The following is a 72,089-nucleotide window of genomic DNA, read 5'->3' as shown; positions in this document are numbered from 1 at the left end:
GGGTCCAGGATTGGAATGGAAGGAGTTGGATATCACATCTCATGTTATAGGAAAGATCTCAGGTTTGGTATTAGAAGCATTGAGACATCACATCTCATGCTATAGGAAGGGTCTCAGGATTGGAATGGGAAGGAGTTGGATATCACATCTCATGTTATAGGAAGAGTCTCAGGTTTGGTATTAGAAGCATTGAGATATCACATCTCATGCTATAGGAAGTGTCTCAGGATTGGAATGGGAAGGACTTGGATATCACATCTCATGCTATAGGTAGGGTCTCAAGTTTGATATTAGAAGCATTGAGATATCACATCTCATGCTATAGGAAGGGTCTCAGGTTTGGTATAAGCAGTGAGATATCACATCTCATGCTATAGGAAGTGTCTCAGGATTGGAATGGGAAGGAGTTGGATATCACATCTCATGTTATAGGAAGGATCTCAGGTTTGGTATAAGCATTGAGATATCACATCTCTGCTATCGGTAGGGTCTCAGGATTTGAATGGGAAGGAGTTGGATATTCCCATCTCATGTTATAGGAAGGGTCTCAGGTTTGGTATTAGAAGCATTGAGATATCACATCTCATGCTATAGGAAGGGTCTCAGGATTGGAATGGGAAGGACTTGGATATCACATCTCATGCTATAGGGAGGGTCTCAAGTTTGATATTAGAAGCTTTGAGATATCACATCTCATGATATCGGAAGGGTCTCAGGATTGGAATGGGAAGGAGTTGGATATCACATCTCATGATAAATGAAGGGTCTAAGGTTTGTAAGGGGAAGGATTTGGATATCACATCTCATGTTATATTACGGGTCTCAGGTTTGGTATTAGAAGCATTGAGATATCAAGTCTCATAGTATAGGAAGGGTCTCAGAATTGGAATGGGAAGGAGTTGGATATCACATCTCAAGCTATAGGAAGGTTCTCAGGATTGGAATGGGAAGGACTTGGATATCACATCTCATGCTATAGGAAGGCTCTCAGGTTTGGAAGGGGAAAGAGTTGGATATCACATTTCATGTTAGAGGTAGGATCTCAGGTTTGGTATTAGAGGCGTTGAGATATCACATCTCATGCTATGAGAAGGGTCTCAGGAATGGAATGGGAAGGAGTTGGATATCACATCTCATGCTAAAGGGAGGGTCTCAGGTTTGGAAGGGGAAGGATTTGGATATCACATCTCATGTTATAGGAAGGATCTCAGGTTTGGTATTAGAAGCATTGAGATATCACATCTCATGCTATCGGAAGGATCTCAGGTTTGGTATTAGAAGCATTGAGATATCACATCTCATGCTATCAGAAGAGTCTCAGGATTGGAATAGGAAGGAGTTGGATATCACATCTCATGCTAAAGGGAGGGTCTCAGGTTTGGAAGGGGAAGGATTTGGATATCACATCTCATGTTATCGGAAGGATCTCACGTTTGGTATTAGAAGTATTGAGATATCATATCTCATGCTATAGGAAGGGTCTCAGGATTGGAATGGGAAGGAGTTGGATATCACATCTCATGCTATAGGGAGGGTCTCAGGATTGGAATGGGAAGGACTTAGATATCACATATCATGCTATAGGGAGGGTCTCAGTTTTGATATTAGAAGCATTGAGATATCACATCTCATGCTATCGGAAGTGTCTCAGGATTGGAATGGGAAGGAGCTGGATATCACATCTCATGCTAAAGGAAGGGTCTCAGGTTTGGAACGGGAAGGATTTGGATATCACATCTCATGTTACAGGAAGGGTCTCAGGTTTGGTATAAGCATTGAGATATCACATCTCTGCTATCGGAAGAGTCTCAGGATTGGAATGGGAAGGAGTTGGATATCCCATCTCATGTTATAGGACGGGTCTCAGGTTTGTTATTAGAATCATTGAGATATCATATTGCATGCTGTAGGAAGGGTCTAAGGGTTGGAATGTGAAGGACTTGGATATCACATCTCATGCTATAGATAGGCTCTTAGGTTTGGAAAGGGAAGGAGTTGGATATCACATTTCATGTTAGAGGAAGGATCTCAGGTTTGGTATTAGAAGCATAGAGATATCACATCTCATGCTATAGGAAGGGTCTCAGGATTGGAATGGGAAGCAGTTGGATATCACATCTCATGCTATAGGAAGGGTCTCAGGTTTGGTATAAGCATTGAGATATCACATCTCATGCTATAGGAAGGGTCTCAGGATTGGAATGGGAAGGACTTAGATATCACATATCATGCTATAGGGAGGGTCTCAGTTTTGATATTAGAAGCATTGAGATATCACATCTCATGCTATCGGAAGTGTCTCAGGATTGGAATGGGAAGGAGCCGGATATCACATCTCATGCTAAAGGAAGGGTCTCAGGTTTGGAACGGGAAGGAGTTGGATATCACATCTCATGTTATAGGAAGGGTCTCAGGTTTGGTATAAACATTGAGATATCACATCTCTGCTATCGGAAGTGTCTCAGGATTGGAATGGGAAGGAGTTGGATATCCCATCTCATGTTATAGGACGGGTCTCAGGTTTTTTATTAGAATCATTGAGATATCATATTGCATGCTGTAGGAAGGGTCTAAGGATTGGAATGGGAAGGACTTGGATATCACATCTCATGCTATAGATAGGCTCTCAGGTTTGGAAAGTGAAGGAGTTGGATATCACATTTCATGTTAGAGGAAGGATCTCAGGTTTGGTATTAGAGGCATTGAGATATCACATCTCAGGCTATAGGAAGGGTCTCAGGATTGGAATACGAAGGAGTTGGATATCACATCTCATGCTATAGGAAGGGTCTCAGGTTTGGTATAAGCATTGAGATATCACATCTCATGCTATAGGAAGGGTCCAGGATTGGAATGGAAGGAGTTGGATATCACATCTCATGTTATAGGAAAGATCTCAGGTTTGGTATTAGAAGCATTGAGACATCACATCTCATGCTATAGGAAGGGTCTCAGGATTGGAATGGGAAGGAGTTGGATATCACATCTCATGTTATAGGAAGAGTCTCAGGTTTGGTATTAGAAGCATTGAGATATCACATCTCATGCTATAGGAAGTGTCTCAGGATTGGAATGGGAAGGACTTGGATATCACATCTCATGCTATAGGTAGGGTCTCAAGTTTGATATTAGAAGCATTGAGATATCACATCTCATGCTATAGGAAGGGTCTCAGGTTTGGTATAAGCAGTGAGATATCACATCTCATGCTATAGGAAGTGTCTCAGGATTGGAATGGGAAGGAGTTGGATATCACATCTCATGTTATAGGAAGGATCTCAGGTTTGGTATAAGCATTGAGATATCACATCTCTGCTATCGGTAGGGTCTCAGGATTTGAATGGGAAGGAGTTGGATATTCCCATCTCATGTTATAGGAAGGGTCTCAGGTTTGGTATTAGAAGCATTGAGATATCACATCTCATGCTATAGGAAGGGTCTCAGGATTGGAATGGGAAGGACTTGGATATCACATCTCATGCTATAGGGAGGGTCTCAAGTTTGATATTAGAAGCTTTGAGATATCACATCTCATGATATCGGAAGGGTCTCAGGATTGGAATGGGAAGGAGTTGGATATCACATCTCATGATAAATGAAGGGTCTAAGGTTTGTAAGGGGAAGGATTTGGATATCACATCTCATGTTATATTACGGGTCTCAGGTTTGGTATTAGAAGCATTGAGATATCAAGTCTCATAGTATAGGAAGGGTCTCAGAATTGGAATGGGAAGGAGTTGGATATCACATCTCAAGCTATAGGAAGGTTCTCAGGATTGGAATGGGAAGGACTTGGATATCACATCTCATGCTATAGGAAGGCTCTCAGGTTTGGAAGGGGAAAGAGTTGGATATCACATTTCATGTTAGAGGTAGGATCTCAGGTTTGGTATTAGAGGCGTTGAGATATCACATCTCATGCTATGAGAAGGGTCTCAGGAATGGAATGGGAAGGAGTTGGATATCACATCTCATGCTAAAGGGAGGGTCTCAGGTTTGGAAGGGGAAGGATTTGGATATCACATCTCATGTTATAGGAAGGATCTCAGGTTTGGTATTAGAAGCATTGAGATATCACATCTCATGCTATCGGAAGGATCTCAGGTTTGGTATTAGAAGCATTGAGATATCACATCTCATGCTATCAGAAGAGTCTCAGGATTGGAATAGGAAGGAGTTGGATATCACATCTCATGCTAAAGGGAGGGTCTCAGGTTTGGAAGGGGAAGGATTTGGATATCACATCTCATGTTATCGGAAGGATCTCACGTTTGGTATTAGAAGTATTGAGATATCATATCTCATGCTATAGGAAGGGTCTCAGGATTGGAATGGGAAGGAGTTGGATATCACATCTCATGCTATAGGGAGGGTCTCAGGATTGGAATGGGAAGGACTTAGATATCACATATCATGCTATAGGGAGGGTCTCAGTTTTGATATTAGAAGCATTGAGATATCACATCTCATGCTATCGGAAGTGTCTCAGGATTGGAATGGGAAGGAGCTGGATATCACATCTCATGCTAAAGGAAGGGTCTCAGGTTTGGAACGGGAAGGATTTGGATATCACATCTCATGTTACAGGAAGGGTCTCAGGTTTGGTATAAGCATTGAGATATCACATCTCTGCTATCGGAAGAGTCTCAGGATTGGAATGGGAAGGAGTTGGATATCCCATCTCATGTTATAGGACGGGTCTCAGGTTTGTTATTAGAATCATTGAGATATCATATTGCATGCTGTAGGAAGGGTCTAAGGGTTGGAATGTGAAGGACTTGGATATCACATCTCATGCTATAGATAGGCTCTTAGGTTTGGAAAGGGAAGGAGTTGGATATCACATTTCATGTTAGAGGAAGGATCTCAGGTTTGGTATTAGAAGCATAGAGATATCACATCTCATGCTATAGGAAGGGTCTCAGGATTGGAATGGGAAGCAGTTGGATATCACATCTCATGCTATAGGAAGGGTCTCAGGTTTGGTATAAGCATTGAGATATCACATCTCATGCTATAGGAAGGGTCTCAGGATTGGAATGGGAAGGACTTGGATATCACATCTCATGCTATAGGGAGGGTCTCAAGTTTGATATTAGAAGCTTTGAGATATCACATCTCATGATATCGGAAGGGTCTCAGGATTGGAATGGGAAGGAGTTGGATATCACATCTCATGATAAAGGAAGGGTCTAAGGTTTGGAAGGGGAAGGATTTGGATATCACATCTCATGTTATATTACGGGTCTCAGGTTTGGTATTAGAAGCATTGAGATATCAAGTCTCATAGTATAGGAAGGGTCTCAGAATTGGAATGGGAAGGAGTTGGATATCACATCTCATGCTATAGGAAGTGTCTCAGGATTGGAATGGAAAGGAGTTGGATATCACATCTCATGTTATAGGAAGGATCTCAGGTTTGGTATAAGCATTGAGATATCACATCTCTGCTATCGGAAGAGTCTCAGGATTGGAATGGGAAGGAGTTGGATATCCCATCTCATGTTATAGGACGGGTCTCAGGTTTGTTATTAGAATCATTGAGATATCATATTGCATGCTGTAGGAAGGATCTAAGGGTTGGAATGTGAAGGACTTGGATATCACATCTCATGCTATAGATAGGCTCTTAGGTTTGGAAAGGGAAGGAGTTGGATATCACATTTCATGTTAGAGGAAGGATCTCAGGTTTGGTATTAGAAGCATAGAGATATCACATCTCATGCTATAGGAAGGGTCTCAGGATTGGAATGGGAAGCAGTTGGATATCACATCTCATGCTATAGGAAGTGTCTCAGGATTGGAATGGGAAGGACTTGGGTATCACATCTCATGCTATAGGGAGGGTCTCAAGTTTGATATTAGAAGCATTGAGATATCACATCTCATGCTATAGGAAGGGTCTCAGGATTGGAATGGGAAGGAGTTGGATATCACATCTCATGCTATAGGAAGGGTCTCAGGTTTGGTATAAGCAGTGAGATATCACATCTCATGCTATAGGAAGTGTCTCAGGATTGGAATGGGAAGGAGTTGGATTACACATCTCATGTTATAGGAAGGATCTCAGGTTTGGTATAAGCATTGAGATATCACATCTCTGCTATCGGAAGGGTCTCAGGATTGGAATGGGAAGGAGTTGGATATTCCCATCTCATGTTATAGGGAGGGTCTCAAGTTTGATATTAGAAGCATTGAGATATCACATTTCATGATATCGGAAGGGTCTCAAGATTGGAATGGGAAGGAGTTGGCTATCACATCTCATGATAAAGGAAGGGTCTAAGGTTTGGAAGGGGAAGCATTTGGATATCACATCTCATGTTATAGGACGGGTCTCAGGTTTGGTATTAGAAGCATTGATATATCAAGTCTCATGGTATAGGAAGGGTCTCAGAATTGGAATGGGAAGGAGTTTGATATCACATCTCATGCCATAGTATGGGTCTCAGGTTTGGTAGAAGCATTGGGATATCAGATCTCATGCTATCGGAAGGGTATCGGGATTGGATTTGGAAGGAGTTGGATATCCCATCTCATGCTATAGGAAGGGTCTCAGGTTGGAATGGGAAGGAGTTGGGTATCACATCTCATGTTATAGGAAGGGTCTCAGGATTGGAATGGGAAGGACTTGGATATCACATCTCATGCTATAGGAAGGCTCTCAGGTTTGCAAGGGGAAAGAGTTGGATATCACATTTCATGTTAGAGGTAGGATCTCAGGTTTGGTATTAGAAGTATTGAGATATCACATCTCATGCTATCAGAAGGATCTCAGGTTTGGTATAGAAGCATTGAGATATCATATCTTATGCTATCAGAAGAGTCTCAGGATTGGAATGGGAAGGAGTTGGATATCACATCTCATGCTAAAGGGAGGGTCTCAGGTTTGGAAGATAAGGATTTGGATATCACATCTCATGTTATAGGAAGGATCTCAGGTTTGGTATTAGAAGTATTGAGATATCACATCTCATGCTATCGGAAGGATCTCAGGTTTGGTATAGAAGCACTGAGATATCATATCTTATGCTATCAGAAGGGTCTCAGGATTGGAATGGGAAGGAGTTGGATATCACATCTCATGCTAAAGGGCGGGTCTCAGGTTTGGAAGGGGAAGGATTTGGATATCACATCTCATGTTATAGGATGGATCTCAGGTTTGGTATTAGAAGTATTGAGATATCACATCTCATGTTATCGGAAGGATCTCAGGTTTGGTATTAGAAGTATTGAGATATCACCTCTCATGCTATAGGAAGGGTCTCAGGATTGGAATGGGAAGGAGTTGGATATCACATCTCATGCTAAAGGAAGGGTCTCAGGTTTGGTAGAAGCATTGAGATATCACATCTCATGCTATAGGAAGGGTCTCAGGATTGGAATGGGAAGGACTTAGATATCACATATCATGCTATAGGGAGGGTCTCAGTTTTGATATTAGAAGCATTGAGATATCACATCTCATGCTATCGGAAGTGTCTCAGGATTGGAATGGGAAGGAGCTGGATATCACATCTCATGCTAAAGGAAGGGTCTCAGGTTTGGAACGGGAAGGAGTTGGATATCACATCTCATGTTATAGGAAGGGTCTCAGGTTTGGTATAAACATTGAGATATCACATCTCTGCTATCGGAAGTGTCTCAGGATTGGAATGGGAAGGAGTTGGATATCCCATCTCATGTTATAGGACGGGTCTCAGGTTTTTTATTAGAATCATTGAGATATCATATTGCATGCTGTAGGAAGGGTCTAAGGATTGGAATGGTAAGGACTTGGATATCACATCTCATGCTATAGATAGGCTCTCAGGTTTGGAAAGTGAAGGAGTTGGATATCACATTTCATGTTAGAGGAAGGATCTCAGGTTTGGTATTAGAGGCATTGAGATATCACATCTCAGGCTATAGGAAGGGTCTCAGGATTGGAATGGGAAGGAGTTGGATATCACATCTCATGCTAAAGGAAGGGTCTCAGGTTTGGTATAAGCATTGAGATATCACATCTCATGCTATAGGAAGGGTCCAGGAATGGAATGGAAGGAGTTGGATATCACATCTCATGTTATAGGAAGGATCTCAGGTTTGGTATTAGAAGCATTGAGACATCACATCTCATGCTATAGGAAGGGTCTCAGGATTGGAATGGGAAGGAGTTGGATATCACATCTCATGCTATAGGAAAGGTCTCAGGATTGGAATGGGAAGGAGTTGAATATGACATCTCATGCCGTAGGAAGGGTCTCAGGTTTGGTATAAACATTGAGATATCACATCTCTGCTATCAAAAGGGTCTCAGGATTGGAATGGGAAGGAGTTGGATATCCCATCTCATGTTATAGGAAGAGTCTCAGGTTTGGTATTAGAAGCATTGAGATATCACATCTCATGCTATAGGAAGTGTCTCAGGATTGGAATGGGAAGGACTTGGATATCACATCTCATGCTATAGGTAGGGTCTCAAGTTTGATATTAGAAGCATTGAGATATCACATCTCATGCTATAGGAAGGGTCTGAGGATTGGAATGGGAAGGAGTTGGATATCACATCTCATGCTATGGGAAGGGTCTCAGGTTTGGTATAAGCAGTGAGATATCACATCTCATGCTATAGGAAGTGTCTCAGGATTGGAATGGGAAGGAGTTGGATATCACATCTCATGTTATAGGAAGGATCTCAGGAGGTTTGGTATAAGCATTGAGATATCACATCTCTGCTATCGGAAGGGTCTCAGGATTGGAATGGGAAGGAGTTGGATATTCCCATCTCATGTTATAGGAAGGGTCTCAGGTTTGGTATTAGAAGCATTGAGATATCACATCTCATGCTATAGGAAGGGTCTCAGGATTGGAATGGGAAGGACTTGGATATCACATCTCATGCTATAGGGAGGGTCTCAAGTTTGATATTAGAAGCTTTGAGATATCACATCTCATGATATCGGAAGGGTCTCAGGATTGCAATGGGAAGGAGTTGGATATCACATCTCATGATAAAGGAAGGGTCTAAGGTTTGGAAGGGGAAGGATATGGATATCACATCTCATGTTATATTACGGGTCTCAGGTTTGGTATTAGAAGCATTGAGATATCAAGTCTCATAGTATAGGAAGGGTCTCAGAATTGGAATGGGAAGGAGTTGGATATCACATCTCAAGCTTCAGGAAGGGTCTCAGGATTGGAATGGGAAGGACTTGGATATCACATCTCATGCTATAGGAAGGCTCTCAGGTTTGGAAGGGGAAAGAGTTGGATATCACATTTCATGTTAGAGGTAGGATCTCAGGTTTGGTATTAGAGGCATTGAGATATCACATCTCATGCTATCAGAAGGGTCTCAGGAATGGAATGGGAAGGAGTTGGATATCACATCTCATGCTAAAGGGAGGGTCTCAGGTTTGGAAGGGGAAGGATTTGGATATCACATCTCATGTTATAGGAAGGATCTCAGGTTTGGTATTAGAAGCATTGAGATATCACATCTCATGCTATCGGAAGGATCTCAGGTTTGGTATTAGAAGCATTGAGATATCACATCTCATGCTATCAGAAGAGTCTCAGGGTTGGAATAGGAAGGAGTTGGATATCACATCTCATGCTAAAGGGAGGGTCTCAGGTTTGGAAGGGGAAGGATTTGGATATCACATCTCATGTTATCGGAAGGATCTCACGTTTGGTATTAGAAGTATTGAGATATCATATCTCATGCTATAGGAAGGGTCTCAGGATTGGAATGGGAAGGAGTTGGATATCACATCTCATGCTATAGGGAGGGTCTCAGGATTGGAATTGGAAGGACTTAGATATCACATATCATGCTATAGGGAGGGTCTCAGTTTTGATATTAGAAGCATTGAGATATCACATCTCATGCTATCGGAAGTGTCTCAGGATTGGAATGGGAAGGAGCTGGATATCACATCTCATGCTAAAGGAAGGGTCTCAGGTTTGGAACGGGAAGGATTTGGATATCACATCTCATGTTATAGGAAGGGTCTCAGGTTTGGTATAAGCATTGAGATATCACATCTCTGCTATCGGAAGAGTCTCAGGATTGGAATGGGAAGGAGTTGGATATCCCATCTCATGTTATAGGACGGGTCTCAGGTTTGTTATTAGAATCATTGAGATATCATATTGCATGCTGTAGGAAGGGTCTAAGGGTTGGAATGTGAAGGACTTGGATATCACATCTCATGCTATAGATAGGCTCTTAGGTTTGGAAAGGGAAGGAGTTGGATATCACATTTCATGTTAGAGGAAGGATCTCAGGTTTGATATTAGAAGCATAGAGATATCACATCTCATGCTATAGGAAGGGTCTCAGGATTGGAATGGGAAGCAGTTGGATATCACATCTCATGCTATAGGAAGGGTCTCAGGTTTGGTATAAGCATTGAGATATCACATCTCATGCTATAGGAAGGGTCTCAGGATTGGAATGGGAAGGACTTGGATATCACATCTCATGCTATAGGGAGGGTCTCAAGTTTGATATTAGAAGCTTTGAGATATCACATCACATGATATCGGAAGGGTCTCAGGATTGGAATGGGAAGGAGTTGGATATCACATCTCATGATAAAGGAAGGGTCTAAGGTTTGGAAGGGGAAGGATTTGGATATCACATCTCATGTTATATTACGGGTCTCAGGTTTGGTATTAGAAGCATTGAGATATCAAGTCTCATAGTATAGGAAGGGTCTCAGAATTGGAATGGGAAGGAGTTGGATATCACATCTCAAGCTATAGGAAGGGTCTCAGGATTGGAATGGGAAGGACTTGGATATCACATCTCATGCTATAGGAAGGCTCTCAGGTTTGGAAGGGGAAAGAGTTGGATATCACATTTCATGTTAGAGGTAGGATCTCAGGTTTGGTATTAGAGGCATTGAGATATCACATCTCATGCTATCAGAAGGGTCTCAGGAATGGAATGGGAAGGAGTTGGATATCACATCTCATGCTAAAGGGAGGGTCTCAGGTTTGGAAGGGGAAGGATTTGGATATCACATCTCATGTCATAGGAAGGATCTCAGGTTTGGTATTAGAAGCATTGAGATATCACATCTCATGCTATCGGAAGGATCTCAGGTTTGGTATTAGAAGCATTGAGATATCACATCTCATGCTATCAGAAGAGTCTCAGGATTGGAATAGGAAGGAGTTGGATATCACATCTCATGCTAAAGGGAGGGTCTCAGGTTTGGAAGGGGAAGGATTTGGATATCACATCTCATGTTATCGGAAGGATCTCACGTTTGGTATTAGAAGTATTGAGATATCATATCTCATGCTATAGGAAGGGTCTCAGGATTGGAATGAGAAGGAGTTGGATATCACATCTCATGCTATAGGGAGGGTCTCAGGATTGGAATGGGAAGGACTTAGATATCACATATCATGCTATAGGGAGGGTCTCAGTTTTGATATTAGAAGCATTGAGATATCACATCTCATGCTATCGGAAGTGTCTCAGGATTGGAATGGGAAGGAGCTGGATATCACATCTCATGCTAAAGGAAGGGTCTCAGGTTTGGATCGGGAAGGATTTGGATATCACATCTCATGTTATAGGAAGGGTCTCAGGTTTGGTATAAGCATTGAGATATCACATCTCTGCTATCCGAAGTGTCTCAGGATTGGAATGGGAAGGAGTTGGATATCCCATCTCATGTTATAGGACGGGTCTCAGGTTTGTTATTAGAATCATTGAGATATCATATTGCATGCTGTAGGAAAGGTCTAAGGGTTGGAATGTGAAGGACTTGGATATCACATCTCATGCTATAGATAGGCTCTTAGGTTTGGAAAGGGAAGGAGTTGGATATCACATTTCATGTTAGAGGAAGGATCTCAGGTTTGGTATTAGAAGCATTGAGATATCACATCTCATGCTATAGGAAGGGTCTCAGGATTGGAATGGGAAGCAGTTGGATATCACATCTCATGCTATAGGAAGGGTCTCAGGTTTGGTATAAGCATTGAGATATCACATCTCATGCTATAGGACGGGTCTCAGGATTGGAATGGAAGGAGTTGGATATCACATCTCATGTTATAGGAAGGATCTCAGGTTTGGTATTAGAAGCATTGAGACATCACATCTCATGCTATAGGAAGGGTCTCAGGGTTGGAATGGGAAGGAGTTGGATATCACATCTCATCCAATAGGAAGGGTCTCAGGTTTGGAATAGGAAGGAATTGGATATCACATCTCATGTTATAGGAAGGATCTCAGGTTTGGTATTAGAAGCATTAAGATATCACATCTCATGCTATAGGAAGGGTCTCAGGATTGGAATGTGAAGGATTTGGATATCACATCTCATGCTAAAGGAAGGGTCTCAGGTTTGGTAGAAGCATTGAGATATCACGTCTCTGCTATCGGAAGGGTCTCAGGATTGGATTGGGAAGGAGTTGGATATCCCTTCTCATGCTATAGGAAGGGTCTCAGGATTTGAATGGCAAGGAGTTGGATATCACATCTCATGCCATAGGAAGGGTCTCAGGTTTGGTATAAGCATTGAGATATCACATCTCTGCTATCGGAAGGGTCTCAGGATTGGATTGGGAAGGAGTTGGATATCCCTTCTCATGCTATAGGAAGTGTCTCAGGTTGGAATGGGAAGGAGTTGGATATCACATCTCATGTTATAGGAAGGGTCTCAGGATTGGAATGGGAAGGATTTGGATATCACATCTCTTGCTATAGGAAGGGTCTCAGGATTGGAATGGGTAGGAGTTGGATATTAATTTCTTGCTATAGGAAGGGTCTCATGTTTGGAATGGGAAGGAGTTGGATATCACATATGCTATAGTTAGTGTCTCAGGTTTGGAACGGGAAGGAGTTGGATATCACATCTCATGTTATAGGAAGGGTCTCAGGTTTGGTATAAGCATTGAGATATCACATCTCTGCTATCGGAAGCGGCTCAGGATTGGAATGGGAAGGAGTTGGATATCCCATCTCATGTTATAGGAAGAGTCTCTGGTTTGGTATTAGAATCATTGAGATATCACATCGCATGCTGTAGGAAGGGTCTAAGGATTGGAATGGGATGCACTTGGATATCACATCTCATGCTATAGGTAGGCTCTCAGGTTTGGTATAAGCATTGAGATATCACATCTCATGCTATAGGAAGGGTCTCAGGATTGGAATGGGAAGGAATTGGATATCACATCTCATGCTATAGGGAGGGTCTCAGGATTGGAATGGGAAGGACTTAGATATCACATATCATGCTATAGGGAGGGTCTCAGGATTGGAATGGGAAGGACTTAGATATCACATATCATGCTATAGGGAGGGTCTCAGTTTTGATATTAGAAGCATTGAGATATCACATCTCATGCTATCGGAAGTGTCTCAGGAATTCAATGGGAAGGAGCTGAATATCACATCTCATGCTAAAGGAAGGGTCTCAGGTTTGGAACGGGAAGGATTTGGATATCACATCTCATGTTATAGGAAGCGTCTCAGGTTTGGTATAAGCATTGAGATATCACATCTCTGCTATCGGAAGTGTCTCAGGATTGGAATGGGAAGGAGTTGGATATCCCATCTCATGTTATAGGACGGGTCTCAGGTTTGTTATTAGAATCATTGAGATATCACATCTCATGCTATCGGAAGGATCTCAGGTTTGGTATTAGAAGCATTGAGATATCACATCTCATGCTATCAGAAGAGTCTCAGGGTTGGAATAGGAAGGAGTTGGATATCACATCTCATGCTAAAGGGAGGGTCTCAGGTTTGGAAGGGGAAGGATTTGGATATCACATCTCATGTTATCGGAAGGATCTCACGTTTGGTATTAGAAGTATTGAGATATCATATCTCATGCTATAGGAAGGGTCTCAGGATTGGAATGGGAAGGAGTTGGATATCACATCTCATGCTATAGGGAGGGTCTCAGGATTGGAATTGGAAGGACTTAGATATCACATATCATGCTATAGGGAGGGTCTCAGTTTTGATATTAGAAGCATTGAGATATCACATCTCATGCTATCGGAAGTGTCTCAGGATTGGAATGGGAAGGAGCTGGATATCACATCTCATGCTAAAGGAAGGGTCTCAGGTTTGGAACGGGAAGGATTTGGATATCACATCTCATGTTATAGGAAGGGTCTCAGGTTTGGTATAAGCATTGAGATATCACATCTCTGCTATCGGAAGAGTCTCAGGATTGGAATGGGAAGGAGTTGGATATCCCATCTCATGTTATAGGACGGGTCTCAGGTTTGTTATTAGAATCATTGAGATATCATATTGCATGCTGTAGGAAGGGTCTAAGGGTTGGAATGTGAAGGACTTGGATATCACATCTCATGCTATAGATAGGCTCTTAGGTTTGGAAAGGGAAGGAGTTGGATATCACATTTCATGTTAGAGGAAGGATCTCAGGTTTGATATTAGAAGCATAGAGATATCACATCTCATGCTATAGGAAGGGTCTCAGGATTGGAATGGGAAGCAGTTGGATATCACATCTCATGCTATAGGAAGGGTCTCAGGTTTGGTATAAGCATTGAGATATCACATCTCATGCTATAGGAAGGGTCTCAGGATTGGAATGGGAAGGACTTGGATATCACATCTCATGCTATAGGGAGGGTCTCAAGTTTGATATTAGAAGCTTTGAGATATCACATCACATGATATCGGAAGGGTCTCAGGATTGGAATGGGAAGGAGTTGGATATCACATCTCATGATAAAGGAAGGGTCTAAGGTTTGGAAGGGGAAGGATTTGGATATCACATCTCATGTTATATTACGGGTCTCAGGTTTGGTATTAGAAGCATTGAGATATCAAGTCTCATAGTATAGGAAGGGTCTCAGAATTGGAATGGGAAGGAGTTGGATATCACATCTCAAGCTATAGGAAGGGTCTCAGGATTGGAATGGGAAGGACTTGGATATCACATCTCATGCTATAGGAAGGCTCTCAGGTTTGGAAGGGGAAAGAGTTGGATATCACATTTCATGTTAGAGGTAGGATCTCAGGTTTGGTATTAGAGGCATTGAGATATCACATCTCATGCTATCAGAAGGGTCTCAGGAATGGAATGGGAAGGAGTTGGATATCACATCTCATGCTAAAGGGAGGGTCTCAGGTTTGGAAGGGGAAGGATTTGGATATCACATCTCATGTCATAGGAAGGATCTCAGGTTTGGTATTAGAAGCATTGAGATATCACATCTCATGCTATCGGAAGGATCTCAGGTTTGGTATTAGAAGCATTGAGATATCACATCTCATGCTATCAGAAGAGTCTCAGGATTGGAATAGGAAGGAGTTGGATATCACATCTCATGCTAAAGGGAGGGTCTCAGGTTTGGAAGGGGAAGGATTTGGATATCACATCTCATGTTATCGGAAGGATCTCACGTTTGGTATTAGAAGTATTGAGATATCATATCTCATGCTATAGGAAGGGTCTCAGGATTGGAATGAGAAGGAGTTGGATATCACATCTCATGCTATAGGGAGGGTCTCAGGATTGGAATGGGAAGGACTTAGATATCACATATCATGCTATAGGGAGGGTCTCAGTTTTGATATTAGAAGCATTGAGATATCACATCTCATGCTATCGGAAGTGTCTCAGGATTGGAATGGGAAGGAGCTGGATATCACATCTCATGCTAAAGGAAGGGTCTCAGGTTTGGATCGGGAAGGATTTGGATATCACATCTCATGTTATAGGAAGGGTCTCAGGTTTGGTATAAGCATTGAGATATCACATCTCTGCTATCCGAAGTGTCTCAGGATTGGAATGGGAAGGAGTTGGATATCCCATCTCATGTTATAGGACGGGTCTCAGGTTTGTTATTAGAATCATTGAGATATCATATTGCATGCTGTAGGAAAGGTCTAAGGGTTGGAATGTGAAGGACTTGGATATCACATCTCATGCTATAGATAGGCTCTTAGGTTTGGAAAGGGAAGGAGTTGGATATCACATTTCATGTTAGAGGAAGGATCTCAGGTTTGGTATTAGAAGCATTGAGATATCACATCTCATGCTATAGGAAGGGTCTCAGGATTGGAATGGGAAGCAGTTGGATATCACATCTCATGCTATAGGAAGGGTCTCAGGTTTGGTATAAGCATTGAGATATCACATCTCATGCTATAGGACGGGTCTCAGGATTGGAATGGAAGGAGTTGGATATCACATCTCATGTTATAGGAAGGATCTCAGGTTTGGTATTAGAAGCATTGAGACATCACATCTCATGCTATAGGAAGGGTCTCAGGGTTGGAATGGGAAGGAGTTGGATATCACATCTCATCCAATAGGAAGGGTCTCAGGTTTGGAATAGGAAGGAATTGGATATCACATCTCATGTTATAGGAAGGATCTCAGGTTTGGTATTAGAAGCATTAAGATATCACATCTCATGCTATAGGAAGGGTCTCAGGATTGGAATGTGAAGGATTTGGATATCACATCTCATGCTAAAGGAAGGGTCTCAGGTTTGGTAGAAGCATTGAGATATCACGTCTCTGCTATCGGAAGGGTCTCAGGATTGGATTGGGAAGGAGTTGGATATCCCTTCTCATGCTATAGGAAGGGTCTCAGGATTTGAATGGCAAGGAGTTGGATATCACATCTCATGCCATAGGAAGGGTCTCAGGTTTGGTATAAGCATTGAGATATCACATCTCTGCTATCGGAAGGGTCTCAGGATTGGATTGGGAAGGAGTTGGATATCCCTTCTCATGCTATAGGAAGTGTCTCAGGTTGGAATGGGAAGGAGTTGGATATCACATCTCATGTTATAGGAAGGGTCTCAGGATTGGAATGGGAAGGATTTGGATATCACATCTCTTGCTATAGGAAGGGTCTCAGGATTGGAATGGGTAGGAGTTGGATATTACTTTCTTGCTATAGGAAGGGTCTCATGTTTGGAATGGGAAGGAGTTGGATATCACATATGCTATAGTTAGTGTCTCAGGTTTGGAACGGGAAGGAGTTGGATATCACATCTCATGTTATAGGAAGGGTCTCAGGTTTGGTATAAGCATTGAGATATCACATCTCTGCTATCGGAAGCGGCTCAGGATTGGAATGGGAAGGAGTTGGATATCCCATCTCATGTTATAGGAAGAGTCTCTGGTTTGGTATTAGAATCATTGAGATATCACATCGCATGCTGTAGGAAGGGTCTAAGGATTGGAATGGGATGCACTTGGATATCACATCTCATGCTATAGGTAGGCTCTCAGGTTTGGTATAAGCATTGAGATATCACATCTCATGCTATAGGAAGGGTCTCAGGATTGGAATGGGAAGGAATTGGATATCACATCTCATGCTATAGGGAGGGTCTCAGGATTGGAATGGGAAGGACTTAGATATCACATATCATGCTATAGGGAGGGTCTCAGGATTGGAATGGGAAGGACTTAGATATCACATATCATGCTATAGGGAGGGTCTCAGTTTTGATATTAGAAGCATTGAGATATCACATCTCATGCTATCGGAAGTGTCTCAGGAATTCAATGGGAAGGAGCTGGATATCACATCTCATGCTAAAGGAAGGGTCTCAGGTTTGGAACGGGAAGGATTTGGATATCACATCTCATGTTATAGGAAGCGTCTCAGGTTTGGTATAAGCATTGAGATATCACATCTCTGCTATCGGAAGTGTCTCAGGATTGGAATGGGAAGGAGTTGGATATCCCATCTCATGTTATAGGACGGGTCTCAGGTTTGTTATTAGAATCATTGAGATATCATATTGCATGCTGTAGGAAGGGTCTAAGGGTTGGAATGTGAAGGACTTGGATATCACATCTCATGCTATAGATAGGCTCTTAGGTTTGGAAAGGGAAGGAGTTGGATATCACATTTCATGTTAGAGGAAGGATCTCAGGTTTGGTATTAGAAGCATTGAGATATCACATCTCATGCTATAGGAAGGGTCTCAGGATTGGAATGGGAAGCAGTTGGATATCACATCTCATGCTATAGGAAGGGTCTCAGGTTTGGTATAAGCATTGAGATATCACATCTCATGCTATAGGACAGGTCTCAGGATTGGAATGGAAGGAGTTGGATATCACATCTCATGTTATAGGAAGGATCTCAGGTTTGGTATTAGAAGCATTGAGACATCACATCTCATGCTATAGGAAGGGTCTCAGGGTTGGAATGGGAAGGAGTTGGATATCACATCTCATCCAATAGGAAGGGTCTCAGGTTTGGAATAGGAAGGAATTGGATATCACATCTCATGTTATAGGAAGGATCTCAGGTTTGGTATTAGAAGCATTGAGATATCACATCTCATGCTATAGGAAGGGTCTCAGGATTGGAATGTGAAGGATTTGGATATCACATCTCATGCTAAAGGAAGGGTCTCAGGTTTGGTAGAAGCATTGAGATATCACGTCTCTGCTATCGGAAGGGTCTCAGGATTGGATTGGGAAGGAGTTGGATATCCCTTCTCATGCTATAGGAAGGGTCTCAGGATTTGAATGGCAAGGAGTTGGATATCACATCTCATGCCATAGGAAGGGTCTCAGGTTTGGTATAAGCATTGAGATATCACATCTCTGCTATCGGAAGGGTCTCAGGATTGGATTGGGAAGGAGTTGGATATACCTTCTCATGCTATAGGAAGTGTCTCAGGTTGGAATGGGAAGGAGTTGGATATCACATCTCACGTTATAGGAAGGGTCTCAGGATTGGAATGGGAAGGATTTGGATATCACATCTCTTGCTATAGGAAGGGTCTCAGGATTGGAATGGGTAGGAGTTGGATATTACTTTCTTGCTATAGGAAGGGTCTCATGTTTGGAATGGGAAGGAGTTGGATATCACATATGCTATAGTTAGTGTCTCAGGTTTGGAACGGGAAGGAGTTGGATATCACATCTCATGTTATAGGAAGGGTCTCAGGTTTGGTATAAGCATTGAGATATCACATCTCTGCTATCGGAAGCGGCTCAGGATTGGAATGGGAAGGAGTTGGATATCCCATCTCATGTTATAGGAAGAGTCTCTGGTTTGGTATTAGAATCATTGAGATATCACATCGCATGCTGTAGGAAGGGTCTAAGGATTGGAATGGGATGCACTTGGATATCACATCTCATGCTATAGGTAGGCTCTCAGGTTTGGTATAAGCATTGAGATATCACATCTCATGCTATAGGTAGGGTCTCAGGATTGGAATGGGAAGGAATTGGATATCACATCTCATGCTATAGGAAGGGTCTCAGATTTGGTATAAGCATTGAGATATCACATCTCATGCTAAAGGAAGGGTCTCAGGATTGGAATGGGAAGGAGTTGTATATCACATCTCAGGCCATAGGAAGGTTCTCAGGTTTGGTATAAGCATTGAGATATCACATCTCTGCTATCGGAAAGGTCTCAGGATTTGAATGGGAAGGAGTTGGATATCCCATCTCATGTTATAGGAAGGGTCTCAGGTTTGGTATTAGAAGCATAGAGATATCACATCTCATGCTATAGGAAGGGTCTCAGGATTGGAATGGGAAGGACTTGGATGTCACATCTCATGCTATAGGGAGGGTCTCAAGTTTGATATTAGAAGCATTGAGATAACAAATCTCATGATATCGGAAGGGTCTCAGGATTGGAATGGGAAGGAGTTGGATATCACATCTCATGATAAAGGAAGGGTCTAAGGTTTGGAAGGGGAAGGATTTGGATATCACATCTCATGTTATAGGACGGGTCTCAGGTTTGGTATTAGAAGCATTGAGATATCAAGTCTCATGGTATAAGAAGGGTCTCCGAATTGGAATGGGAAGGAGTTGGATATCACACCTCAAGCTATAGGAAGGGTCTCAGGATTGGAATGGGAAGGAGTTTGATATCACATCGCATGCCATAGTATGGGTCTCAGGTTTGGTAGAAGCATTGGGATATCACATCTCATGCTATCGGAAGGGTATCAGTATTGGATTTGGAAGAAGTTGGATATCCCATCTCATGCTATAGGAAGGGTCTCAGGTTGGAATGGGAAGGAGTTGGATATCACATTTCATGTTATAGGAAGGGTCTCAGGATTGGAATGGGAAGGACTTGGATATCATAACTCATGCTATAGGACGGGTCTCAGGTTTGTTATTAGAATCATTGAGATATCATATTGCATGCTGTAGGAAGGGTCTAAGGATTGGAATGGGAAGGACCTGGATATCACATCTCATGCTATAGATAGGCTCTTAGGTTTGGAAAGGGAAGGAGTTGGATATCACATTTCATGTTAGAGGAAGGATCTCAGGTTTGGTATTAGAAGCATTGAGATATCACATCTCATGCTATAGGAAGGGTCTCAGGATTGGAATGGGAAGTAGTTGGATATCACATCTCATGCTATAGGAAGGGTCTCAGGTTTGGTATAAGCATTGAGATATCACATCTCATGCTATAGGACGGGTCTCAGGATTGGAATGGAAGGAGTTGGATATCACATCTCATGTTATAGGAAGGATCTCAGGTTTGGTATTAGAAGCATTGAGACATCACATCTCATGCTATAGGAAGGGTCTCAGGGTTGGAATGGGAAGGAGTTGGATATCACAACTCATCCAATAGGAAGGGTCTCAGGTTTGGAATGGGAAGGAATTGGATATCACATCTCATGTTATAGGAAGGATCTCAGGTTTGGTATTAGAAGCATTGAGATATCACATCTCATGCTATAGGAAGGGTCTCAGGATTGGAATGTGAAGGATTTGGATATCACATCTCATGCTAAAGGAAGGGTCTCAGGTTTGGTAGAAGCATTGAGATATCACGTCTCTGCTATCGGAAGGGTCTCAGGATTGGATTGGGAAGGAGTTGGATATCCCTTCTCATGCTATAGGAAGGGTCTCAGGATTTGAATGGCAAGGAGTTGGATATCACATCTCATGCAATAGGAAGGGTCTCAGGTTTGGTATAAGCATTGAGATATCACATCTCTGCTATCGGAAGGGTCTCAGGATTGGAATGGGAAGGAGTTGGATATTCCCATCTCATGTTATAGGAAGGGTCTCAGGTTTGGTATTAGAAGCATTGAGATATCACATCTCATGCTATAGGAAGGGTCTCAGGATTGGAATGGGAAGGACTTGGATATCACATCTCATGCTATAGGGAGGGTCTCAAGTTTGATATTAGAAGCTTTGAGATATCACATCTCATGATATCGGAAGGGTCTCAGGATTGGAATGGGAAGGAGTTGGATATCACATCTCATGATAAAGGAAGGGTCTAAGTTTTGGAAGGGGAAGGATTTGGATATCACATCTCATGTTATATTACGGGTCTCAGGTTTGGTATTAGAAGCATTGAGATATCAAGTCTCAGAGTATAGGAAGGGTCTCAGAATTGGAATGGGAAGGAGTTGGATATCACATCTCAAGCTATAGGAAGGGTCTCAGGATTGGAATGAGAAGGACTTGGATATCACATCTCATGCTATAGGAAGGCTCTCAGGTTTGGAAGGGGAAAGAGTTGGATATCACATTTCATGTTAGAGGTAGGATCTCAGGTTTGGTATTAGAGGCATTGAGATATCACATCTCATGCTATCAGAAGGGTCTCAGGAATGGAATGGGAAGGAGTTGGATATCACATCTCATGCTAAAGAGAGGGTCTCAGGTTTGGAAGGGGAAGGATTTGGATATCACATCTCATGTTATAGGAAGGATCTCAGGTTTGGTATTAGAAGCATTGAGATATCACATCTCATGCTATCGGAAGGATCTCAGGTTTGGTATTAGAAGCATTGAGATATCACATCTCATGCTATCAGAAGGGTCTCAGGATTGGAATGGGAAGGATTTGGATATCACATCTCATGTTATCGGAAGGATCTCACATTTGGTATTAGAAGTATTGAGATATCATATCTCATGCTATAGGAAGGGTCTCAGGATTGGAATGGGAAGGAGTTGGATATCACATCTCATGCTATAGGAAGTGTCTCAGGATTGGAATGGGAAGGACTTGGATATCACATCTCATGCTATAGGTAGGGTCTCAAGTTTGATATTAGAAGCATTGAGATATCACATCTCATGCTATAGGAAGGGTCTGAGGATTGGAATGGGAAGGAGTTGGATATCACATCTCATGCTATGGGAAGGGTCTCAGGTTTGGTATAAGCAGTGAGATATCACATCTCATGCTATAGGAAGTGTCTCAGGATTGGAATGGGAAGGAGTTGGATATCACATCTCATGTTATAGGAAGGATCTCAGGTTTGGTATAAGCATTGAGATATCACATCTCATGCTATAGGAAGGGTCTCAGGTTGGAATGGGAAGGAGTTGGATATCACATTTCATGTTATAGGAAGGGTCTCAGGATTGGAATGGGAAGGAGTTGGATATCACATCTCATGCTATAGGAAGTGTCTCAGGATTGGAATGGGAAGGACTTGGATATCACATCTCATGCTATAGGTAGGGTCTCAAGTTTGATATTAGAAGCATTGAGATATCACATCTCATGCTATAGGAAGGGTCTGAGGATTGGAATGGGAAGGAGTTGGATATCACATCTCATGCTATGGGAAGGGTCTCAGGTTTGGTATAAGCAGTGAGATATCACATCTCATGCTATAAGAAGTGTCTCAGGATTGGAATGGGAAGGAGTTGGATATCACATCTCATGTTATAGGAAGGATCTCAGGTTTGGTATAAGCATTGAGATATCACATCTCATGCTATAGGAAGGGTCTCAGGTTGGAATGGGAAGGAGTTGGATATCACATTTCATGTTATAGGAAGGGTCTCAGGATTGGAATGGGAAGGACTTGGATATCATATCTCATGCTATAGGACGGGTCTCAGGTTTGTTATTAGAATCATTGAGATATCATATTACATGCTGTAGGAAGGGTCTAAGGATTGGAATGGGAAGGACCTGGATATCACATCTCATGCTATAGATAGGCTCTTAGGTTTGGAAAGGGAAGGAGTTGGATATCACATTTCATGTTAGAGGAAGGATCTCAGGTTTGGTATTAGAGGCATTCAGATATCACATCTCAGGCTATAGGAAGGGTCTCAGGATTGGAATGGGAAGGAGTTGGATATCACATCTCATGCTATAGGAAGGGTCTTGAGATATCACATCTCATGCTATAGTGAGGGTCTCAGGATTGGAATGGAAGGAGTTGGATATCACATCTCATGTTATAGGAAGGATCTCAGGTTTGGTATTAGAAGCATTGAGACATCACATCTCATGCTATAGGAAGGGTCTCAGGATTGGAATGGGAAGGAGTTGGATATCACATCTCATGCTATAGGAAGGGTCTCAGGATTGGAATGGGAAGGAGTTGTATATGACATCTCATGCCGTAGGGAGGGTCTCAGGTTTGGTATAAACATTGAGATATCACATATCTGCTATCGAAAGGGTCTCAGGATTGGAATGGAAAGGAGTTGGATATCCCATCTCATGTTATAGGAAGAGTCTCAGGTTTGGTATTAGAAGCATTGAGATATCACATCTCATGCTATAGGAAGTGTCTCAGGATTGGAATGGGAAGGACTTGGGTATCACATCTCATGCTATAGGGAGGGTCTCAAGTTTGATATTAGAAGCATTGAGATATCACATCTCATGCTATAGGAAGGGTCTCAGGATTGGAATGGGAAGGAGTTGGATATCACATCTCATGCTATAGGAAGGGTCTCAGGTTTGGTATAAGCAGTGAGATATCACATCTCATGCTATAGGAAGTGTCTCAGGATTGGAATGGGAAGGAGTTGGATATCACATCTCATGTTATAGGAAGGATCTCAGGTTTGGTATAAGCATTGAGATATCACATCTCTGCTATCGGAAGGGTCTCAGGATTGGAATGGGAAGGAGTTGGATATTCCCATCTCATGTTATAGGGAGGGTCTCAAGTTTGATATTAGAAGCATTGAGATATCACATTTCATGATATCGGAAGGGTCTCAAGATTGGAATGGGAAGGAGTTGGCTATCACATCTCATGATAAAGGAAGGGTCTAAGGTTTGGAAGGGGAAGGATTTGGATATCACATCTCATGTTATAGGACGGGTCTCAGGTTTGGTATTAGAAGCATTGAGATATCAAGTCTCATGGTATAGGAAGGGTCTCAGAATTGGAATGGGAAGGAGTTGGATATCACATCTCAAGCTATAGGAAGGGTCTCAGGATTAGAATGGGAAGGAGTTTGATATCACATCTCATGCCATAGTATGGGTCTCAGGTTTGGTAGAAGCATTGGGATATCAGATCTCATGCTATCGGAAGGGTATCGGGATTGGATTTGGAAGGAGTTGGATATCCCATCTCATGCTATAGGAAGGGTCTCAGGTTGGAATTTGAAGTAGTTGGATATCACATCTCATGTTATAGGAAGGGTCTCAGGATTGGAATGGGAAGGACTTGGATATCACATCTCATGCTATGGGAAGGCTCTCAGGTTTGCAAGGGGAAAGAGTTGGATATCACATTTCATGTTAGAGGTAGGATCTCAGGTTTGGTATTAGAAGTATTGAGATATCACATCTCATGCTATCAGAAGGATCTCAGGTTTGGTATAGAAGCATTGAGATATCATATCTTATGCTATCAGAAGAGTCTCAGGATTGGAATGGGAAGGAGTTGGATATCACATCTCATGCTAAAGGGAGGGTCTCAGGTTTGGAAGATAAGGATTTGGATATCACATCTCATGTTATAGGAAGGATCTCAGGTTTGGTATTAGAAGTATTGAGATATCACATCTCATGCTATCGGAAGGATCTCAGGTTTGGTATAGAAGCATTGAGATATCATATCTTATGCTATCAGAAGGGTCTCAGGATTGGAATGGGAAGGAGTTGGATATCACATCTCATGCTGAAGGGAGGGTCTCAGGTTTGGAAGGGGAAGGATTTGGATATCACATCTCATGTTATAGGATGGATCTCAGGTTTGGTATTAGAAGTATTGAGATATCACATCTTATGTTATCGGAAGGATCTCAGGTTTGGTATTAGAAGTATTGAGATATCACCTCTCATGCTATAGGAAGGGTCTCAGGATTGGAATGGGAAGGAGTTGGATATCACATCTCATGCTAAAGGAAGGGTCTCAGGTTGGAATGGGAAGTAGTTGGATATCACATCTCATGTTATAGGAAGGGTCTCAGGATTGGAATGGGAAGGACTTGGATATCACATCTCATGCTATAGGAAGGCTCTCAGGTTTGCAAGGGGAAAGAGTTGGATATCACATTTCATGTTAGAGGTAGGATCTCAGGTTTGGTATTAGAAGTATTGAGATATCACATCTCATGCTATCAGAAGGATCTCAGGTTTGGTATAGAAGCATTGAGATATCATATCTTATGCTATCAGAAGAGTCTCAGGATTGGAATGGGAAGGAGTTGGATATCACATCTCATGCTAAAGGGAGGGTCTCAGGTTTGGAAGATAAGGATTTGGATATCACATCTCATGTTATAGGAAGGATCTCAGGTTTGGTATTAGAAGTATTGAGATATCACATCTCATGCTATCGGAAGGATCTCAGGTTTGGTATAGAAGCATTGAGATATCATATCTTATGCTATCAGAAGGGTCTCAGGATTGGAATGGGAAGGAGTTGGATATCACATCTCATGCTAAAGGGAGGGTCTCAGGTTTGGAAGGGGAAGGATTTGGATATCACATCTCATGTTATAGGATGGATCTCAGGTTTGGTATTAGAAGTATTGAGATATCACATCTTATGTTATCGGAAGGATCTCAGGTTTGGTATTAGAAGTATTGAGATATCACATCTCATGCTATAGGAAGGGTCTCAGGATTGGAATGGGAAGGACTTAGATATCACATATCATGCTATAGGGAGGGTCTCAGTTTTGATATTAGAAGCATTGAGATATCACATCTCATGCTATCGGAAGTGTCTCAGGATTGGAATGGGAAGGAGCTGGATATCACATCTCATGCTAAAGGAAGGGTCTCAGGTTTGGAACGGGAAGGAGTTGGATATCACATCTCATGTTATAGGAAGGGTCTCAGGTTTGGTATAAACATTGAGATATCACATCTCTGCTATCGGAAGTGTCTCAGGATTGGAATGGGAAGGAGTTGGATATCCCATCTCATGTTATAGGACGGGTCTCAGGTTTTTTATTAGAATCATTGAGATATCATATTGCATGCTGTAGGAAGGGTCTAAGGATTGGAATGGGAAGGACTTGGATATCACATCTCATGCTATAGATAGGCTCTCAGGTTTGGAAAGTGAAGGAGTTGGATATCACATTTCATGTTAGAGGAAGGATCTCAGGTTTGGTATTAGAGGCATTGAGATATCACATCTCAGGCTATAGGAAGGGTCTCAGGATTGGAATGGGAAGGAGTTGGATATCACATCTCATGCTATAGGAAGGGTCTCAGGTTTGGTATAAGCATTGAGATATCACATCTCATGCTATAGGAAGGGTCCAGGATTGGAATGGAAGGAGTTGGATATCACATCTCATGTTATAGGAAGGATCTCAGGTTTGGTATTAGAAGCATTGAGACATCACATCTCATGCTATAGGAAGGGTCTCAGGATTGGAATGGGAAGGAGTTGGATATCACATCTCATGCTATAGGAAGGGTCTCAGGATTGGAATGGGAAGGAGTTGAATATGACATCTCATGCCGTAGGAAGGGTCTCAGGTTTGGTATAAACATTGAGATATCACATCTCTGCTATCAAAAGGGTCTCAGGATTGGAATGGGAAGGAGTTGGATATCCCATCTCATGTTATAGGAAGAGTCTCAGGTTTGGTATTAGAAGCATTGAGATATCACATCTCATGCTATAGGAAGTGTCTCAGGATGGGAAGGACTTGGATATCACATCTCATGCTATAGGTAGGGTCTCAAGTTTGATATTAGAAGCATTGAGATATCACATCTCATGCTATAGGAAGGGTCTGAGGATTGGAATGGGAAGGAGTTGGATATCACATCTCATGCTATGGGAAGGGTCTCAGGTTTGGTATAAGCAGTGAGATATCACATCTCATGCTATAGGAAGTGTCTCAGGATTGGAATGGGAAGGAGTTGGATATCACATCTCATGTTATAGGAAGGATCTCAGGTTTGGTATAAGCATTGAGATATCACATCTCTGCTATCGGAAGGGTCTCAGGATTGGAATGGGAAGGAGTTGGATATTCCCATCTCATGTTATAGGAAGGGTCTCAGGTTTGGTATTAGAAGCATTGAGATATCACATCTCATGCTATAGGAAGGGTCTCAGGATTGGAATGGGAAGGACTTGGATATCACATCTCATGCTATAGGGAGGGTCTCAAGTTTGATATTAGAAGCTTTGAGATATCACATCTCATGATATCGGAAGGGTCTCAGGATTGGAATGGGAAGGAGTTGGATATCACATCTCATGATAAAGGAAGGGTCTAAGGTTTGGAAGGGGAAGGATTTGGATATCACATCTCATGTTATATTACGGGTCTCAGGTTTGGTATTAGAAGCATTGAGATATCAATTCTCATAGTATAGGAAGGGTTTCAGAATTGGAATGGGAAGGAGTTGGATATCACATCTCAAGCTATAGGAAGGGTCTCAGGATTGGAATGGGAAGGACTTGGATATCACATCTCATGCTATAGGAAGGCTCTCAGGTTTGGAAGGGGAAAGAGTTGGATATCACATTTCATGTTAGAGGTAGGATCTCAGGTTTGGTATTAGAGGCATTGAGATATCACATCTCATGCTATCAGAAGGGTCTCAGGAATGGAATAGGAAGGAGTTGGATATCACATCTCATGCTAAAGGGAGGGTCTCAGGTTTGGAAGGGGAAGGATTTGGATATCACATCTCATGTTATAGGAAGGATCTCAGGTTTGGTATTAGAAGCATTGAGATATCACATCTCATGCTATCGGAAGGATCTCAGGTTTGGTATTAGAAGCATTGAGATATCACATCTCATGCTATCAGAAGAGTCTCAGGATTGGAATAGGAAGGAGTTGGATATCACATCTCATGCTAAAGGGAGGGTCTCAGGTTTGGAAGGGGAAGGATTTGGATATCACATCTCATGTTATCGGAAGGATCTCACGTTTGGTATTAGAAGTATTGAGATATCATATCTCATGCTATAGGAAGGGTCTCAGGATTGGAATGGGAAGGAGTTGGATATCACATCTCATGCTATAGGGAGGGTCTCAGGATTGGAATGGGAAGGACTTAGATATCACATATCATGCTATAGGGAGGGTCTCAGTTTTGATATTAGAAGCATTGAGATATCACATCTCATGCTATCGGAAGTGTCTCAGGATTGGAATGGGAAGGAGCTGGATATCACATCTCATGCTAAAGGAAGGGTCTCAGGTTTGGAACGGGAAGGATTTGGATATCACATCTCATGTTATAGGAAGGGTCTCAGGTTTGGTATAAGCATTGAGATATCACATCTCTGCTATCGGAAGAGTCTCAGGATTGGAATGGGAAGGAGTTGGATATCCCATCTCATGTTATAGGACGGGTCTCAGGTTTGTTATTAGAATCATTGAGATATCATATTGCATGCTGTAGGAAGGGTCTAAGGGTTGGAATGTGAAGGACTTGGATATCACATCTCATGCTATAGATAGGCTCTTAGGTTTGGAAAGGGAAGGAGTTGGATATCACATTTCATGTTAGAGGAAGGATCTCAGGTTTGGTATTAGAAGCATAGAGATATCACATCTCATGCTATAGGAAGGGTCTCAGGATTGGAATGGGAAGCAGTTGGATATCACATCTCATGCTATAGGAAGGGTCTCAGGTTTGGTATAAGCATTGAGATATCACATCTCATGCTATAGGAAGGGTCTCAGGATTGGAATGGGAAGGACTTGGATATCACATCTCATGCTATAGGGAGGGTCTCAAGTTTGATATTAGAAGCTTTGCGATATCACATCTCATGATATCGGAAGGGTATCAGGATTGGAATGGGAAGGAGTTGGATATCACATCTCATGATAAAGGAAGGGTCTAAGGTTTGGAAGGGGAAGGATTTGGATATCACATCTCATGTTATATTACGGGTCTCAGGTTTGGTATTAGAAGCATTGAGATATCAAGTCTCATAGTATAGGAAGGGTCTCAGAATTGGAATGGGAAGGAGTTGGATATCACATCTCAAGCTATAGGAAGGGTCTCAGGATTGGAATGGGAAGGACTTGGATATCACATCTCATGCTATAGGAAGGCTCTCAGGTTTGGAAGGGGAAAGAGTTGGATATCACATTTCATGTTAGAGGTAGGATCTCAGGTTTGGTATTAGAGGCATTGAGATATCACATCTCATGCTATCAGAAGGGTCTCAGGAATGGAATGGGAAGGAGTTGGATATCACATCTCATGCTAAAGGGAGGGTCTCAGGTTTGGAAGGGGAAGGATTTGGATATCACATCTCATGTTATAGGAAGGATCTCAGGTTTGGTATTAGAAGCATTGAGATATCACATCTCATGCTATCGGAAGGATCTCAGGTTTGGTATTAGAAGCATTGAGATATCACATCTCATGCTATCAGAAGAGTCTCAGGATTGGAATAGGAAGGAGTTGGATATCACATCTCATGCTAAAGGGAGGGTCTCAGGTTTGGAAGGGGAAGGATTTGGATATCACATCTCATGTTATCGGAAGGATCTCACGTTTGGTATTAGAAGTATTGAGATATCATATCTCATGCTATAGGAAGGGTCTCAGGATTGGAATGGGAAGGAGTTGGATATCACATCTCATGCTATAGGGAGGGTCTCAGGATTGGAATGGGAAGGACTTAGATATCACATATCATGCTACAGGGAGGGTCTCAGTTTTGATATTAGAAGCATTGAGATATCACATCTCATGCTATCGGAAGTGTCTCAGGATTGGAATGGGAAGGAGCTGGATATCACATCTCATGCTAAAGGAAGGGTCTCAGGTTTGGAACGGGAAGGATTTGGATATCACATCTCATGTTATAGGAAGGGTCTCAGGTTTGGTATAAGCATTGAGATATCACATCTCTGCTATCGGAAGTGTCTCAGGATTGGAATGGGAAGGAGCTGGATATCACATCTCATGCTAAAGGAAGGGTCTCAGGTTTGGAACGGGAAGGAGTTGAATATCCCATCTCATGTTATAGGACGGGTCTCAGGTTTGTTATTAGAATCATTGAGATATCATATTGCATGCTGTAGGAAGGGTCTAAGGGTTGGAATGTGAAGGACTTCGATATCACATCTCATGCTATAGATGGGCTCTTAGGTTTGGAAAGGGAAGGAGTTGGATATCACATTTCATGTTAGAGGAAGGATCTCAGGTTTGGTATTAGAAGCATAGAGATATCACATCTCATGCTATAGGAAGGGTCTCAGGATTGGAATGGGAAGCAGTTGGATATCACATCTCATGCTATAGGAAGTGTCTCAGGATTGGAATGGGAAGGACTTGGGTATCACATCTCATGCTATAGGGAGGGTCTCAAGTTTGATATTAGAAGCATTGAGATATCACATCTCATGCTATAGGAAGGGTCTCAGGATTGGAATGGGAAGGAGTTGGATATCACATCTCATGCTATAGGAAGGGTCTCAGGTTTGGTATAAGCAGTGAGATATCACATCTCATGCTATAGGAAGTGTCTCAGGATTGGAATGGGAAGGAGTTGGATATCACATCTCATGTTATAGGAAGGATCTCAGGTTTGGTATAAGCATTGAGATATCACATCTCTGCTATCGGAAGGGTCTCAGGATTGGAATGGGAAGGAGTTGGATATTCCCATCTCATGTTATAGGGAGGGTCTCAAGTTTGATATTAGAAGCATTGAGATATCACATTTCATGATATCGGAAGGGTCTCAAGATTGGAATGGGAAGGAGTTGGCTATCACATCTCATGATAAAGGAAGGGTCTAAGGTTTGGAAGGGGAAGGATTTGGATATCACATCTCATGTTATAGGACGGGTCTCAGGTTTGGTATTAGAAGCATTGAGATATCAAGTCTCATGGTATAGGAAGGGTCTCAGAATTGGAATGGGAAGGAGTTGGATATCACATCTCAAGCTATAGGAAGGGTCTCAGGATTAGAATGGGAAGGAGTTTGATATCACATCTCATGCCATAGTATGGGTCTCAGGTTTGGTAGAAGCATTGGGATATCAGATCTCATGCTATCGGAAGGGTATCGGGATTGGATTTGGAAGGAGTTGGATATCCCATCTCATGCTATAGGAAGGGTCTCAGGTTGGAATGGGAAGGAGTTGGATATCACATCTCATGTTATAGGAAGGGTCTCAGGATTGGAATGGGAAGGACTTGGATATCACATCTCATGCTATAGGAAGGCTCTCAGGTTTGGTATAGAAGCATTGAGATATCATATCTTATGCTATCAGAAGAGTCTCAGGATTGGAATGGGAAGGAGTTGGATATCACATCTCATGCTAAAGGGAGGGTCTCAGGTTTGGAAGATAAGGATTTGGATATCACATCTCATGTTATAGGAAGGATCTCAGGTTTGGTATTAGAAGTATTGAGATATCACATCTCATGCTATCGGAAGGATCTCAGGTTTGGTATAGAAGCATTGAGATATCATATTTTATGCTATCAGAAGGGTCTCAGGATTGGAATGGGAAGGAGTTGGATATCACATCTCATGCTAAAGGGAGGGTCTCAGGTTTGGAAGGGGAAGGATTTGGATATCACATCTCATGTTATAGGATGGATCTCAGGTTTGGTATTAGAAGTATTGAGATATCACATCTCATGTTATCGGAAGGATCTCAGGTTTGGTATTAGAAGTATTGAGATATCACCTCTCATGCTATAGGAAGGGTCTCAGGATTGGAATGGGAAGGAGTTGGATATCACATCTCATGCTAAAGGAAGGGTCTCAGGTTTGGTAGAAGCATTGAGATATCACATCTCATGCTATAGGAAGGGTCTCAGGATTGGAATGGGAAGGACTTAACTATCACATATCATGCTATAGGGAGGGTCTCAGTTTTGATATTAGAAGCATTGAGATATCACATCTCATGCTATCGGAAGTGTCTCAGGATTGGAATGGGAAGAAGCTGGATATCACATCTCATGCTAAAGGAAGGGTCTCAGGTTTGGAACGGGAAGGAGTTGGATATTACATCTCATGTTATAGGAAGGGTCTCAGGTTTGGTATAAACATTGAGATATCACATCTCTGCTATCGGAAGTGTCTCAGGATTGGAATGGGAAGGAGTTGGATATCCCATCTCATGTTATAGGACGGGTCTCAGGTTTTTTATTAGAATCATTGAGATATCATATTGCATGCTCTAGGAAGGGTCTAAGGATTGGAATGGGAAGGACTTGGATATCACATCTCATGCTATAGATAGGCTCTCAGGTTTGGAAAGTGAAGGAGTTGGATATCACATTTCATGTTAGAGGAAGGATCTCAGGTTTGGTATTAGAGGCATTGAGATATCACATCTCAGGCTATAGGAAGGGTCTCAGGATTGGAATGGGAAGGAGTTGGATATCACATCTCATGCTATAGGAAGGGTCTCAGGTTTGGTATAAGCATTGAGATATCACATCTCATGCTATAGGAAGGGTCCAGGATTGGAATGGAAGGAGTTGGATATCACATCTCATGTTATAGGAAGGATCTCAGGTTTGGTATTAGAAGCATTGAGACATCACATCTCATGCTATAGGAAGGGTCTCAGGATTGGAATGGGAAGGAGTTGGATATCACATCTCATGCTATAGGAAGGGTCTCAGGATTGGAATGGGAAGGAGTTGAATATGACATCTCATGCCGTAGGAAGGGTCTCAGGTTTGGTATAAACATTGAGATATCACATCTCTGCTATCAAAAGGGTCTCAGGATTGGAATGGGAAGGAGTTGGATGTCCCATCTCATGTTATAGGAAGAGTCTCAGGTTTGGTATTAGAAGCATTGAGATATCACATCTCATGCTATAGGAAGTGTCTCAGGATTGGAATGGGAAGGACTTGGATATCACATCTCATGCTATAGGTAGGGTCTCAAGTTTGATATTAGAAGCATTGAGATATCACATCTCATGCCATAGGAAGGGTCTGAGGATTGGAATGGGAAGGAGTTGGATATCACATCTCATGCTATGGGAAGGGTCTCAGGTTTGGTATAAGCAGTGAGATATCACATCTCATGCTATAGGAAGTGTCTCAGGATTGGAATGGGAAGGAGTTGGATATCACATCTCATGTTATAGGAAGGATCTCAGGTTTGGTATAAGCATTGAGATATCACATCTCTGCTTTCGGAAGGGTCTCGGGATTGGAATGGGAAGGAGTTGGATATTCCCATCTCATGTTATAGGAAGGGTCTCAGGTTTGGTATTAGAAGCATTGAGATATCACATCTCATGCTATAGGAAGGGTCTCAGGATTGGAATGGGAAGGACTTGGATATCACATCTCATGCTATAGGGAGGGTCTCAAGTTTGATATTAGAAGCTTTGAGATATCACATCTCATGATATCGGAAGGGTCTCAGGATTGGAATGGGAAGGAGTTGGATATCACATCTCATGATAAAGGAAGGGTCTAAGGTTTGGAAGGGGAAGGATTTGGATATCACATCTCATGTTATATTACGGGTCTCAGGTTTGGTATTAGAAGCATTGAGATATCAAGTCTCATAGTATAGGAAGGGTCTCAGAATTGGAATGGGAAGGAGTTGGATATCACATCTCAAGCTATAGGAAGGGTCTCAGGATTGGAATGGGAAGGACTTGGATATCACATCTCATGCTATAGGAAGGCTCTCAGGTTTGGAAGGGGAAAGAGTTGGATATCACATTTCATGTTAGAGGTAGGATCTCAGGTTTGGTATTAGAGGCATTGAGATATCACATCTCATGCTATCAGAAGGGTCTCAGGAATGGAATGGGAAGGAGTTGGATATCACATCTCATGCTAAAGGGAGGGTCTCAGGTTTGGAAGGGGAAGGATATGGATATCACATCTCATGTTATAGGAAGGATCTCAGGTTTGGTATTAGAAGCATTGAGATATCACATCTCATGCTATCGGAAGGATCTCAGGTTTGGTATTAGAAGCATTGAGATATCACATCTCATGCTATCAGAAGAGTCTCAGGATTGGAATAGGAAGGAGTTGGATATCACATCTCATGCTAAAGGGAGGGTCTCAGGTTTGGAAGGGGAAGGATTTGGATATCACATCTCATGTTATCGGAAGGATCTCACATTTGGTATTAGAAGTATTGAGATATCATATCTCATGCTATAGGAAGGGTCTCAGGATTGGAATGGGAAGGAGTTGGATATCACATCTCATGCTATAGGGAGGGTCTCAGGATTGGAATGGGAAGGACTTAGATATCACATATCATGCTATAGGGAGGGTCTCAGTTTTGATATTAGAAGCATTGAGATATCACATCTCATGCTATCGGAAGTGTCTCAGGATTGGAATGGGAAGGAGCTGGATATCACATCTCATGCTAAAGGAAGGGTCTCAGGTTTGGAACGGGAAGGATTTGGATATCACATCTCATGTTATAGGAAGGGTCTCAGGTTTGGTATAAGCATTGAGATATCACATCTCTGCTATCGGAAGAGTCTCAGGATTGGAATGGGAAGGAGTTGGATATCCCATCTCATGTTATACGACGGGTCTCAGGTTTGTTATTAGAATCATTGAGATATCATATTGCATGCTGTAGGAAGGGTCTAAGGGTTGGAATGTGAAGGACTTGGATATCACATCTCATGCTATAGATAGGCTCTTAGGTTTGGAAAGGGAAGGAGTTGGATATCACATTTCATGTTAGAGGAAGGATCTCAGGTTTGGTATTAGAAGCATTGAGATATCACATCTCATGCTATAGGAAGGGTCTCAGGATTGGAATGGGAAGCAGATGGATATCACATCTCATGCTATAGGAAGGGTCTCAGGTTTGGTATAAGCATTGAGATATCACATCTCATGCTATAGGACGGGTCTCAGGATTGGAATGGAAGGAGTTGGATATCACATCTCATGTTATAGGAAGGATCTCAGGTTTGGTATTAGAAGCATTGAGACATCACATCTCATGCTATAGGAAGGGTCTCAGGGTTGGAATGGGAAGGAGTTGGATATCACATCTCATCCAATAGGAAGGGTCACAGGTTTGGAATAGGAAGGAATTGGATATCACATCTCATGTTATAGGAAGGATCTCAGGTTTGGTATTAGAAGCATTGAGATATCACATCTCATGCTATAGGAAGGGTCTCAGGATTGGAATGTGAAGGATTTTGATATCACATCTCATGCTAAAGGAAGGGTCTCAGGTTTGGTAGAAGCATTGAGATATCACGTCTCTGCTATCGGAAGGGTCTCAGGATTGGATTGGGAAGGAGTTGGATATCCCTTCTCATGCTATAGGAAGGGTCTCAGGATTTGAATGGCAAGGAGTTGGATATCACATCTCATGCCATAGGAAGGGTCTCAGGTTTGGTATAAGCATTGAGATATCACATCTCTTCTATCGGAAGGGTCTCAGGCTTCTAATACCAAACCTGAGACCCGTAATATAACATGAGATGTGATATCCAAATCCTTCCCCTTCCAAACCTTAGACCCTTCCTTTATCATGAGATGTGATATCCAACTCCTTCCCATTCCAATCCTGAGACCCTTCCGATATCATGAGATGTGATATCTCAAAGCTTCTAATATCAAACTTGAGACCCTCCCTATAGCATGAGATGTGATATCCAAGTCGTTCCCATTCCAATCCTGAGACCCTTCCTATAGCATGAGATGTGATATCTCAATGCTTCTAATACCAAACCTGAGACCCTTCCTATAACATGAGATGGGAATATCCAACTCCTTCCCATTCCAATCCTGAGACCCTTCCGATAGCAGAGATGTGATATCTCAATGCTTATACCAAACCTGAGCCCCTTCCTATGGCATGAGATGTGATATCCAACTCCTTGCCATTCAAATCCTGAGACCCTTCCTATAGCATGAGAAGGGATATCCAACTCCTTCCCAATCCAATCCTGAGACCCTTCCGATAGCAGAGACGTGATATCTCATTGCTTCTACCAAACCTGAGACCCTTCCTTTAGCATGAGATGTGATATCCAAATCCTTCACATTCCAATCCTGAGACCCTTCCTATAGCATGTGATGTGATATCTCAATGCTTCTAATACCAAACCTGAGATCCTTCCTATAACATGAGATGTGATATCCAATTCCTTCCCATTCCAAACCTGAGACCCTTCCTCTTGGATGAGATGTGATATCCAACTCCTTCCCATTCCAACCCTGAGACCCTTCCTATAGCATGAGATGTGATGTCTCAATGCTTCTAATACCAAACCTGAGATCCTTCCTATAACATGAGATGTGATATCCAACTCCTTCCCTTTCCAAACCTAAGAGCCTATCTATAGCATGAGATGTGATATCCAAGTCCTTCCCATTCCAATCCTTAGACCCTTCCTACAGCATGCAATATGATATCTCAATGATTCTAATAAAAAACCTGAGACCCGTCCTATAGCATGAGATATGATATCCAAGTCCTTCCCATTCCAATCCTGAGACCCTTCCTATAACATGAAATGTGATATCCAACTCCTTCCCATTCCAGCCTGAGACCCTTCCTATAGCATGAGATGGGATATCCAACTTCTTCCAAATCCAATACTGATACCCTTCCGATACCATGAGATGTGATATCACAATGCTTCTACCAAACCTGAGACCCATACTATGGCATGAGATGTGATATCAAACTCCTTCCCATTCCAATCCTGAGACCCTTCCTATAGCTTGAGGTGTGATATCCAACTCCTTCCCATTCCAATTCTGAGACCCTTCTTATACCATGAGACTTGATATCTCAATGCTTCTAATACCAAACCTGAGACCCGTCCTATAACATGAAATGTGATATCCAAATCCTTCCCCTTCCAAACCTTAGACCCTTCCTTTATCATGAGATGTGATATCCAACTCCTTCCCATTCCAATCCTGAGACCCTTCCGATATCATGAGATTTGTTATCTCAATGCTTCTAATATCAAACTTGAGACCCTCCCTATAGCATGAGATGTGACATCCAAGTCCTTCCCATTCCAATCCTGAGACCCTTCCTATAGCATGAGATGTGATATCTCTATGCTTCTAATACCAAACCTGAGACCCTTCCTATAACATGAGATGGGATATCCAACTCCTTCCCATTCCAATCCTGAGACCCTTCCGATAGCAGAGATGTGATATCTCAATGCTTATACCAAACCTGAGAACCTTCCTATGGCCTGAGATGTCATATACAACTCCTTCTCATTCCAATCCTGAGACCCTTCCTTTAGCATGAGATGTGATATCTCAATGCTTATACCAAATCTGAGACCCTTCCTATAGCATGAGATGTGATATCCAATTCCTTCCCATTCCAATCCTGAGACCCTTCCTATAGCATGATATGTGATATCTCAATGATTCTAATACCAAACCAGAGACTCTTCCTATACCATGAGATGGGATATCCAACTCCTTCCCATTCCAATCCTGAGCCGCTTCCGATAGCAGAGATGTGATATCTCAATGCTTATACCAAACCTGAGACCCTTCCTATAACATGAGATGTGATATCCAACTCCTTCCCGTTCCAAACCTGAGACACTAACTATAGCATATGTGATATCCAACTCCTTCCCATTCCAAACATGAGACCCTTCCTATAGCAAGAAAGTAATATCCAACTCCTACCCATTCCAATCCTGAGACCCTTCCTATAGCAAGAGATGTGATATCCAAATCCTTCATATTCCAATCCTGAGACCCTTCCTATAACATGAGATGTGATATCCAACTCCTTCCCATTCCAACCTGAGACACTTCCTATAGCATGAGAAGGGATATCCAACTCCTTCCCAATCCAATCCTGAGACCCTTCCGATAGCAGAGATGTGATATCTCAATGCTTATACCAAACCTGAGACCCTTCCTATGGCATGAGATGTGATATCCAACTCCTTGCCATTGAAATCCTAAAACCCTTCCTATAGCATGAGATGTGATATATCTATGCTTCTAATACCAAACCTGAGACCCTTCCTATAACATGAGATGGGATATCCAACTCCTTCCCATTCCAATCCTGAGACCCTTCCGATAGCAGAGATGTGATATCTCAATGCTTATACCAAACCTGAGAACCTTCCTATGGCCTGAGATGTCATATACAACTCCTTCCCATTCCAATCCTGAGACCCTTCCTTTAGCATGAGATGTGATATCTCAATGCTTATACCAAATCTGAGACCCTTCCTATAGCATGAGATGTGATATCCAATTCCTTCCCATTCCAATCCTGAGACCCTTCCTATAGCATGAGATGTGATATCTCAATGCTTATACCAAACCTGAGAGCCTACCTATAGCATGAGATGTGATATCCAAGTCCATCCCATTCCAATCCTTAGACCCTTCCTACAGCATGCGATGTGATATCTCAATGATTCTAATCCCAAACCAGAGACTCTTCCTATAACATGAGATGGGATATCCAACTCCTTCCCATTCCAATCCTGAGCCGCTTCCGATAGCAGAGATGTGATATCTCAATGCTTATACCAAACCTGAGACCCTTCCTATAACATGAGATGTGATATCCAACTCCTTCCCGTTCCAAACCTGAGACACTAACTATAGCATATGTGATATCCAACTCCTTCCCATTCCAAACATGAGACCCTTCCTATAGCAAGAAAGTAATATCCAACTCCTACCCATTCCAATCCTGAGACCCTTCCTATAGCAAGAGATGTGATATCCAAATCCTTCCCATTCCAATCCTGAGACCCTTCCTATAACATGAGATGTGATATCCAACTCCTTCCCATTCCAACCTGAGACACTTCCTATAGCATGAGAAGGGATATCCAACTCCTTCCCAATCCAATCCTGAGACCCTTCCGATAGCAGAGATGTGATATCTCAATGCTTATACCAAACCTGAGACCTTTCCTATGGCATGAGATGTGATATCCAACTCCTTCCCAATCCAATCCTGAGACCCTTCCGATAGCAGATACGTGATATCTCAATGCTTCTACCAAACCTGAGACCCTTCCTTTAGCATGAGATGTGATATCCAAATCCTTCACATTCCAATCCTGAGACCCTTCCTATAGCATGAGATGTGATATCTCAATGCTTCTAATACCAATCCTGAGATCCTTCCTATAACATGAGATGTGATATCCAATTCCTTCCCATTCCAAACCTGAGACCCTTCCTATTGGATGAGATGTGATATCCAACTCCTTCCCATTCCAACCCTGAGACCCTTCCTATAGCATGAGATGTGATGTCTCAATGCTTCTAATACCAAACCTGAGATCCTTCCTATAACATGAGATGTGATATCCAACTCCTTCCATTCCAATCCTGAGACCCGTCCTATAGCATGAGATGTGATATCTCAATGCTTATACCAAACCTGAGACCCTTCCTATAGCATGAGATGTTATATCCAACTGCTTCCCATTCCAATCCTGAGACCCTTCCTATAGCATGAGATGTGATATCTCAATGCTTCTAATACCAAACCTGAGATCCTTCCTCTAACATGAAATGTGATATCCAACTCCTTCCCTTTCCAAACCTAAGAGCCTATCTATAGCATGAGATGTGATATCCAAGTCCTTCCCATTCCAACCCTTCGACCCTTCCTACAGCATGCAATATGATATCTCAATGATTCTAATAACAAACCTGAGACCCGTCCTATAACATGAGATGGGATATCCAACTCCTTCCCATTCCAATCCTGAGACACTTCCGATAGCAGAGATGTGATATCTCAATGCTTATACCAAACCTGAGACCCTTCCTAGAACATGAGATGTGATATCCAAATCCTTCCCGTTCCAAACCTGAGACCCTTCCTTTAGCATGAGATGTGATATCCAGCACCTTCCCATTCCAATCCTGAGACACTTCCGATAGCATGAGATGTGATATCTCAATGCTTCTAATATCAAAACTGAGACCCTCCCTATAGCATGATATGTGATATCTAAGTCCTTCCCATTCCAATCCTGAGACCCTCCCTATAGCATGAGATGTGATATCCAACTCCTTCCCATTCCAATCCTGAGACCCTTCCTATAGCATGAGATATGATATCTCAATACTTCTAATACCAAACGTGAGATCCTTCCGATAACATGAGATGTGATATCCAAATCCTTCCCCTTCCAAACCTGAGACCCTCCCTTTAGCATGAGATGTGATATCCAACTCCTTCCTATTCCAATCCTGAGACTCTTCTGATAGCATGAGATGTGATATCTCAATGCTTCTAATACCAAACCTGAGATCCTTCCGATAGCATGAGATGTGATATCTCAATGCTTCTAATACCAAACCTGAGATCCTTCCTATAACATGAGATGTGATATCCAAATCCTTCCCCTTCCAAACCTGAGACCCTCCCTTTAGCATGAGATGTGATATCCAACTCCTTCCCATTCCATTCCTGAGACCCTTCTGATAGCATGAGATGTGATATCTCAATGCCTCTAATACCAAACCTGAGATCCTACCTCTAACATGAAATGTGATATCCAACTCTTTCCCCTTCCAAACCTGAGAGCCTTCCTATAGCATGAGATGTGATATCCAAGTCCTTCCCATTCCAATCCTGAGACCCTTCCTATAGCTTGAGATGTGATATCCAACTCCTTCCCATTCCAATTCTGAGACCCTTCCTATACTATGAGACTTGATATCTCAATGCTTCTAATACCAAACGTGAGACCCGTAATATAACATGAGATGTGATATCCAAATCCTTCCCCTTCCAAACCGTAGACCCTTCCTTTATCATGAGATGTGATATCCAACTCCTTCCCATTCCAATCCTGAGACCCTTCCGATATCCTGAGATGTGATATCTCAAAGCTTCTAATATCAAACTTGAGACCCTCCCTATAGCATGAGATGTGATATCCAAGTCCTTCCCATTCCAATCCTGAGACCCTTCCTATAGCATGAGATGTGATATCTCAATGCTTCTAATACCAAACCTGAGACCCTTCCTATAACATGAGATGGGAATATCCAACTCCTTCCCATTCCAATCCTGAGACCCTTCCGATAGCAGAGATGTGATATCTCAATGCTTATACCAAACCTGAGATCCTTCCTATAACATGAGATGTGATATCCAACTCCTTCCCATTCCAATCCTGAGACACTTCCTATAGCATGAGATGTGATATCTCACTGCTTATACCAAACCTGAGACCCTTCCCATAGCATGAGATGTGATATCCAACTCCTTCCCATTCCAATCCTCAGACCCTTCCTATAGCATGAGATGTGATATCTCAATGCTTCTAATATCAAACTTGAGACCCTACCTATAGCATGAGATGTGATATCCAAGTCCTTCCCATTCCAATCCTGAGACACTTCCTATAGCATGAGATGTGATATCCAACTCCTTCCCATTCCAATCCTGAGACCCTTCCTATAGCAGAGCGAAGGCCGTGAGAAAAGGCCCGCTCCTCTCTTTGCAGCTCCGCTGCGAGCTGGCATCCGGAGACCTCCGCCGCACCAGGATCCAGCTGATCTGCCTCCCCGTGCAGGAATCAGCAGTCGGTGCGGCCCCCCCGCCCACGAGGCCCTGCACGAAGACAAGATGGCCGTCGCCACCATCACTATGGTAACCAATCAACCACGAGCCCCACAGCGCCCTCATAGGCTCCCACACCTCTACAGGCCCTCCCCTCCTGCTTTAAATGGAGGGGAGGCGCGCCGCGAGGCGAAGCCGCAGAGCGAAGGCCGTGAGAAAAGGCCCGCTCCTCTCTTTGCAGCTCCGCTGCGAGCTGGCATCCGGAGACCTCCGCCGCACCAGGATCCAGCTGATCTGCCTCCCCGTGCAGGAATCAGCAGTCGGTGCGGCCCCCCCGCCCACGAGGCCCTGCACGAAGACAAGATGGCCGTCGCCACCATCACTATGGTAACCAATCAACCACGAGCCCCACAGCGCCCTCATAGGCTCCCACACCTCTACAGGCCCTCCCCTCCTGCTTTAAATGGAGGGGAGGCGCGCCGCGAGGCGAAGCCGCAGAGCGAAGGCCGTGAGAAAAGGCCCGCTCCTCTCTTTGCAGCTCCGCTGCGAGCTGGCATCCGGAGACCTCCGCCGCACCAGGATCCAGCTGATCTGCCTCCCCGTGCAGGAATCAGCAGTCGGTGCGGACCCCCGCCCACGAGGCCCTGCACGAAGACAAGATGGCCGTCGCCACCATCACTATGGTAACCAATCAACCACGAGCCCCACAGCGCCCTCATAGGCTCCCACACCTCTACAGGCCCTCCCCTCCTGCTTTAAATGGAGGGGAGGCGCGCCGCGAGGCGAAGCCGCAGAGCGAAGGCCGTGAGAAAAGGCCCGCTCCTCTCTTTGCAGCTCTTCGCTGCTCGACGATGCCGCAGGGAGGTAAGATCCCTGTTCCAACATTCAATTCCGTACTCACCAGAACCCGCAGCCCATCAGGAAGAAACTCCAACCTCTGTGCACGTACGTCACAGAACACTCAGCACCAAGTCCAACCCAGCCTCACTTCAAGGCTACGCCGCCTCAGGGCAAGATCACTGCCCGCAACACCTGACCTTGTCCCTAGCACCCCCAACCTGCCCATACTCCGTGGTCATCGCATGAACGCATCCCTGTGCTCCCGCCATGCCCACCTGCAATGCAACATCCCTTCACTTCCGGTCATGGACAAGTCTACTTCCTTTAAGCACAGAAAAAAAACAGAACTCCTAACCACCGCCGCAAACCTCCATGGTTCACCCATTTATACTAAACACCATACCAGCGCTCCTAAGCCCGCTATCAGGTCTGTAGCCACAGCCAAGTCTGCACCTACCACTGTTGATATGCCTTGCACTGCTGATGTGCCGGCACCCCCTGCTCATGTGCCATGCATTACTGTTGTGCCTGTACCTTCTGTTGATATGCCTTGCACTGCTGATGTGCCTGCGCCCCCTGCTCATGTGCCATGCATTACTGTTGTGCCTGTACCTACTGTTGATATGCCCTGCACTGCTGATGCCCCTGCTCATGTGCCATGCATTACTGTTGTGCCTGTACCTACTGCTGATATGCCCTGCACTGCTGATGTGCCGGCGCCCCCTGCTCATGTGCCATGCATTACTGTTGTGCCTGTACCTACTGCTGTTATGCCATGCACTGTGCATGCGCCCATTGCCAACCCCATTCCTGCAACCCCCCTCAAATGCGCCTTGATTAACTGCAGATCCCTCACTGCCCACTCCCTTGATATCAATGATCTCATCATTCTCAACAACCTAGACCTTCTATTCCTCAGTGAAACCTGGCTTTCCGATGCCTCAGGACCTGCCCTCGCCCTAGCTATCCCACAAGGATACCTCATTTACAGACGAGACCGCTCCTCCCACAGAGGTGGAGGGGTCGCCAAAACCTTGATGATAGCTCTGACTACCTCCTCCTAAAACTTAAGCTCTCCCATAACCACACCATAGCATTTCACCTCATCTATCGCCCTCCAGACATCTCCTATGAATTCCAAGAAGCCCTCACCCATTCAATCACAAACAACCTCAAGAAATCATCTAAAATCCTGCTCCTCGGTGACTTCAACCTGGGCCTTAACGACCCCAAAGACACCCACGCCAAAGCTTTAAAAAATACGCTATCCACCCTTGGGTTCACACAGACCATTTCGAGCCCGACCCACTCAAAAGGCCGTACCCTTGATTGGGTCGCTCACCACAACTGCCCTATCAGCCCCACCCTAATCACTCCTCTGCCATGGACCGATCACCATCTCATCTCCTTCAACATCAACACCTCTAGAGACTCTCAACCTCCCACTACACCTCTCCCTGCCGCCCTCACGCGCAGCGTCAAACTCCTCACCCACGACAACCTCTCTCAGCACCTCAATGTACCTGCACTGCTTCCCCCTTTCGTGAATGACCCAGTTACCCTCGCCAACGACTTCAAAAGGGTCCTCTCCCATGCCGTTAATATAGTAGCTCCCCTCACTCTTAAAAAAGAAAAGAAAAATAAACACTGCAATGCCTGGTTCACCCAGGACCTCTTTCAGATGCGAGGGAAAAAACGAGCGGCACTGACCACCTGGCGCAATAACCCAACAGAAGCCACCCATCTAGCATTCAAAACCTCCTCTAAACGCTACAAAGCTGCCATTACTGAAGCTAAGGCAACGTCATTCAATGCCAGAATCTCCTCTGCCAAATCAAGAAGCCGCGAAATCTTCTCCATATTCAGAGAACTGGAGACACCCCCTTCTCCACCCTCTCCAATAGTGAAGGATGGATCCTGGTGCAATGCGATCCAATCTGCAATGCTTAATAAACTTGAAACCCTACAAACCAAAATACTCAACCACCAAAAGGAGATATCCAAGCTAATAACCAACAGTCATTCCACTCCACCGACCAAGCCTCCTAACCCCTCCCCCCAGTTCGATTTCAGAGACATAAGTGTCTCAGAGGTCATCTCTCTCCTCCAAATCATCAAACCATCCAACTGCAAGGGGGATGTATGCCCAGCGCAAGTAATTAAAGACTGTGCCCCCTCATTAGCCCCTATCATAGCCGCTTTCATCAATGCCTCCTTTCACTCTGGCGAAGTCCCACTAAATCTAAAGGAAGCCTGGGTTCGCCCGCTCCTCAAAAAACCCTCACTTGATCCAGCCATCCCAACAAACTACAGGCCAATCACCACTGTCCCCTTCCTACTGAAAATTCTGGATAAAGCAGCCTACCTGCAAATACAGAAATTTCTAGAGGACAACCATCTCCTTGGCCTTAGGCAATCAGGGTTCCGGCCACGGCATGGAACCGAAACAGCTCTCCTTGACCTGAAGAATCAAATTGATGACCTTAGAGACTCAGGAAAGCCTGCTCTCCTCTTGCTTCTCGACCTGTCGGCAGCATTTGACCTAGTCAACCACAAAACTCTCTGCCAGCATCTATCGTCAATAGCGAACTTCTCAGACAATGCCTGCAAATGGATGGAATCATTCTTGAAAGACAGATCTATGAAGGTCTTCTCAGACTCCTCTTCTGCCGACCCCAGCACCATCAAGTGTGGCGTCCCGCAAGGCTCATGCACGGCCCCCACCCTCTACAACCTCTTTACAAGGCCCCTGTTCAAAATCCTCGACTCCATGGGCATCTCGTATACTAACTATGCGGATGACACCCAGGTACTTATCCCCCTCTCAGGTGACTACACATCTGACCAAAATACATTGAACGCAATCTACTCAACAATTCAAACCTGGATGGCAGAAAACTGGCTCTGCCTTAACAGTGACAAAACTGAGCTCCTGCTGGTTGGCTCACGGTCCACCCTAAATAAACTAAACAAACAGTACTCCTCCTTCGTCATAGACAGTATCCCCATCACCGTCTCCCAGTCCATCAAAACCCTTGGAGTGTACCTTGAACCTGACATGTCCATGAATAAACAGGTCAACGCCATAACCTCCACATCCGCCTACTACTCCAAACTCATCAATGCGACCAGACCATTCCTGACCCAACAAAACTGTCTCACCATCGCTAGAGCCATCATTGGCTCGAGACTCGACTACTGTAATGCCCTATTCATTGGTACCACTGCCAAGAATATAGCCAAACTCCAAACTGTTCAGAATAACGCGCTCAGAGCTGCCACAGGCCTCTCACGCAAAGACCATATCTCTGAACTCAGAAGACAAGTCCACTGGCTTCCTGTCAAGCAAAGAATTATCTTTAAAGCCTTGGCCTTAACTCACAAATGTCTCCATGACCTTGCTCCTCCTTACCTAAGCCGCAGGATTACCAAACCCATCTCTCAAAAACCATCTAGACTACAATACTCTAACCTCCTGTCTATCCCTAGGACTCACAAAGCGCGTGCGGGCGGCTCCAGCTTCCCATCAGTTGCCCCCACCCTCTGGAATGCGCTCCCTCCGCACCTCAGAGCCATTGAATCCCACACTGCATTCCGCAAAGCCATCAAAACTAACCTCTTTGTCTGAACTCTCAAAACCTACCTGCAACGCACTGTAACCTGTAACTACCCAAATGTTTTCAAGTATTTTTTTCTAGGGCGGCTTCAATGTAACCCTCAAGTAAGCACGCTTAACCACTGTTCCAGCGCCTCGATGTCTGCGGGCTGTTTGTGCGCTTTACAAATTCAAATAAATAAATAAATAAATAAATAAATGAGATATGATATCTCAATACTTCTAATACCAAACGTGAGATTCTTCCGATAACATGAGATGTGATATCCAAATCCTTCCCCTTCCAAACCTGAGACCCTCCCTTTAGCATGAGATGTGATATCCAACTCCTTCCTATTCCAATCCTGAGACCCTTCTGATAGAATGAGATGTGATATCTCAATGCTTCTAATACCAAACCTGAGATCCTTCCGATAGCATGAGATGTGATATCTCAATGCTTCTAATACCAAACCTGAGATCCTTCCTATAACATGAGATGTGATATCCAAATCCTTCCTCTTCCAAACCTGAGACCCTCCCTTTAGCATGAGATGTGATATCCAACTCCTTCCCATTCCATTCCTGAGACCCTTCTGATAGCATGAGATGTGATATCTCAATGCCTCTAATACCAAACCTGAGATCCTACCTCTAAAATGAAATGTGATATCCAACTCTTTCCCCTTCCAAACCTGAGAGCCTTCCTATAGCATGAGATGTGATATCCAAGTCCTTCCCATTCCAATCCTGAGACCCTTCCTATAGCTTGAGATGTGATATCCAACTCCTTCCCATTCCAATTCTGAGACCCTTCCTATACTCTGAGACTTGATATCTCAATGCTTCTAATACCAAACATGAGACCCGTAATATAACATGAGATGTGATATCCAAATCCTTCCCCTTCCAAACCTTAGACCCTTCCTTTATCATGAGATGTGATATCCAACTCCTTCCCATTCCAATCCTGAGACCCTTCCGATATCATGAGATGTGATATCTCAAAGCTTCTAATATCAAACTTGAGACCCTCCCTATAGCATGAGATGTGATATCCAAGTCCTTCCCATTCCAATCCTGAGACCCTTCCTATAGCATGAGATGTGATATCTCAATGCTTCTAATACCAAACCTGAGACCCTTCCTATAACATGAGATGGGAATATCCAACTGTTAGGAAAGATTTCGTAATTGTAGGTAATTTTCCTTCCATGTGGCAACCCCTAAACTTTTTGCTGTTGTTTTCACCTTGTTCTTGACTTTGCCAGAGAAGTGCAGCCTTCTGCCGCACTCCTCTGGGCTTTCGCTCCTTTCTTACGGGGAAACTGACATGCCCTTAAGACAGTCAGTACCGGGGAACGCTGTTTCCCGTAGTTTCTTTTATCGTGTTGCGGCTTTAGTGCAACATGACACAAGAGGGCACTGTAAGCTAAGTTACAGCTCTCTTGGGTCTCTAGCCTTCTACAGGCCCTAGATACTCTTTTAGGATGGTATTTGATCGGTGCAAGTCATTCAGGGACTGGAATGGTGGCAGCGATCGTTTTGTTTATTTTGAGCTCCTTTTGGCGTTCTGAGCACGTTTTTCGCACTGAACCCAAAATGGTGGCCTGGCTCCCAAAATGGCCAGACCACGAGGCTCCTTTGTCTTGTCCACTGACCGTCTTGCTCCCTTCACCTTCCCCAGGTCGAGCGACCCGGGGCCTTCCTTATTTGGGCATGTACTTTCCCGCGAAACGTGGTTGCTTTCGCGGGCTTCTACATGTCGTTTGTGTGCCTCCAGGGTGTGGGCTGGGATGTCTGGTCCCAATACACATCCTGGGTGCCAGAGAGTCTAGGGTGGTGTGAATGCCTGGGACCACCGTGGTCCGTGATTGGTCCACGTATGGTATGTGTGTTGATGAGCGGATCTCCCATTGGCTCCCCTCCGTTTTGGCGCGAAGGGAACCGTGGATAAGAGGGGGCTGGAAACACCACTACCATGTCGATCTCCTGAGTTCTCACGAACGAAGGAATACAGGAGCCAAGTATCCTGCAACCACGAGGCTGGACCGAGGAATCGCTGGTGACCCGCTGAAGGAATCCTCCTTTGCACTGCTGTCGTCCTGTGAAACCCTTTCCTCCTTTGATCGAACCAGAAGGCCTGTACTGGTGCTTCGACCTTTGGAATAGCAGGAACAGCTATTCCCGGCGACTTCATCATCTCCTGCCAAGTAAGCCTTCGGAAGTGTCTCTGGGCCATCCAGTTGACTGACCAGCTTACAAGGGAGTCCTGCTCTGTAACCGCCGCCAGGTTGTGTTGTATTTCGAGTCCTTGTCACTCTCCCACGCTTCGTACACTTGGCGTTCCCAAGTCTGAAGGGAGGAGTGTACATTTGGCTCGAATACACACGGCCGCTCCGTTGTCCTGCTGCGGCAACAAACTGTGCCGGTTTCGTCGATTGGGACGTCTTTTTGCTCTACACGACTACGAGGCGTTCCCTGCTCTTCTGAACCTGCCAGCTGCTGAAACTAACGTGGAGAAGCCTGGGTCTGCTTGCTTCGGGGACCGGTGAGTAGTATAGCTAGGATCTGGTCGCCCTCCTGCAGTATCCCATTGCTTTTCCCTGCTGTGTAAAAACAGCACCCTTTTGCCGTACTCGCGCTCTGCTTCTGCTCGCTGTGGAGGCTGCGCTTGAGTTGCGGAACCTGTTCTCCTTCTGCTGTGCACTAACCCGAACTGCCTGACTTCCTCCGAAGAGCTTCTCCTTTTGCCCGTTGGCACCGGCGTGGCAGGTACTTTGAGCACAAGGCTCCACTCTTCGCAGGGCTCGGACTTCCATCTAGTTAGGTGCCTGTGAAGGCGAACTGAGTCTAAAGCGTTATCGCACTGCCTGTTTTCCTTCCCTGGCAGGTGGACTACACATTTCGTGCCTCTAATGCTTAAGACTGTCGTATTTGTATATATATTGTGTTGATATGGTATGTGTTGGTTTAATACTGTGATATTGTGATTTTTTCGCTACGGTCATTATTTTAAAGGCCTTAAAATAAATGTGTATCTATTTTTGATATAACAACTGTTTGGAGTAGTTTGTAAGCGCTCTTGCTTTGTGTGCTCATTGCGGGCTTTCAGTCACCCTCACCCCTCTTGAGACCTAGTCTTGACCGCCGCGATCGCTACCTTGATTGGTCTGGCTCGTCCAGAGGTTACCCTGTTCCAAGTAATTAGGTTGGCCTTCTGAACTTCTGCGCCACCAGGACAGAGTTCAGAAATCCGTCTTAACAAATTGGTGTACAGCGGTGGGATACGACTGAGGGTATCCAGTGTTGCGCTCGAACTAAGGCATTTCACGTTATTCCAACCAGTACACGTAGTGAATTGTTGTAGTATAACTTTAAAAAGGCCATAGTCCTATCAAACAGTATGGAAACAAATACCTTGTTAACTTTAAATGCTTCCAAATCAGAAACATTGAAGAAGATGTGTGCGAAGAGAGGTGTTTCCTCTCAAGGCACTAAATTGGAAATGATCCAAAGAATCGTGGCGTGGCAAGAAGCGCAGCTTGACGCTATAACTTCTGAGGACAGTGCAGAAGGTGGTGGGGCTGCTCTCACTGGTAGAACCGACGGTTCTGCCGCTGCACTGATCCATCGCGACCACGAGGACAGGGAGGACGAGATGTCTAATGTTTCCTCTGCCAGTGTTGATGGGGATGCTATGCTTGAATTCAAGAAGCAAGAGCTGCGGTTTAGGCAGCAGGAGCTTGAATTCAGCATAGCCAAACTAAAAATCGAACAGGCAGAAAAACAGAAAGACAGGGATCACCAGTTGGAACTGGCCAAGCTTCAGGTTGCAATTGGGTCCCAGGGTCCTGGACATGGGTCTGGGGCCTCCTCTCATCCACGGTTTCCAAAAGATCTGCTCAGTGTGTATGAAGAACGGAATGACATTATGGACTGGCTGAATGCGTTTGAGTATGCATGCGAAGTTCATAAAGTTGACAATGCTGATAAGATTGCGTGGTTACTCAGCAGACTGCCCCATTCTGGCTGTAGTGCCATTATGGAAATGTCGAAGGCTGAGCGAGCTGATTTCGCAATGTTAAAGCAAACTCTCATTTTAAAGTTTGGGAAGACTCCGGCCCAATATTTAAAGCGTTTTCGAGAGTATAAGAAAAAGGAAGGTGGTACTTGGGTATCTTATGTCGCTGAATCTTTGAAAAACTTAATTGGCTGGGTCGAAGGTTATAAGGTTTCTACCTTCGAAGGCATGATAAATCTTGTCATGCTGGAACACATTTTTGATTCTTCTTTCCCGGAGCTTAAGCAGCATTTGGCCGATTCGAAGGAGATAGATCCTAAGAAGCTGGCCATTGCAGCAGATTTATGGGTGTCACATCGAGTGTCCCATAAGGACAAAACTCATCCTGGTAAGCAGGAGGAAGGGAAAAAGTCCAAAGATATGGAGGGTGGGGAATCTGCTAAATCTTCTTCCCATAAGGGCCACAAAAAGAAAAATAAGGGTAAGACACAAGAGAACTCACAGGGTAGTGGAGGTCCGCCTCCGCAACAGAACTCTGGTTACAATAAGCCTCCCTACGTAAACAGACCCACTGGGGCTTGTTTTTCTTGTGGAGCAACTGACCATGTGAAGGGGGATCCCCGGTGTAAGGTTAGACCTTTGGGGGTCCACTCCGCTAATCTGGCCTTCTCCTCCTACGAGGAAGAAGAGATTACAGGAGCATCCTTCTCCTCAGACTCGTTTCCCAGCGGAATAGAGGCTGAGGTAGTTTTAGTGTCCCTAGGTTCCTGGGAGCCGAATGTCGCAGAGGCTTATGCTAGGATTCCGGATAATACCAAGCACTACTTTAAAGACAGTGTGCTGATCACTGGAGTGGATACTCCAGCTCTTAGGGATAGTGGGTGCAGTCACACTGTAGTGGATTCTACCTTGGTAGACTCAGAGGAAGTTGCCAGAGCTACTCTGATGCCCACTAAGTTGGCTGACGGCCCCCTCCGTATGTTTCCAGTAATACCTGTAAATCTTACTTTAAATGGTACAGCAGTCACGATTCCAGTGAGCATTCAGAGAAACGTCCCGGGAAAGGTCTTGTTAGGTAATGATCTCAGAGCTTTAGGGCTCGTAGGAGACACTGCCGAAAGACCCTATACACGGTCTCAAGCACGGGCAGCATTGGCCAAGTCCAATACGCCGCCCCAGCCGAAGGGGAAACCCAAGGCGAAAGGAGTCTACAAGTCAAAACGAGGGAAAAAGAATATTCCCCCGAGCTCGCCTACCACTGCGGTGGAGGAAGTTGGTCAATCGCCCGGGCCTGACGAGGAGGTGGCGATGCCTGAAGTATTCGACCCCAACGATCATCCTGAACTAAAAGACTTGTTAGTTGAAGGAGGTCCTGATAGGGACGAATTCAGTAAAGGCCAACGTGAGTGCCCATCTCTGGAAGGCCTAAGGAGACAGGCCTGCTCCCAGCTTGAGGGTGAACCTCCTGGGAAGCATAGGATTTATTGGGAAGGTGGACTCCTGTATAGTGAGCCCACAGAGTCTACAGAAGGAGACCATAGGAGGTTGGTGGTTCCCCTTGCTGTTAGGCCCTTCCTCCTGCAGTTGGCGCATGAAGTTCCCCTTGCTGGTCACCTTGGTATGAAGAGGACCAAGCAAAGGTTATCCATGCACTTCTACTGGCCCAAGATGGGGGTGCAAGTAGAAAGTCACTGCAGGAGTTGTGCCTCCTGCCAGTTGTCTGGTAAGGTTGGCGCGACAATCCAAGCTCCGTTGGTACCGCTCCCAGTTGTAGGGGTACCATTTGAAAGGGTAGGGATCAACATGGTTGGTCCCCTTGACCCGCAAACATCCTCGGGCAATAGGTTTATCCTGGTGCTGGTCGACCATGCAACCAGGTATCCTGAGGCCATCCCATGGAAAACTGTAACTGCCAAGTCAGTTGCAGAAGCTTTACTCGGCATATTTACTAGGGTTGGCTTCCCTAAAGAAGTTGTGCCGGATGATGGCAGCAACTTTATGTCGAAGTATAGGCAGGCTATGTGGAAAGAATGTGGGGTCACCTACAGGTTCTCTTCTGCATACCACCCCCAGACCAATGGTCTGGGGGGCGTTTCAACAGGACGTTAAAGAGCATGATTGGGGCTCTGGAGGAGCCTCAGAGAAGAAAATGGGATCTTCTTGTTTCATGCTTACTGTTTGCCTACCGAGAGGTACCACAGGAGGGTGTTGGCTTCAGCCCCTTCGAACTTCTGTTCGGTCATCCCGTACGGGGACCCTTAGCCATCGTCAAAGAGGGATGGGAGATGCCCACTCCCCCTGTTACTACCAACGTAGTTGATTATGTGCTAGGGCTCAGAAAACGGAGGGTACTTCTGATGGGCTTGGCTAGTGATAAACATTCCAATCCTGAGACCCTTCCGATATCATGAGATTTGTTATCTCAATGCTTCTAATATCAAACTTGAGACCCTCCCTATAGCATGAGATGTGACATCCAAGTCCTTCCCATTCCAATCCTGAGACCCTTCCTATAGCATGAGATGTGATATCTCAATGCTTCTAATACCAAACCTGAGACCCTTCCTATAACATGAGATGGGATATCCAACTCCTTCCCATTCCAATCCTGAGACCCTTCCGATAGCAGAGATGTGATATCTCAATGCTTATACCAAACCTGAGACCCTTCCTAAGGCCTGAGATGTCATATACAACTCCTTCCCATTGCAATCCTGAGACCCTTCCTATAGCATGAGATGTGATATCTCAATGCTTATACCAAATCTGAGACCCTTCCTATAGCATGAGATGTGATATCCAACACCTTCCCATTCCAATCCTGAGACCCTTCCTATAGCATGAGAAGTGATATCTCCATGCTTATACCAAACCTGAGACCCTTCCTATAGCATGAGATGTGATATCCAAATCCTTCCCATTCCAATCCTGAGACCCTTCCTATAGCATGAGATGTGATATCTCAATGCTTATACCAAACCTGAGAGCCTACCTATAGCATGAGATGTGATATCCAAGTCCATCCCATTCCAATCCTTAGACCCTTCCTACAGCATGCGATGTGATATCTCAATGATTCTAATACCAAACCAGAGACCCGTCCTTTAACATGAGATGGGATATCCAACTCCTTCCCATTCCAATCCTGAGCCACTCCTGATAGCAGAGATGTGATATCTCAATGCTTATACCAAACCTGAGACCCTTCCTATAACATGAGATGTGATATCCAACTCCTTCCCGTTCCAAACCTAAGACACTTCCTATAGCATATGTGATATCCAACTCCTTCCCATTCCAAACATGAGACCCTTCCTATAGCAAGAATGTAATATCCAACTCCTACCCATTCCAATCCTGAGACCATTCCTATAGCATGAGATGTGATGTCTCAATGCTTCCAATACCAAACCTGAGATCCTTCCTATAACATGAGATGTGATATCCAACTCCTTCCCATTCCAATCCTGAGACCCTTATGATAGCATGAGATGTGATATCTCAATGCCTCTTATACCAAACCTGAGATCCTTCCGATAGCATGAGATGTGATATCTCAATTTGAAAGGGTAGGGATCGACATCGTTGGTCCCCTTGACCCGCAAACATCCTCGGGCAATAGGTTTATCCTGGTGCTGGTCGACCATGCAACCAGGTATCCTGAGGCCATCCCATTGAAAACTGTAACTGCCAAGTCAGTTGCAAAAGCTTTACTCGGCATATTTACTAGGGTTGGCTTCCCTAAAGAAGTTGTGTCAGATCGTGGCAGCAACTTTATGTCGAAGTATATGCAGGCTATGTGGAAAGAATGTGGGGTCACCTACAAGTTCTCTTCTGCATACCACCCCCAGACCAATGGTCTGGTGGAACGTTTCAACAGAACGTTAAAGAGCATGATTGGGGCTCTGGAGGAGCCTCAGAGAAGAAAATGGGATCTTCTTTTACCATGCTTGATGTTTGCCTACAGAGAGGTACCACAGGAGGGTGTTGGCTTCAGCCCCTTCGAACTTCTGTTCGGTCATCCCGTACGGGGACCCTTAGCCATCGTCAAAGAGGGATGGGAGATGCCCACTCCCCCTGTTACTACCAATGTAGTTGATTATGTGCTAGGGCTCAGAAAACGGATGGTACTTCTGATGGGCTTGGCTAGTGATAAATTGAAGGCAGGGCAAGCGCTGGTGAAACATTGGTACGACCAGAAAGCTTCCCTCATCAACTTTACACCTGGTCAGCAAGTCCTGATCATGAATCCAATAAGGCCTCGAGCTTTACAGGACAAATGGTCAGGCCCTTACACAGTGGTGGAGCCCCTGGGTGAGGTGAACTATTTAGTGGACCTTGGAAGGCCTGGACAGGCTCCAAAAGTGTTTCACGTGAATAGGCTGAAGGCTTTCGTCCCAAGAGTCGAAATCGCAGCACTGCTACTGGCTTCAGATGTTGAGGAAGAGGAGTCAGAACCTCTCCCCGACCTGTTCCAAAGCGGTCCTTCAGATAGCTCCGTTGAGGGTGTCCGAGTGGCCCCTCACCTGACTCCGAATCAGCAGGCTGAGGTGAAAAGTTTGCTTAGGCAGTTTTCCCCCCTGTTTTCACAGTCCCCTGGTTTGACACCTTGGTGCAAACATAACATTGACACAGGAGACAGTGTACCTACCAAAAGTAGGGGATACAGGATGTCAGATAAAGTACGGTCTTATATTAAGACCGAGGTCAACAAGATGTTAGATCTTGGGGTGATTGAACCCTCTAGTAGTCCTTGGTCCAGCCCAGTGGTGTTGGTTCCAAAGGCAGGCACTTCGGAATTGAGGTTCTGCGTGGATTACAGGGCTCTGAATGCTGTCACCAAGACAGATGCACACCCCTTGCCTCGAACAGATGAGCTGGTGGATACTTTGGGTGCCTCCAGGTACCTCAGCATGTTTGACCTCACTGCTGGCTATTGGCAAATAGCTTTAGCAGAACATGCCAAGGAGAAGACAGCATTTTCTACTCCAGACGGCCTTTACCAATTCCGGGTAATGCCGTTCGGGTTGAAGAATGCACCTGCCACTTTCCAGAGGCTTGTGAATCATGTGTTGAATGGGTTGGACGATATAGCAGTTTTCAGTGCCACCTGGGAAGACCATGTGAAACACCTCGGGATTGTGCTCCAGGCTCTTCGGAAAGCCCACTTGACCATAAAGGCTAGTAAATGCCAGATTGGACAAGGCTCAGTGGTTTACCTTGGACATGAAGTAGGTGGAGGGAGGATACAGCCTCTACCCAGTAAAGTACAAGCAGTACAAGACTGGCCTACCCCCACTACGCAAACCCAAGTGAGAGCCTTCTTAGGACTCACGGGTTATTATCGCAATTTTGTGGCAGACTATGGCACCATAGCTGCTCCTCTGACTGCCCTCACAACTCCGAAGAAACCCAAGAAGGTAACTTGGACCGACGAGTGTGAGAAGGCCTTCAATGGCTTAAAAGACTCCTTGTGCCAGGCCCCTGTGCTAAGGGCCCCTGATTATCAAAGACCTTTTATCGTGCAGATGGATGCCTCTGACACTGGGATAGGAGCTGTACTATCACAAGTAGATGAGAAGGGTAAGGAACACCCTATCGGTTTTATTAGTCGCCAGTTTAAGGACAGAGAGCTCAGATGGTCCACGGTAGAGAAAGAATGTTTCTCTGTTGTGTGGGCCCTAAGGAAGCTGAGGCCCTACCTCTATGGGACCCACTTCACTGTGCAGACTGACCATAAGCCGTTAAAGTGGCTAATGAACATGAAGGGGGAGAATCCAAAGTTGCTTAGGTGGTCCATGAGTCTACAAGGCTTTGACTTCACTATTGAGCATAGGCCAGGTGTCCAACATAGCAATGCTGATGGGTTGTCCAGAATGTTTAACCGACCTGAACAAGAGACTCATCCAGGGGTGGATTAGTTCCCCCTGTCCATAGTCTGGGAGGGGCGAGTGTTAGGAAAGATTTCGTAATTGTAGGTAATTTTCCTTCCATGTGGCAACCCCTAAACTTTTTGCTATTGTTTTTAACCTTGTTCTTGACTTTGCCAGAGAAGTACAGCCTTCTGCCGCACTTCTCTGGGCTTTCGCTCCTTTCTTACGGGGAAACTGACATGCCCTTAAGACAGTCAGTACCGGGGAACGCTGTTTCCCGTAGTTTCTTTTATCATGTTGCGGCTGTAGTGCAACATGACACAAGAGGGCACTGTTAGCTAAGTTACAGCTCTCTTGGGTCTCTAGCCTTCTACAGGCCCTAGATACTCTTTTAGGATGGTATTTTGATCGGTGCAAGTCATTCAGGGACTGGAATGGTGGCAGCGATCCTTTTGTTTATTTTGAGCTCCTTTTGGCGTTCTGAGCACGTTTTTCGCACTGAACCCAAAATGGTGGCCTGGCTCCCAAAATGGCCAGACCACGAGGCTCCTTTGTCCTGTCCACTGACCGTCTTGCTCCCTTCACCTTCCCCAGGTCGGGCGACCCGGGGCCTTCCTTATTTGGGCATGTACTTTCCCGCGAAACGTGATTGCTTTCGCGGGCTTCTACATGTCGTTTGTGTGCCTCCAGGGTGTGGGCTGGGATGTCTGGTCCCAATACACATCCTGGGTGCCAGAGATTCTGGGGTGGTGTGAATGCCTGGGACCACCGTGGTCCGTGATTGGTCCACGTATGGTATGTGTGTTGATGAGCGGATCTCCCATTGGCTCCCCTCCGTTTTGGCGCGAAGGGAACCGTGGATAAGAGGGAGCTGGAAACACCACTACCATGTCGATCTCCTGAGTTCTCACGAACGAAGGAATACAGGAGCCAAGTATCCTGCAACCACGAGGCTGGACCGAGGAATCGCTGGTGACCCGCTGAAGGAATCCTCCTTTGCACTGCTGTCGTCCTGTGAAACCCTTTCCTCCTTTGATCGAACCAGAAGGCCTGTACTGGTGCTTCGACCTTTGGAATAGCAGGAACAGCTATTCCCGGCGACTTCATCATCTCCTGCCAAGTAAGCCTTCGGAAGCGTCTCTGGGCCATCCAGTTGACTGACCAGCTTACAAGGGAGTCCTGCTCTGTAACTGCCGCCAGGTTGTGTTGTATGTCGAGTCCTTGTCACTCTCCCACGCTTCGTACACTTGGCGTTCCCAAGTCTGAAGGGAGGAGTGTACATTTGGCTTGAATACACACGGCCGCTCCGTTGTCCTGCTGCGGCAACAAACTGTGCTGGTTTCGTCGATTGGGACGTCTTTTTGCTCTACACGACTACGAGGCGTTCCCTGCTCTTCTGAACCTGCCAGCTGCTGAAACTAACGTGGAGAAGCCTGGGTCTGCTTGCTTCGGGGACCGGTGAGTAGTTTAGCTAGGATCTGGTCGCCCTCCTGCAGTATCCCATTGCTTTTCCCTGCTGTGTAAAAACAGCACCCTTTTGGCCGTACTCGCGCTCTGCTTCTGCCCGCTGTGGAGGCTGCGCTTGAGTTGCGGAACCTGTTCTCCTTCTGCTGTGCACTAACCCGAACTACCTGACTTCCTACGAAGAGCTTCCCCTTTTGCCCGTTGGCACCGGCGTGGCAGGTACTTTGAGCACAAGGCTCCACTCTTCGCAGGGCTCGGACTTCCATCTAGTTAGGTGCCTCTGAAGGCGAACTGAGTCTAAAGTGTTATCGCACTGCCTGTTTTCCTTTCCTTTCAGGTGGACTACATATTTCGTGCTTTAAACGCTTGCGACTGTGTATTTGTATATATATTGTGTTGATATGGTATGTGTTGGTTTAATATTGTGATATTGTGATTTTCTCGCTACGGTCATTGTTTTAAAGGCCTTAAAATAAATGTGTATCTATTTTTGATATAACAACTGTTTGGAGTAGTGTGTAAGCGCTCTTGCTTTGTGTGCTCACTGCGGGCTTTCAGTCACCCTCACCCCTCTTGAGACCTAGTCTTGACCGCCGCGATCGCTACCTTGATTGGTCTGGCTTGTCCAGAGGTTACCCTGTTCCAAGTAATTAGGTTGGCCATCTGAACTTCTGCGCCACCAGGACAGAGTTCAGAAATCCGTCTTAACAAATTGGTGTACAGCGGTGGGATACGACTGAAGGTATCCAGTGTTGCGCTCGAACTAAGGCATTTCAGGTTATTCCAAACAGTACACGTAGTGAATTGTTGTAGTATAACTTTAAAAAGGCCATAGTCCTATCAAACAGTATGGAAACAAATACGTTGTTAACTTTAAATGCTTCCAAATCAGAAACATTGAAGAAGATGTGTGCGGAGAGAGGTGTTTCCTCTCAAGGCACTAAATTGGAAATGATCCAAAGAATCGTGGCGTGGCAAGAAGCGCAGCTTGACGCTATGACTTCTGAGGACAGTGCGGAAGGTGGTGGGGCTGCTCTCACTGGTAGAACCGACGGTTCTGCCGCCGCACTGATCCACCGCGACCACGAGGACAGGGAGGATGTGATGTCTAATGTTTCCTCTGCCAGTGTTGATGGGGAGGCTATGCTTGAATTCAAGAAGCAAGAGCTGCGGTTTAGGCAGCAGGAGCTTGAATTCAGCATAGCCAAACTAAAAATCGAACAGGCAGAAAAACAGAAAGACAGGGATCACCAGTTGGAACTGGCCAAGCTTCAGGTTGCAAATGGGTCCAAGGGTCCTGGACATGGGTCTGGGGCTTCGTCTCAACCACGGTTTCTGAAAGATCTGCTCAGTGTGTATGAAGAAAGGAATGACATTATGGACTGGCTGAATGCGTTTGAGTATGCATGCGAGGTTCAAGAAGTTGACAATGCTGATAAGATTGCGTGGTTGCTCAGTAGACTGCCCCATTCTGGCTGCAGTGCCATTATGGAAATGTCGAAGGCTGAGCGGGCTGATTTCGCAATGTTAAAGCAAACTCTCATTTTAAAGTTTGGGAAGACTCCGGCCCAATATTTAAAGCGTTTTCGAGAGTATAAGAAAAAGGAAGGTGGTACTTGGGTATCTTATGTCGCTGAATCTTTGAAAAACTTAACTGGCTGGGTCGAAGGTTATAAGGTTTCTACCTTCGAAGGCATGATAAATCTTGTCATGCTGGAACATATTTTTGCTTCTTCTTCCCCGGAGCTTAAGCAGCATTTGGCCGATTCAAAGGAGATAGATCCTAGGAAGCTGGCCATTGCAGCAGACTTATGGGTGTCACATCGAGTGTCCCATAAGGACAAAACTCATCCTGGTAAGCAGGAGGAAGGGAAAAAGTCCAAAGATATGGAGGGTGGGGAATCTGCTAAATCTTCTTCCCATAAGGGCCACAAAAAGAAAAACAAGGGTAAGACACAAGAGAACTCACAGGGTAGTGGAGGTTCGCCTCCGAAACAGAACTCTGGTTACAATAAGCCTCCCTACGTAAACAGACCCGCTGGGGCTTGTTTTTCTTGTGGAGCAACTGACCATGTGAAGGGGGATCCCCGGTGTAAGGTTAGACCTTTGGGGGTCCACTCCGCTAATCTGGCCTTCTCCTCCTACGAGGAAGAAGAGATTACAGGAGCATCCTTCTCCTCAGACTCATTTCCCAGCGGAATAGAAATAGTGTCCCTGGGTTGCTGGGAGCCTAAAGTCGCAGAGGCTTATGCTAGGATTCCGGATAATACCAAGCACTACTTTAAAGACAGTGCTGATCAATGGAGTGGATACTCTAGCTCTTAGGGATAGTGGGTGCAGTCGAACTGTAGTGGATTCTACCTTGGTAGACTCAGAGGAAGTTGCCAGAGCTACTCTGATGCCCACTAAGTTGGCTGACGGCCCCCTCCGTATGTTTCCAGTAATACCTGTAGATCTTACTTTAAATGGTACAGCAGTCAGGATTCCAGTGAGCATTCAGAGAAACGTCCCGGGAAAGGTCTTGTTGGGTAATGATCTCAGAGCTTTAGGGCTCGTAGGAGACACTGCCGAAAGACCCTACACACGGTCTCAAGCACGGGCAGCATTGGCCAAGTCCAATACGCCGCCCCAGCCGAAGGGTAAACCCAAGGCGAAAGGAGTCTACAAGTCAAAACGAGGGAAAGAGAATATTCCCCCGAGCTCGCCTACCACTGCGGTGGAGGAAGTTGGTCAATCGCCCGGGCCTGACGAGGAGGTGGCGATGCCTGAAGTATTCGACCCCAACGATCATCCTGAACTAAAAGACTTGTTAGTTGAAGGAGGTCCTGATAGGGACGAATTCAGTAAAGGCCAACGTGAGTGCCCATCTCTGGAAGGCCTAAGGAGACAGGCCTGCTCCCAGCTTGAGGGTGAACCTCCTGGGAAGCATAGGATTTATTGGGAAGGTGGACTCCTGTATAGTGAGCCCACAGAGTCTACAGAAGGAGACCATAGGAGGTTGGTGGTTCCCCTTGCTGTTAGGCTCTTCCTCCTGCAGTTGGCGCATGAAGTTCCCCTTGCTGGTCACCTTGGTATGAAGAGGACCAAGCAAAGGTTATCCATGCACTTCTACTGGCCCAAGATGGGGGTGCAAGTAGAAAGTCACTGCAGGAGTTGTGCCTCCTACCAGTTGTCTGGTAAGGTTGGCGCGACAATCCAAGCTCCGTTGGTACCGCTCCCAGTTGTGGGGGTACCATTTGAAAGGGTAGGGATCGACATCGTTGGTCCCCTTGACCCGCAAACATCCTCGGGCAATAGGTTTATCCTGGTGCTGGTCGACCATGCAACCAGGTATCCTGAGGCCATCCCATTGAAAACTGTAACTGCCAAGTCAGTTGCAAAAGCTTTACTCGGCATATTTACTAGGGTTGGCTTCCCTAAAGAAGTTGTGTCAGAGCGTGGCAGCAACTTTATGTCGAAGTATATGCAGGCTATGTGGAAAGAATGTGGGGTCACCTACAAGTTCTCTTCTGCATACCACCCCCAGACCAATGGTCTGGTGGAACGTTTCAACAGAACGTTAAAGAGCATGATTGGGGCTCTGGAGGAGCCTCAGAGAAGAAAATGGGATCTTCTTTTACCATGCTTGCTGTTTGCCTACAGAGAGGGACCACAGGAGGGTGTTGGCTTCAGCCCCTTCGAACTTCTGTTCGGTCATCCCGTACGGGGACCCTTAGCCATCGTCAAAGAGGGATGGGAGATGCCCACTCCCCCTGTTACTACCAATGTAGTTGATTATGTGCTAGGGCTCAGAAAACGGATGGTACTTCTGATGGGCTTGGCTAGTGATAAATTGAAGGCAGGGCAAGCGCTGGTGAAACATTGGTACGACCAGAAAGCTTCCCTCATCAACTTTACACCTGGTCAGCAAGTCCTGATCATGAATCCAATAAGGCCTCGAGCTTTACAGGACAAATGGTCAGGCCCTTACACAGTGGTGGAGCCCCTGGGTGAGGTGAACTATTTAGTGGACCTTGGAAGGCCTGGACAGGCTCCAAAAGTGTTTCACGTGAATAGGCTGAAGGCTTTCGTCCCAAGAGTCAAAATCGCAGCACTGCTACTGGCTTCAGATGTTGAGGAAGAGGAGTCAGAACCTCTCCCCGACCTGTTCCAAAGCGGTCCTTCAGATAGCTCCGTTGAGGGTGTCCGAGTGGCCCCTCACCTGACTCCGAATCAGCAGGCTGAGGTGAAAAGTTTGCTTAGGCAGTTTTCCCCCCTGTTTTCACAGTCCCCTGGTTTGACACCTTGGTGCAAACATAACATTGACACAGGAGACAGTGTACCTACCAAAAGTAGGGGATACAGGATGTCAGATAAAGTACGGTCTTATATTAAGACCGAGGTCAACAAGATGTTAGATCTTGGGGTGATTGAACCCTCTAGTAGTCCTTGGTCCAGCCCAGTGGTGTTGGTTCCGAAGGCAGGCACTTCTGAATTGAGGTTCTGCGTGGATTACAGGGCTCTGAATGCTGTCACCAAGACAGATGCACACCCCTTGCCTCGAACAGATGAGCTGGTGGATACTTTGGGTGCCTCCAGGTACCTCAGCACGTTTGACCTCACTGCTGGCTATTGGCAAATAGCTTTAGCAGAACATGCCAAGGAGAAGACAGCATTTTCTACTCCAGACGGCTTTTACCAATTCCGGGTAATGCCGTTCGGGTTGAAGAATGCACCTGCCACTTTCCAGAGGCTTGTGAATCATGTGTTGAATGGGTTGGACGATATAGCAGTTTTCAGTGCCACCTGGGAAGACCATGTGAAACACCTCGGGATTGTGCTCCAGGCTCTTCGGAAAGCCCACTTGACCATAAAGGCTAGTAAATGCCAGATTGGACAAGGCTCAGTGGTTTACCTTGGACATGAAGTAGGTGGAGGGAGGATACAGCCTCTACCCAGTAAAGTACAAGCAGTACAAGACTGGCCTACCCCCACTACGCAAACCCAAGTGAGAGCCTTCTTAGGACTCACGGGTTATTATCGCAATTTTGTGGCAGACTATGGCACCATAGCTGCTCCTCTGACTGCCCTCACAACTCCGAAGAAACCCAAGAAGGTAACTTGGACCGACGAGTGTGAGAAGGCCTTCAATGGCTTAAAAGACTCCTTGTGCCAGGCCCCTGTGCTAAGGGCCCCTGATTATCAAAGACCTTTTATCGTGCAGACGGATGCCTCTGACACTGGGATAGGAGCTGTACTATCACAAGTAGATGAGAAGGGTAAGGAACACCCTATCGGTTTTATTAGTCGCCAGTTTAAGGACAGAGAGCTCAGATAGTCCACGGTAGAGAAAGAATGTTTCTCTGTTGTGTGGGCCCTAAGGAAGCTGAGGCCCTACCTCTATGGGACCCACTTCACTGTGCAGACTGACCATAAGCCGTTAAAGTGGCTAATGAACATGAAGGGGGAGAATCCAATGTTGCTTAGGTGGTCCATAAGTCTACAAGGCTTCGACTTCACTATTGAGCATAGGCCAGGTGTCCAACATAGCAATGCTGATGGGTTGTCCAGAATGTTTAACCGACCTGAACAAGAGACTCATCCAGGGGTGGATTAGTTCCCCCTGTCCATAGTCTGGGAGGGGCGAGTGTTAGGAAAGATTTCGTAATTGTAGGTAATTTTCCTTCCATGTGGCAACCCCTAAACTTTTTGCTATTGTTTTTAACCTTGTTCTTGACTTTGCCAGAGAAGTACAGCCTTCTGCCGCACTTCTCTGGGCTTTCGCTCCTTTCTTACGGGGAAACTGACATGCCCTTAAGACAGTCAGTACCGGGGAACGCTGTTTCCCGTAGTTTCTTTTATCATGTTGCGGCTGTAGTGCAACATGACACAAGAGGGCACTGTAAGCTAAGTTACAGCTCTCTTGGGTCTCTAGCCTTCTACAGGCCCTAGATACTCTTTTAGGATGGTATTTTGATCGGTGCAAGTCATTCAGGGACTGGAATGGTGGCAGCGATCCTTTTGTTTATTTTGAGCTCCTTTTGGCGTTCTGAGCACGTTTTTCGCACTGAACCCAAAATGGTGGCCTGGCTCCCAAAATGGCCAGACCACGAGGCTCCTTTGTCCTGTCCACTGACCGTCTTGCTCCCTTCACCTTCCCCAGGTCGGGCGACCCGGGGCCTTCCTTATTTGGGCATGTACTTTCCCGCGAAACGTGGTTGCTTTCGCGGGCTTCTACATGTCGTTTGTGTGCCTCCAGGGTGTGGGCTGGGATGTCTGGTCCCAATACACATCCTGGGTGCCAGAGAGTCTGGGGTGGTGTGAATGCCTGGGACCACCGTGGTCCGTGATTGGTCCACGTATGGTATGTGTGTTGATGAGCGGATCTCCCATTGGCTCCCCTCCGTTTTGGCGCGAAGGGAACCGTGGATAAGAGGGAGCTGGAAACACCACTACCATGTCGATCTCCTGAGTTCTCACGAACGAAGGAATACAGGAGCCAAGTATCCTGCAACCACGAGGCTGGACCGAGGAATCGCTGGTGACCCGCTGAAGGAATCCTCCTTTGCACTGCTGTCGTCCTGTGAAACCCTTTCCTCCTTTGATCGAACCAGAAGGCCTGTACTGGTGCTTCGACCTTTGGAATAGCAGGAACAGCTATTCCCGGCGACTTCATCATCTCCTGCCAAGTAAGCCTTCGGAAGCGTCTCTGGGCATCCAGTTGACTGACCAGCTTACAAGGGAGTACTGCTCTGTAACTGACGCCAGGTTGTGTTGTATGTCGAGTCCTTGTCACTCTCCCACGCTTCGTACACTTGGCGTTCCCAAGTCTGAAGGGAGGAGTGTACATTTGGCTTGAATACACACGGCCGCTCCGTTGTCCTGCTGCGGCAACAAACTGTGCTGGTTTCGTCGATTGGGACGTCTTTTTGCTCTACACGACTACGAGGCGTTCCCTGCTCTTCTGAACCTGCCAGCTGCTGAAACTAACGTGGAGAAGCCTGGGTCTGCTTGCTTCGGGGACCGGTGAGTAGTTTAGCTAGGATCTGGTCGCCCTCCTGCAGTATCCCATTGCTTTTCCCTGCTGTGTAAAAACAGCACCCTTTTGGCCGTACTCGCGCTCTGCTTCTGCCCGCTGTGGAGGCTGCGCTTGAGTTGCGGAACCTGTTCTCCTTCTGCTGTGCACTAACCCGAACTGCCTGACTTCCTACGAAGAACTTCCCCTTTTGCCCGTTGGCACCGGCGTGGCAGGTACTTTGAGCACAAGGCTCCACTCTTCGCAGGGCTCGGACTTCCATCTAGTTAGGTGCCTCTGAAGGCGAACTGAGTCTAAAGTGTTATCGCACTGCCTGTTTTCCTTTCCTTTCAGGTGGACTACATATTTCGTGCTTTAAACGCTTGCGACTGTGTATTTGTATATATATTGTGTTGATATGGTATGTGTTGGTTTAATATTGTGATATTGTGATTTTCTCGCTACGGTCATTGTTTTAAAGGCCTTAAAATAAATGTGTATCTATTTTTGATATAACAACTGTTTGGAGTAGTTTGTAAGCGCTCTTGCTTTGTGTGCTCACTGCGGGCTTTCAGTCACCCTGACCCCTCTTGAGACCTAGTCTTGACCGCCGCGATCGCTACCTTGATTGGTCTGGCTTGTCCAGAGGTTACCCTGTTCCAAGTAATTAGGTTGGCCTTCTGAACTTCTGCGCCACCAGGACAGAGTTCAGAAATCCGTCTTAACAGAAGGGTCTCAGGTTTGGTATAAGCATTGAGATATCACATCACATGCTATAGGAATGGTCTCAGGATTGGAATGGGAAGGACTTGGATATCACATCTCATGCTATAGGCAGGGTCTCAGGTTTGGAAAGGGAAGGAGATGGATATCACATTTCATGTTAGAGGTAGGATCTCAGGTTTGGTATTAGAGGCATTGAGATATCACATCTCATGCTATCAGAAGGGTCTCAGGATTGGAATGGGAAGGAGTTGGATATCACATTTCATGCTAAAGGGAGGGTCTCAGGTTTGGAAGGGGAAGGATTTGGAAATCACATCTCATATTATAGGAAGGATCTCAGGTTTGGTATTAGAAGCATTGAGATATCACATCTCGTGCTATCGGAAGGATCTCAGGTTTGGTGTAAGAGGCATTGAGATATCACATCTCATGCTATCATAAGGGTCTCAGGATTGGAATGGGAAGGAGTTGGATATCACATCTCATGTTATAGGAAGGATCTCAGGTTTGGTATTAGAAGCATTGAGACATCACATCTCATGCTATAGGAAGGGTCTCAGGATTGGAATGGGAAGGAGTTGGATATCACATCTCATGCTATAGGAAGGGTCTCAGGTTTGGTATAAGCATTGAGATATCACATCTCATGCTATAGGAAGGGTCTCAGGATTGGAATGGGAAGGATTTGGATATCACATCTTATGCTATAGGAAGGGTCTCAGGTTTGGTATAAGCATTGAGATATCATATCTCATGCTATAGGAAGGGTCTCAGGATTGGAATGGGAAGAAGTTGGATATCACATCTCATGCTATAGGAAGGGTCTCGGGTTTGGTATAAGCATTGAGATATCACATCTCATGCTATAGGAAGGGTCTCAGGGTTGGAATGGGAAGGAGTTGTGTATGACATCTCATGCCATAGGAAGGGTCTCAGGTTTGGTATAAGCATTGAGATATCACATCACATGCTATAGGAAGGGTGTCGGGATTGGAATGGGAAGGACTTGGATATCACATCTCATGCTATAGGCAGGGTCTCAGGTTTGGAAAGGGAAGGAGATGGATATCACATTTCATGTTAGAGGTAGGATCTCAGGTTTGGTATTAGAGGCATTGAGATATCACATCTCATGCTATCAGAAGGGTCTCAGGATTGGAATGGGAAGGAGTTGGATATCACATTTCATGCTAAAGGGAGGGTCTCAGGTTTGGAAGGGGAAGGATTTGGAAATCACATCTCATATTATAGGAAGGATCTCAGGTTTGGTATTAGAAGCATTGAGATATCACATCTCATGCTATCGGAAGGATCTCAGGTTTGGTATAAGAGGCATTGAGATATCACATATCATGCTATCATAAGGGTCTCAGGATTAGAATGGGAAGGAGTTGGATATCACATCTCATGTTATAGGAAGGATCTCAGGTTTGGTATTAGAAGCATTGAGACATCACATCTCATGCTATAGGAAGGGTCTCAGGATTGGAATGGGAAGGAGTTGGATATCACATCTCATGCTATAGGAAGGGTCTCAGGTTTGGTATAAGCATTGAGATATCACATCTCATGCTATAGGAAGGGTCTCAGGATTGGAATAGGAAGGATTTGGATATCACATCTTATGCTATAGGAAGGGTCTCAGGTTTGGTATAAGCATGGAGATATCACTTCTCATGCTATAGGAAGTGTCTCAGGATTGGAATGGGAAGGAGTTGGATATCACATCTCATGCTATAGGAAGGGTCTCAGATTTGGTATAAGCATTGAGATATCACATCTCATGCTATAGGAAGGGTCTCAGGATTGGAATGGGAAGGAGTTGTATATGACATCTCAGGCCATAGGAAGGGTCTCAGATTTGGTATAAGCATTGAGATATCACATCTCATGATATCGGAAGGGTCTCAGGATTGGAATGGGAAGGAGTTGGATATCACATCTCATGATAATGGAAGGGTCTAAGGTTTGGAAGGGGAAGGATTTGGATATCACATCTCATGTTATAGGACGGGTCTCAGGTTTGGTATTAGAAGCATTGAGATATCAAGTCTCATGGTATAAGAAGGGTCTCAGGATTGGAATGGGAAGGAGTTTGATATCACATCTCATGCCATAGTATGGGTCTCAGGTTTGGTAGAAGCATTGGGATATCACATCTCGTGCTATCGGAAGGGTATCAGTATTGGATTTGGAAGGAGTTGGATATCCCATCTCATGCTATAGGAAGGGTCTCAGGTTGGAATGGGAAGGAGTTGGATATCACATTTCATGTTATAGGAAGGGTCTCAGGATTGGAATGGGAAGGACTTGGATATCATATCTCATGCTATAGGAAGGCTCTCAGGTTTGGAAGGGGAAGGAGTTGGATATCACATTTCATGTTAGAGGAAGGATCTCAGGTTTGGTATTAGAGGCCTTGAGATATCACATCTCATGCTATAGGAAGGGTCTCAGGATTGGAATGGGAAGGAGTTGGATATCACATCTCAAGCTGTAGGAAGGGTCTCAGGTTTGGTATAAGCATTGAGATATCACATCTCATGCTATAGGAAGGGTCTCAGGATTGGAATGGGAAGAAGTTGGATATCACATCTCATGCTATAGGAAGGGTCTCAGGATTGGAATGGGAAGGAGTTGTATATGCCATCCCATGCCATAGGAAGGTTCTCAGGTTTGGTATAAGCATTGAGATATCACATCACATGCTATAGGAAGGGTCTGTCTCAGGATTGGAATGGGAAGGACTTGGATATCACATATCATGCTATAGGCAGGGTCTCAGGTTTGGAAAGGGAAGGAGATGGATATCACATTTCATGTTAGAGGTAGGATCTCAGGTTTGGTATTAGAGGCATTGAGATATCACATCTCATGCTATCAGAAGGGTCTCAGGATTGGAATGGGAAGGAGTTGGATATCACATTTCATGCTATAGGAAGGGTCTCAGGTTTGGTATAAGCATTGAGATATCACATCTCATGCTATAGGAAGGGTCTCAGGGTTGGAATGGGAAGGAGTTGTATATGACATCTCATGCCATAGGAAGGGTCTCAGGTTTGGTATAAGCATTGAGATATCACATCACATGCTATAGGAAGGGTCTCAGGATTGGAATGGGAAGGACTTGGATATCACATCTCATGCTATAGGCAGGGTCTCAGGTTTGGAAAGGGAAGGAGATGGATATCACATTTCATGTTAGAGGTAGGATCTCAGGTTTGGTATTAGAGGCATTGAGATATCACATCTCATGCTATCAGAAGGGTCTCAGGATTGGAATAGGAAGGAGTTGGATATCACATTTCATGCTAAAGGGAGGGTCTCAGGTTTGGAAGGGGAAGGATTTGGAAATCACATCTCATATTATAGGAAGGATCTCAGGTTTGGTATTAGAAGCATTGAGATATCACATCTCATGCTATCGGAAGGATCTCAGGTTTGGTGTAAGAGGCATTGAGATATCACATCTCATGCTATCATAAGGGTCTCAGGATTGGAATGGGAAGGAGTTGGATATCACATCTCATGTTATAGGAAGGATCTCAGGTTTGGTATTAGAAGCATTGAGACATCACATCTCATGCTATAGGAAGGGTCTCAGGATTGGAATGGGAAGGAGTTGGATATCACATCTCATGCTATAGGAAGGGTCTCAGGTTTGGTATAAGCATTGAGATATCACATCTCATGCTATAGGAAGGGTCTCAGGATTGGAATGGGAAGGATTTGGATATCACATCTTATGCTATAGGAAGGGTCTCAGGTTTGGTATAAGCATTGAGATATCATATCTCATGCTATAGGAAGGGTCTCAGGATTGGAATGGGAAGAAGTTGGATATCACATCTCATGCTATAGGAAGGGTCTCAGGTTTGGTATAAGCATTGAGATATCACATCTCATGCTATAGGAAGGGTCTCAGGGTTGGAATGGGAAGGAGTTGTGTATGACATCTCATGCCATTGGAAGGGTCTCAGGTTTGGTATAAGCATTGAGATATCACATCACATGCTATAGGAAGGGTCTCAGGATTGGAATGGGAAGGACTTGGATATCACATCTCATGCTATAGGCAGGGTCTCAGGTTTGGAAAGGGAAGGAGATGGATATCACATTTCATGTTAGAGGTAGGATCTCAGGTTTGGTATTAGAGGCATTGAGATATCACATCTCATGCTATCAGAAGGGTCTCAGGATTGGAATGGGAAGGAGTTGGATATCACATTTCATGCTAAAGGGAGGGTCTCAGGTTTGGAAGGGGAAGGATTTGGAAATCACATCTCATATTATAGGAAGGATCTCAGGTTTGGTATTAGAAGCATTGAGATATCACATCTCATGCTATCGGAAGGATCTCAGGTTTGGTATAAGAGGCATTGAGATATCACATCTCATGCTATCATAAGGGTCTCAGGATTGGAATGGGAAGGAGTTGGATATCACATCTCATGTTATAGGAAGGATCTCAGGTTTGGTATTAGAAGCATTGAGACATCACATCTCATGCTATAGGAAGGGTCTCAGGATTGGAATGGGAAGGAGTTGGATATCACATCTCATGCTATAGGAAGGGTCTCAGGTTTGGTATAAGCATTGAGATATCACATCTCATGCTATAGGAAGGGTCTCAGGATTGGAATAGGAAGGATTTGGATATCACATCTTATGCTATAGGAAGGGTCTCAGGATTGGAATGGGAAGGAGTTGGATATCACATCTCATGATAATGGAAGGGTCTAAGGTTTGGAAGGTGAAGGATTTGGATATCACATCTCATGTTATAGGACGGGTCTCAGGTTTGGTATTAGAAGCATTGAGATATCAAGTCTCATGGTATAAGAAGGGTCTCAGGATTGGAATGGGAAGGAGTTTGATATCACATCTCATGCCATAGTATGGGTCTCAGGTTTGGTAGAAGCATTGGGATATCACATCTCATGCTATCGGAAGGGTATCAGTATTGGATTTGGAAGGAGTTGGATATCCCATCTCATGCTATAGGAAGGGTCTCAGGTTGGAATGGGAAGGAGTTGGATATCACATTTCATGTTATAGGAAGGGTCTCAGGATTGGAATGGGAAGGACTTGGATATCATATCTCATGCTATAGGAAGGCTCTCAGGTTTGGAAGGGGAAGGAGTTGGATATCACATTTCATGTTAGAGGAAGGATCTCAGGTTTGGTATTAGAGGCCTTGAGATATCACATCTCATGCTATAGGAAGGGTCTCAGGATTGGAATGGGAAGGAGTTGGATATCACATCTCAAGCTATAGGAAGGGTCTCAGGATTGGAATGGGAAGAAGTTGGATATCACATCTCATGCTATAGGAAGGGTCTCAGGATTGGAATGGGAAGGAGTTGTATATGCCATCCCATGCCATAGGAAGGGTCTCAGGTTTGGTATAAGCATTGAGATATCACATCACATGCTATAGGAAGGGTCTCAGGATTGGAATGGGAAGGACTTGGATATCACATATCATGCTATAGGCAGGGTCTCAGGTTTGGAAAGGGAAGGAGATGGATATCACATTTCATGTTAGAGGTAGGATCTCAGGTTTGGTATTAGAGGCCTTGAGATATCACATCTCATGCTATAGGAAGGGTCTCAGGATTGGAATGGGAAGAAGTTGGATATCACATCTCATGCTATAGGAAGGGTCTCAGGATTGGAATGGGAAGGAGTTGTATATGCCATCCCATGCCATAGGAAGGGTCTCAGGTTTGGTATAAGCATTGAGATATCACATCACATGCTATAGGAAGGGTCTCAGGATTGGAATGGGAAGGACTTGGATATCACATATCATGCTATAGGCAGGGTCTCAGGTTTGGAAAGGGAAGGAGATGGATATCACATTTCATGTTAGAGGTAGGATCTCAGGTTTGGTATTAGAGGCATTGAGATATCACATCTCATGCTATCAGAAGGGTCTCAGGATTGGAATGGGAAGGAGTTGGATATCACATTTCATGCTATAGGAAGGGTCTCAGGTTTGGTATAAGCATTGAGATATCACATCTCATGCTATAGGAAGGGTCTCAGGGTTGGAATGGGAAGGAGTTGTATATGACATCTCATGCCATAGGAAGGGTCTCAGGTTTGGTATAAGAATTGAGATATCACATCACATGCTATAGGAAGGGTCTCAGGATTGGAATGGGAAGGACTTGGATATCACATCTCATGCTATAGGCAGGGTCTCAGGTTTGGAAAGGGAAGGAGATGGATATCACATTTCAAGTTAGAGGTAGGATCTCAGGTTTGGTATTAGAGGCATTGAGATATCACATCTCATGCTATCAGAAGGGTCTCAGGATTGGAATGGGAAGGAGTTGGATATCACATTTCATGCTAAAGGGAGGGTCTCAGGTTTGGAAGGGGAAGGATTTGGAAATCACATCTCATATTATAGGAAGGATCTCAGGTTTGGTATTAGAAGCATTGAGATATCACATCTCATGCTATCGGAAGGATCTCAGGTTTGGTGTAAGAGGCATTGAGATATCACATCTCATGCTATCATAAGGGTCTCAGGATTGGAATGGGAAGGAGTTGGATATCACATCTCATGTTATAGGAAGGATCTCAGGTTTGGTATTAGAAGCATTGAGACATCACATCTCATGCTATAGGAAGGGTCTCAGGATTGGAATGGGAAGGAATTGGATATCACATCTCATGCTATAGGAAGGGTCTCAGGTTTGGTATAAGCATTGAGATATCACATCTCATGCTATAGGAAGGGTCTCAGGATTGGAATGGGAAGGATTTGGATATCACATCTTATGCTATAGGAAGGGTCTCAGGTTTGATATAAGCATTGAGATATCATATCTCATGCTATAGGAAGGGTCTCAGGATTGGAATGGG

Source organism: Ambystoma mexicanum, unplaced genomic scaffold (genome assembly GCF_040938575.1).
Source record: "Ambystoma mexicanum isolate Mex_15411 unplaced genomic scaffold, UKY_AmexF1_1 Mex_scaf5, whole genome shotgun sequence".
NCBI lineage: Eukaryota > Metazoa > Chordata > Amphibia > Caudata > Ambystomatidae > Ambystoma > Ambystoma mexicanum.
This window is presented reverse-complemented; position numbering follows the sequence as displayed.